Here is a 72,089-nt window from a genome sequence, read left to right as displayed (position 1 = left end):
GAGACGCAAGTAGAGAGCCAGCTAGTTAGCCAGCCTGAGGACACCTCAACCTCGGTTTAGCTGTTGCTGCCGCAAGGTAATAAAACCAGGCTTAGTTGAGCTATCGAGCACATCATCGTCTCCTGGTCATTCTTCTCCACATGCCTTGGGTTGGTTACTTTATTTTTAGTATTTTTGGGCTTATTGTGCGTAATCACCGGCTGTCTTGACATTTCACTGCATATATACAGTATATATGACCGTATGTATTTGAATCTTGAATGTACAGTAACCCCACAATGCTACAATATCTTACTGTTAACAATCTTTCCTAAATCAGCCGATCATTCTTCACAGTTAGCGGCGATAGTATCAAAGTAAATTGGCTAAATTATATTTAGATTTTGGGAATATGAAATATTTTCATGGTCATTTTCCCACTCATTGTTAATTAATTGACTGACTATTTGACAACAGCAGTCAACACCATTTCATTTTTTCAAGTACTTTTTAAAATGTATTGTAACCATTCAAGTAGGTAGGAAATAGATGTAGGAATTCAGCACAGCAAACAAAAATCTTAAAGCAAGGTTATCTAGTGGTGTTAGTTGTGCTTTGGGCATGAACACATGACTTACCAATTACATACAGAAGTGGATTCTTCCATCTGTTCCTGCTCTTTGCCATTATTAAGGCACCTATGAAACAAAATAATCAGTTAGGAACAGTTTATTCAATGAGCTTTGACATTACATTCCTGTTATAATTTTTAGCCTTCTACTTCCTATGTAAAATCATTTGGAAATAGATAACTTATAAAAAACTAGTTATTTTGGTTATAACTGGAAAATATTACAAGAAAAGGGTGAAGGAAGGCATATTGGATGTTGCAATAATACTGTGGCATGATGGCCATGGACAAAACACAAGCTGGGAGCCATATACCTGTAAGTGGTGTTTTCATGTATAGTCATTCTTTTTTTTTAGTCAAATTAAGATTTCAGTCTCACAAACACATATTATTCGTGTGCGATTTGGAAAAATGAGAATAAAATATATTTTTTGGGGGGGAGTTTACTCGAGTAATCATATTTTGGGGGAGTTTATAGTTTTTCTCCACAACTTATTACCCACTACTTCTGTATCACCCGCCTGTATCATTTTTTAAAAGGGTTTTCCATACAAGCAATCATGTCATTTCTAAACAGGGGTTGTTATGATGATAGGATGATGATGATGACGATGATGATGACGATGATGATGACGATGATGATGATGATGATTGATGATGATGCCCTGATACACGTCACCAGGGGTATTATCCTAAATAGAGCTGACCCCCATCTGAGTAACTCCGGCCAAGGCTGGAAAGCGATTGGACCGGGTAGCATCGAAGCTCAGAGCTAAGCATGGGAACCACTCTGTTGTTGGCTGCAGAGACCAGCACAAATCTTTGAAACGAAAGAGGAATTAATACCAACTGTCTGTGACAAAATGCAAACGATGGAGATGTAAGTGTTTTCTGTGTGTGTGTGTGTGTGTGTGTGTGTGTGTGTGTGTGTGTGTGTGTGTGTGTGTGTGTGTGTGTGTGTGTGTGTGTGTGTGTGTGTGTGTGTGTGTGTGTGTGTGTGTGTGTGTGTGTGTGTGTGTGTAGTGTGTGCCCACGGTAAGTTGACTGTACTGTAGACTGCGGGGCACGATCCGCTCAACGCTTCTCCAAACAAAACCGTAGATGTATTTCTTTTATTTTCCGACGTTTCCGTAATTGAATGAACCAAAAAAGCCCCAAGCTCGGCAGTATTCGGTGGTTCTCCAAGTGAAAGTCGGACTGAAACTTTTTAAATGGGGTCGTGCAGATCTAATACAGCAACTGGATTGCTTATTTCCCAGCCTCAAATTTGTTCGGAAACAAATTTTGGTGGACCGATAAGGTGAAATCAGTGAAGGTTTATAGACTTAATACAACAGAACCCGGAGTAAAGCTCAAACCCCATTGGCTCACAGAACTTGGGGCCTCGGGGCCGTGGCTCCTCCCACTTAAACAGAGCATCAGGAACACAGATTTAGAGGCATGTTTGGAATAGCTAGAATGCACAATCTGAATGGTATTTTCAGCAAAACAAAAATCCCAAAACATGTTTTTGGGACCTCAGGGACCTATATTAAATTGTGTAAAAAGGAACATAATAGCTTTAACCACAAGAGTTCCCTTTAATCACAAGCTTGCCCTGAGCTCACTCACATGAGGTCAGGGAATTTTACCATCATCTCCAGTACAAAATAAAAGCAATCACATATTAATTTTCTAATCTTTGCTTTTTTGGAATTGATCCAATAGTGGCTTTTGCAGTGATGCTTTTATTTACCCCTATTATCAGTTCATTAATAAAAAAATAAAAAAAACTTTTCTAATTTCTTATTGGCTGCCCAGTGAGCCTTGATAAAATGTTGGATTCTCTGTGTTTATGAGCCGACCTCCAATCTATGCCCCATGAGCCACAAAGATACTTTTTTGTTCAGAATCCAATGGTTCTTTGTAGTTCATAAATATTTAAATGCAGTGATAATAATTTAGGAACCCACAAATATCTGAAGTAGAACCAGACTTTATATTTGAAAGAAAGCATAGAGTAGTGTCTTGGTTCTGTTAGGTTTCCAGGCCTTGGGAGTAATCTGGCCATGCTCATTAATATAAATTCATAATTTCACCACAATTTTGATAGTAGTATGAACTCTGGATGTAGCAGTTATGAACCATGCATACTAGCCACTACTAGGACTGCAATCCTGAACTGGACAAAGCGGTTTTTGAGAAGGGATGGAATATAAAAATGGAATGGAAAATGTATTTCTATAAAAGTTTAACTGTTATAAAAGTAAAACTTCTTGTTCAAAGACCATGCTTAATGTATTTGTCGTTTGTGCTTCAGGTAGATATTTAGCCCTTGTCAAATGTAAAATCAGAATCCAAGTCAAAAGTATATCTACCATTGCCCATTTGGTCCTTATTTTATTGCACTTAAGGTATAAACTAAACGTATAAACCTTGCCTTCTGTATGAGAGTAATAAAGCAAGTCTTATAATTTTATGCCTTTCAAATACACATCACTATCTGTAGGAACCTATTACATGTCTGTTTTTGATATAAGCACTCTGTTTGTTCTCTTTTTGAAAGAACGTTTGTGTTGTACGTTTGCTATATTAAATTTATTTATTTTATTGTTTTCTCTTTTTTTTTTTTCATCCCTGCCCTTTGTGAAGCACTTTGGCTCAAACTTGTTTTTGTTATTTAAAATAAATAAAAATGTATTGATTGATTAATAATATGAAAGCAAGGTTAGGCCAAATTCAAATAATACATGTAGTTACAAATGGCATTCATTTAAAGTTCAATCTGTACATATTTATAATTAATACTGGGTGGCATAACAAAACACATTTTGGAATTGAATCCACAATGCTTATCACTCTTATTTTTTTTATTTTTTTTTTACAACATACACATTTATCTAGTACGTACAATATTCATGCATCAGTTGTACTCTAATGTTGCATGAATAGATTACTCACCAAAAAAATCCTGAATAAAACAAAAAATCAAAATAGAATCAAAATACATAAATCCCCGAGAAACAGCACTGCCAATATTCATGATCAGTCAACTCTTTTATGCTCTTGGGCTTCTATAAATATAAGAACCCTCCTCCAACATTCCTCCAGAAAATGTGACTCCCTCAACTGCACCTGCATGTATAAGCATCACCTCAAGTGATGCCACCAAGCCCATTCCTTTGTGACATGACTGATTGTGCATTATGGGGTTGGACTATTTTGTTCATACTGACGCTAAACTTGTACTGCCAGTTGTTCCATAGGTGATATTGTATTTACTCATTCACTAACACAGCTCTGTTGTCAATCAAGACTCAAATAGCTTTCCATCATTGGAAAGCTTGTAGAAGATCCAGTTATATTAGTTAGTCACAATTATATACTTACAGTATATACCTGCTTGCTCATACCGTAAACAGCAATATTTAGGGCGTTTGAAGGTGTTAAAACGATTTTAAAGAGAGGACTGCTGATAACTCAGATGAAGTGGTGGAAAAAAATGCCAGCACAATGTAAAGAACGTCTGCCCTAATGCCAGAATAGATTTTTTTTTTTAACAGTCAACAGTTGAATATACTGAATATACTTAAGGAAGTACAGATACTTTTTTACAGTAAGAAAGTACTTGTACTTTTCGTTCGCAGAGACTGAAAATGCATGTAGTTTCCTATGTTAAGAAATGTATTACAAAAGTACCAGGTATTACCAATATTAGCATTAATGCCAATGCTTGATGCTTGAATGATGCATGCTAAAATAAATATTTAAAGAACAGATTTTTGATCTTATTTCGTCTCACTGGTCATTGAGGCGGCTTCTTTATAACTTCCACAATATTTGCCAATGTTGCACTCTTGTGGGGCTGTCGGATGCGGCGTCCAAGCAGATCCAGTTCTCGACTGCTTTGATTGGGGGATAAGAAATGTTGATTGGCTTTTAAACATGTTGGCCAGGGCGGTTGTTTACCAAGATCACAGACCTTGGGAATCACAGACACAAATTTTAAATTTTGATTGGGTCATAGCCACCTTGCATCTGAAAAAAATAAAATAAATCCTACCTACAGTAGAAATCTTTACTGGTGTACAGTCTGCTGCTTTTCAACTTTATAAAATGGCATGTCGTCAAGCAAAACTGACTATTCAGCAGTGTTGAGGAGTTACAAGTAGAGGAACTAGTAGTATAACTGGTAGCTATAGTACAGTGTAGTTCAGTAGTGTACAGTATAGTTGATCTAGTTTAACTATTGATCTAAAATAGTTGTATTTACTGTACAGCTGGTACAGTAAATACAACTATTTTCAAAATGAAGTAGCAGTGAAGAAGTTAATTTACTTTTTCGATCTTTATCATCACATCATTTTATCAAATATGTACCCATGCTGCTTTGTGACGTTTACCTAGCAGCAAAAATAGATTGAATAGGTTACCCCGGGTAACACCCTAACAAACACGCAGGCAGGTATTTTAAGCACTGTCTTTAAACCAGCCACTTGAAATGATCTTTAAATGTTTTTTTAAATAACTTTGGATAAAAATGACAACAGCATGATCTCAAACTTAATTTAATTCAATGCAAATTCGGTTTTCTTTCACTTTTCAAATCATACACAACATTGAAATGTGTGTGTCAAGGTCTATAAATACATAGGTATTAAATCCATTAATATTATTCATTAGTCTCCAAATACTGACCTAAACATAGATGGAGCACAAATAAATTAAAACTATCCATGTAATCTGGCCCTCGGGCCATCAAATGACCGTCCTCAGCCTCACCCAAAGGTGATCTACACTGCAACTTTAAAACTTTCAAGGATTTTTGTGAACAGCACACATCATTCCAAGTTTGGTGGAGCTCTTTGTTGAAGGTTACATTGCAAGTCACACATCCTGTTTTAAAGATGAAAATCAGTCTCTCTACAATGCCAAATGACACTTGGTGGACTTGTCACGTTGCTCAATTCTCATGAAACAGTCCGACATAACCTGTAATGCAATTTGAAACAAACATGATTTGACAATGATTCATCATTTGTTTTCCTAAATTGCCATCACATATTCATCATTAGTCGTTTAAGATACTGCTGTAATATGCAGTTCTTATTGTTATCTCATAAAGACATAAAATTTCAATGTGGTGGGACTAAGATATTATAAAAATATGATGGTTTGTAAATGGTATACTACAAATATATTATACAGTCATAATTCAAATAAACTTGCAATGAACGTTAACTGTTTTTTTTTTTTCACTATGTGCTTCTGAGTTTATTTTTTTATATAGATTTTTTTAAATACACGTGAGCCAATGTTTACGTCTATTCAACGTCAAAGGCAAGACTGTAGGATTATGACACATCATTGTGAGAGTAAAATACCGTGGGAGAAACCAGGGTTGTGGCATATGTTTATTTGACTTTGTGTTTTCATTGGGCTTAAAGTTTGTTTTGCTTTCAAGGCAAAATAAGCTGAACAATGGAACGGCAGAGATTTTAGTAAATCAAAGGTATGTTTTGTGTGTTGAGTCTTCTTGTCTTTCAGCTTCGAGCACCTAACTGTTTGTTTTAAAGTGAAGACAAGCTTTTCGTGAACAAACCGAATGCCTTACTACAGTATAACTGAGAACCTACGTCTAAACCTCATCAAGTAGTACAAATCATAAAAGGGAAGGCTAACTGGTAAATAAATAACCATTTTCTAAAATGGGAAGCTGCATCATTAATTGTCTCACAGGAAAATGTTTTGATTCATATTGTCACATTTTTCAACATTCTGGACTAAATATAGCTTAATATATCTCTTCTTCGCCTGATTGTTCATTCTTAAAAATCGTGCTCAATGTTACAGCATGAAGAAGACAGAATGTACAATTGAGAGAAAGCACCGTGCGTGATAGACACTCTATCCTCGGAGTTGCCCTTACATGTAGCTCCCAACCGGAAACTGCCCGTGTCAGACGTGTTTACATTACCCTGAAATCTGTTACCGACTTATCTTATTTTAAGCGTTGACAATCCACGTATTTGGAAGTAATATAAATGAAAGAGTGTAAAGGAATATAAAGGAAAGCAGAAAGGAGTGCGAAGCAGCTACATTCTGTGCCCGAAGATCCACACAAAGGTAAATGACTGGCGCATGATAGAGACATCATAAACACGTAACACACCCACTCGCTCGCTGTGAATTCTCCGGACAATCACCTGCTCTGTTCACACATACCCCTCAATCGGACATTACACAGACTTTGTACTAGGGTGCTGGCTGGGTAAAGTCTGGTTAATGTCCGGTCCAAATGATTCGGACATTTGCGTTCACACATACAGCTCCTCCGGTTAATGTCCGGATAATTTCGGATTTGCAGTGCATGTGTGAAAGCAGCTTATGATTACCATACAGAGATTGGGTGTGATGACAATGGCAAAATGCAAGTCAAAGAGTAGGACCTAGAGCATGGTTGGGACTTACCAATATCCATGGGTACGGTCCAGTCTGGAAATAAAGCACGGCCATGGTGACTGTTCCCACAGGTAACAGTCAATTATCTGTAGTGTGAGAAAACAGAAAAAATTGGGTAAATAATTTGACAACATTTCCGGTCTTGCAGAGTGTTGTGAATTTGTGAATTTCTCCTGCGTGGTCTTGATAGTGATGGACTGCATGCTCACTGTGCTAGATCATTGCACGGCAGCAGGTGGAATCAACTAGCCTAGCTCCTGTGAAATGAGGAACATTTTACAATTTCAAAGGCTGCTGTTTAAGCTAAACATCTCGCATCTTCATGGGGAGTAAAATAAAAAACAAGCAAAAATGCAGACACATTCAGAACCGTTTTTTGATACATAACCATCCATATCCATCCGCTGAGGGCAGTAGTTATCAGCTGTGAAGTGTCGTTTCGAGTGAGTTGGTTGCCATGTACAAACTTCTCGCAATTTCTCGCACCAGAATTGCCAACGAAACTCAGCTGATCTAATTGGCAACCCTACAGCACAAGTGATTTGAGACTCTCAGAGATCCAGAGATGGCGCACAGCTGGTAAACACCGCGACAAGATGCAAGACTTGTCTTGCTTAAATTCTTCGGCTAGAAAGTGTATTTCACCAATTGTTTTCACCACAATCACAGGATTATATAATTAAACAATGAAACTATATTAAAATTAAAAAAAAACAATTCCCCATATCATAAACCTTTCCATGTATGGATGCATAAACCTCAATTGAGTGATGCTTTGGGAGCCATATTGGATTTTGGGGCCATATTGGATTCATCATTGAATGTACAGTAATGAGACAAAAATGTTTGTAATGGCTTGGGGGGAAGTTTTGAGTAATAGATATCACCATATCACCAAATTCTCCAATTACGGGTGCATACAGTACACCTTAATTGAGTGATATGTTGTGTCTGGAAAAAAAAGAAAAGCAAAAGAAAAAGATTGAGATGCTGCAAAGATTTAAATATATCTTTTAGGTAGCTGTACTTTAAAAAAAAAGTTACACTGGAGATTTGTCCTCAACTGCATCCGGTGGGTCTTGTGTAATCTGGCAACTATGTCTTAACATAGGACTGGCGCTAATTGTCCTAATCGACCATTTTAGAAAATCTTGGTAGACATAGTCTGGTAGCCTTGAAGCATTTTTCAACAGATAATGCCTTTGCTGTTGGAAGACAAGAAAAGAAAAGATGAAGACTCTGGGTGGACCTGGGTTGGGGGGGCTACGATCTTGCCCGTCAGGCTCCTGCCCTGACGTGCTTCTCTTCCATCCCGAAATTTTAATACCACTCATATTAGCTTAGAACACATACACTCTTCACAAATCTTACTCCAAACAATACTCCACCAGACCAGGGTTTGCAAGGCAGGAGGGGTGCGAATGACTCGGGTCAACCTGCTTGGAGGAGTCCTCCAAGCAGGTTGACCCGAGTCATTCCCGAGTCATTCGCACCCCCACACCCTGCAATTTTTTACTGCAATTGCCAACAGCACACATTGAGCACTGGGGTTTTACTGGTGGGTTGGTGTGGGGGTGTGGTTGGCCAGGTGGAGGCTGACATCCAGGTGCAAGCCTCTGGGTCACGTGGATGGGCGCTCGGGGCTTGCGGCTGGATGGGGTGTCCGGTCGGCTGTGGCAGGGCGGGCCTTGCCCTTGCGAGCGGCGCCGGTGGGCGTGGGGGCCCCGCCGGCTGGCCTGCAGGGTGGGCTGTTCGGGTAGGATGTCGGTCTGTCGGCGCCTGACCTGGCCCCGGGCCTGTGGTTGGAGCCTGGCGCCCACTTGGGACAAGTGGAGAACACTCACCGGTGGACACATCCCACACACACACACACACACACACACACACACACACACACACAAAAGATGAAGACTCATGCAGGAACATATACGAAAACCCACAGACACATCACTACTTCTGCACTTAAGAATACCATGGAGGCAGTCATTGGTTGAGAGTGTCTGATGATAAATCCAAAGACACCCATTGATGAGATTAATTGAATGACCATATTTGAATTTAACGATCATGAATCGTTTTAAATATCCTAAGCTACAATAGATGCAAAAGTAGCATTGTTGCATAAATCATCGGCACTCTACCAATCAAAGCTCCTCTCTCAGTAAAAAATTGTGGAACCTGAAATGAACCCTTCAGTGGACAGGTGAAATGTATTCTGCAACCATTAAAAAACATGTTTTGCAATACAATATGATTGTGCTTTCAAACAATGACACTAAACATTGGCTTTTGTTTAATTTCTTAGTAACAAGGATGCCCTCAGGCTGTGGGGTGCCCAGCCTGAGGGTGAGGTTTTCTAAATCAGTACCACTTCCGGTTTCCGGTTCCAGTGCACCCTAGGAAGGTTGCACTGACAATGGCTCTGCATTGAACTCACACTTATTTTTTTTATTATTATTAGTATTGTTTTTTTATATTTGTTTTACTGCACTGTCGCTCATACAGTATGATAGACAAGAACTTTTGAAAATTAGTTTGTCACTAGACACAAACTTTTTTGCAAGTTACCAGAGTACGTGCTGCGATTCCTTTATCCTGCCGCTGTTGTGTTTACTAACTCAGCAACGAAGGGGAAAGAAAAGAGGCAAACATGCAGGTTTCCTATGCAGATCTCAGACGAGATACTGCATTCAGCCTGTACCAAGTATTTTACTGGCAAATGTTCAATCCCTGCACAATAAAATAGATGAACAACATGCATGGATTAACTTTCAGTGGGACATTGCAAACTGCTATGTACTGGCGTTTACTGAGACCTGGCTGGACCCTAGGGTGCCTGACTCAGCTGTTACCAACTGAATTTTCCATATTCTGGCAGGACAGAACCACGGAGTCAGGTAAATGCAGAGGCGGTGGAGTCTGCATTACGGTAAACTCTCGCTGGGGTTCGAATGTAGCAGTACTTGCAAAACACACTGTTCACAAGACCTGGAGCTCTTAACTTTAAAAATCTGTCCCTTCTACCTGCCTCGGGAATTCAGTTCTGCTATAATCACAGCAGTCTACATACTCCCGCAAGCAGACGAAATGTGTGCATTGGAGGACCTTTACGGAGTAATTAATGGATTACAGAATGTACACCCCGAGGCAACTCCTATTGTTGTTGACAACTTCAATAGGGCTAATATGAGGAGAGTCTTGACTAAATATCACCAGCATAACTTTCCTACCTGTGATGATCAGCCCTTGAAGATTGTTATAAACAACTACGGGACAGCTATAAACCCCTCCCCCGCCCTGCCTTTGTTTAGGTGAATCACACCTCTATTGTTATCCTCCCAACCTATCCTCCCATCCTTGCCATGTCGGCGCTCCGGTACCCGAATGACTCCATCTCCCTCCCTAAACCACTACATGCTGGTAGGAACTCCCACAAGTGGCATAGTCAACAGTATCCAGGAGGGACAGGGTGCCAGAGGAAAGGCGCCCAGGAGTCGATCCGCTGGCTGCGGGAGCACCTCGCAGACCCGGAGGATGAGCGGGACTTCCTCCGCCGCCAGGTAGAGCGCCTCCTCGTCAGTGTGTGTACCCGGAGAGACGGAGCGGACCTGCCGCGACCAGGCACCCGGAGGCGCCGCCACCGCACCATCGCTGTCTCTGGGAGATATGAGTGCCATCAGGACGAGGAGGGGCGGGAGCACACGACGCGTAACTGGCCCACGGCCACCAACCGGGTGCCAGCTGGAGGACCAGCCCCGAGTCCGGCCCCAGGACCAACGTGGGCTTCACCTCGCCCTCAGCCTGTCGCACCACCCCGGAGGAGGATGCCCTTGAGTACCGCCCCCAGGACCCATGCGGGATTGGCCGGGTCCCCTGCTTGTCCCGGCACCCCGGGATAGGAGCTCTGGGCAACCACTGCGTCCACCCCAGGACTGGCTGGGATTGGCCTCCCAGCCCATACCGGTGCTCTGTGGGAGGAGCTCCAGAGGCCCGCTGCGTCCACCCCCAGGACCCTCACAGGAGTTGCCAGGACCCTGGCCCTGCCCAACGACCTGGAGGGGGCCGGTCAGGGCTCCGCCTCACTCATTGGTGCCGTGGAACACTGTCTCCACTTCCCGTGCTGTCCCCTCTCTGTCCCCCATTACCTCCGAGGGTGGCTCCACTAAAGACCCACAGACAGCTGCTCAAACGCCTGGGCGGGGGTGCTGGCACTGCAGACGACCTGACCACGTTTAGTAGGACGACCCCTTGATGGAGGTCGGACAGGTGGTTTGGGTCGCTGGTCCGCTGGGCTCCTCCCCCGGTTCGGGAGGGACCTACAAGGTATCAGTGAGAGTACAAGGGGGTAGACATCAGGCTTTGCTGGACTCTGGCTGTTCTCAGACGATGGTCGAGCAACACCTGGTTTGACCCGGGGCTTTGTTGGAGACATCATGGGTGGAGATTCGATGTGTGCATCGGGATATTCAGACGTATCCGGTTGTGCGGTTTGAAACTCGTTACCAAGGATAAAAGCATAAGGTGAAGGCTGCGGTTATCTCCCGCCTGTCGCACTCCCTGATTTTTGGTATGGGTTGGCCAGGGTTTTACATGTTAAAGAAGCAGGCTAGGGAGTGAGCTCATTGTCGGTAGGGAGATGTGAGTGTTGCGCAGTGCACGGTGATGCTGAGGGGTTGATAGTGGTTGCTTAGGGTCAGGATGGTTCCACGGATGATTTTCCACTGAAGCAGTCGAGGGATGATGCGTCCAGACACCACGCTCACTCACCCATATTTTTGCTCATTAGCGATAGGTTGTATCGAGTGAGCTGTGACACTCAGTTAGTAGAGGAAATAACCCAGTTGGTGCCGAAAAGACGTCGGGAAACGCTCTTCGAGGCGGCTCACTTTAACCCAATGGCAAGGGACCTTGGACACGATAATACTCTGCAGCGGATAATGGCCTGCTTCTATTGGCTGGGCATTTGGGCAGATGAGGAGGCTCTTCCTCATCATCAACCGCCCACCCTGCAGATGTCCCTGGATGGGTGCTACACCAGAATGCTACGAGCTGTTCTGAATGTGGACCAGAACATCCACATTACCAACAAGGACCTGTATGGGCAACTGCCAAGGCTCAGCAAGAAGGTAGCATCTAGGAGGATGAGGCTGGCCGACCACTGCCACAGACATCGGGAGCTCCTGGCCGGCAGGCTGGTCCTATGGGAACCAACACACGGGCATCGATCGCGAGGACGTTCAGCGCTAACGTATGTGGACATCTTAAAGAAGGATTGATTGAAGGAACCGGAAGGATTGGAGACTCCGATGGAAGCTCGTCTGAGGACGACCGAGAGAACCGCTGTATTTATTCTCTGGCTCTCCAGTCACTAATCACCAGATCGTCAGCTAACTTACCCAAGTTTGTATCTCTCCTGGCTCCTTCCTAGTCTGTAGATCCAAGTCCCTTTGTCCCGCCTGCCAATTAGTCAATCGTCCGCAACTATGTAGTTGAGGCCCCTTCCCCCAGTCGAGGCGTGGTTCGAAAGTCTCGGTATGCACCTCATCGGACCAGTAGACCGCAGTGCTTTTAGACATCGTTTTGTGTTAGTCCTAGTGGATTATGCAACCCGGTACCCCGAAGCAATGTCCCTGCACAGTATTATGGCCAAAAGTGTGGGGCAGGCACTGTTTTAGGTCATCTCCCAAGTTGGGATTCCAATGGAAATCCTGACCAACCAGGGCACTTCCTTTAAGTCACGTACACTTCAGGAACTTAACGAGTTATTGAGCGTCTACTCAATTCAGACCAGCGTTTACTATCCTTAGACCGACGGTCTTGTGGAGCGCTTTAATAAAACGCTGAAAGACATGATTTGAAGTTCATTCACAACGATAGCCGTAATTGGGACAGGTAGTTGGACTCCCTATCGTTTGCGGTGCAGGAGGTTCCCCAGTCTTCCGCGGGATTCTCTCCTTTGAGCGAATCTCTCCTTTGTGCTCCTTTTTAGCAGGAGGCCCCTGCATGCTAGACCTAATTAAAGAAAACTGGGAGGAGGGTCCTAGCACCAGTAAGAACTGGATACAGAACGTTATGGACCTGAGATCAAAGCTACATGTGCTGGGACAGCAGTCACGGGAGAATTTGCTCCAGGCCCAGGAATAGCAGCGTCGCTTATATGACAGAAGGGTACACTCAGACAATATGCACCGGGAGACAGGGAGTGTTGCTCCCTATGTCCTGCTCGAAATGACTCGTCAAGTGGCAAGGGCTCTTTCTGGTCACACACCATGTTGGGGATGTAGATTATGAGGTCGCCAGTCAGACAGGGGCGGGGCGACACAGATCTACCACCTGAACCTCCTGAAGCAGTGGAAGGAGGCAGCATCCCTGTCTCTGGCCACCACGGTGATCGAGGGGGATAAGTTGGGGCCTGAAGTTCCAAAAACGACCAATTCCACCTCGGCCCTTTCCAGTAACCATCTCTCGCCGGGCCAGAACATGGATCTGGCCATGTTACAATGCCAGTTTTGTGACGTCTTGTCCCCCCTGCTGGGCCACACGTCCCTCATACACCACCTTGTAGAGACAACCCCAGGCGTGAAAGCAAGCTCTCGGCAGTCTCGCCTGCCCAAACATAAACACAAAGTCGTGGAGGCAGAATTGAAGGCCATGCTGGACATGGGGGTGATAGAGGAGTCTACAAGCGACTGGTCTAGTCCCATCGTGCTGGTAGGTAAGCCAGAGGGGTTGGTCCGCTGCTGTGTAGACTACCGGAAGGTGAGTGCTGTGTTGAAGTTCAATGCATATCCTATGCGCCATTGACGAGGTCCTTGACCGGTTAGGCGCGGCTCGGTTTTTAATGACACTGGATTTAACTAAGAGCTACTGGCAGATTCCCTTGTTGCCAGAGTCTAAGGGAAAAGGGCTTTCTCCACTCCGCAGGGGTTGGGACAATTTGTGACGCTAGGTTCTGCGTCCACACGCGGCATACACTGCCGTCAACGGCAGTGTATGCCGTTAGCGGAGGGAGGTACGGTATCTGGGCTACCACTTGGGTGGGGGACTGGTCCGACCCAGTATAGATAAAACTGTGGCAGTTGCGAACAGTCTGAGACCCGGGACCAAGAAAAAGGTAAACTGGTTATTAGGGCTGGCGGGTTACTACAGAAGGTTTGTAGATTACTTTTTGGCACTGACCAGCCCTTTGTCTGATTTAACTTAAAAGGGTGCGCCAGATCCGGTCCAGTGGACGGAGGTGTGCCAGCAGGTGTTTGAGAAGGTGAAATCAGCTCTCTGTGGGAAGCCAGTACTGGGTATGCCTAACTTTTCTCTCCCTTTCTGCTTGCAGACTGACGCGTTGGACAGAGGGCTGGGAGCAGTGTTGTCTCAGCAGGTGGGGGGCATTGACAGACCGGTGCTGTACATCAGCACCTCAGCAGCCTAAGACAAGCAGCCTAAGACCTCAGCAGCCTAAGACGGTTGGTGGGCGTATGTGGCAGACGAATGGGGCGTGGTTAAGCCGTCTACAGGGGATGGAGCTGGCTTGGCCGTGGCGGCGGAGCTTTTCCGTGTCTGCCAATCAGCCTCTTTATAACTGATTGGTCCGGAACACGAGCATAACATACAAACGCTGTTAATCATTTCTAAGTTTACCTTTCTGTTGTGCCAGCGAGACTTTCTGTAACATGCATGAATAAAATACTTGCCATGTCGACGCTCCACTACCTGAATGACTCATTCTCCCTCCCTAAACCTGGATATGTGGGTAGGAACTCCCAAACAAGCATTCTTTTATATTGGGACATCCATGTGCTGATTCTCTCCATTGTCAAACCAGCTAGTGTTTGTTTTGAATGTTGTGAAGAGTCTTTGACACAGGCTAACTATAATTAATTGTTAGGGCTGGATGTTGTGAAGGATCGCCCAATTTGGCTTCAATTCATTAAGTTGAGTTTGATTCAGTCCGTATACTAGCTTTAAAAATAAATGGTGTAAAAAAACATTACCTCTGTGCTAATGTTGATATCAGTATGATATCATACCATCCATACCATAGCATAACTTAAAAAAAAAAAAAGTATTATATAAGAAAGGAAAATTGTATGTAGTCAACCAGCACTTCTGTATTTCAATAATGTCAAAGAACAAAGCATAATTGATGATGATGACCCTGAGAAATGATGATAATACATAAGGTCAATCTTGAGGATCAATCTTAAAACCATTAAACTATATACTTTTTTATCCTTCCAATCCTAACGCTATTTTTCTGTTTGAATTCTTCGGGATAACTATTTGTAAGCATTTTTCTAAATTAAATGAACTTGAAATAATTATTCAATTTATACTTCAATTCAATGTCTTCTTTATCCCACGGAACACTAAAAGTTTAAATGGATATAAAGCACAAAGATTAACTGGCAAATGCACATGCTGTATTATTTTAGATGCATAACATGAGCAGGGGTATACTGTATCTCACAAAGCAGCATTTAGTTGTGTGCTCACCAACTTGAAACTTAGCTTGATCTAACTTATGCTTTATGAGAGTGGATAACTTGTTTTCAAGGTCGATCACCATAGTAACCAGCTGCATATCTAACATGCTCTGAAACTGTTTTTGGTCCAATTAGCTGTCAGAAAAGTTTTGTTTAATGTTTGACAGTGGGATTTGCTGCGTCAAAGACATGTTGTGTGGGAACACCTTACCCAAAGGAACTATATATTCTATATAGGGAAAACATAATTAGCCTCATATTAATTGCAACATACAACCATAAGCCACAACATTAAAAGCAACTGCCTAATATTGTGTAAGTCCCCCTTGTGCCGCCAAAACAGCTCTGATACATCAAGGCATGGACTCCACAGGACCACTGAAGGTGCCCTGTCTGGCACTAAGACGTTAGCAGCAGATCCTGTAAATTGTGAGGTGGGGCCCCTATGGATCAGGCTTGTTGTTCCAGCATATCCCACAGATGCTCGATCTGATTGAGATCTGGGGAATTTGGAGGCCAAGACAACACCTTGAACTCTTTATGTTCCTCAAGCCATTCCTGAACAATTTTTGCAGTGTGGCAGGGTGCATTATCCTGCTGAAAGAGGCCAATGCCTGTTGCCATGAAGGGGTGTAATTGCTCTGCAACAAGGTTTCCCAGCAGAACATTACCCAGAGCATCACACTGCCTCCGCCGGCTTGCCTTCTCCCCATAGTGCATCCTGGTTCCGTCTCTTCCTCACATAAACGACACGCACGCACCTGGTGTTATTGTCAAGCCCACGGGCTCCAAGCGCCACTAGAGGCCGCTCTCTCCTCATCTGCTGCGCCTCCCTCCGGCACATTCCACACACATGCCTGAGGCTCTTCCTCATCATCAACCGCTGTATTCATTCTCTGGGTCTCCAGTCACTAATCGCCAGATCGTCAGTAAACAGTTGAGCTAAGTTTGTATCTCTCCTGGCTCCTTCCTTGTCTGTAGTTCCAAGAATATATAACCAAGTATCTCATCCTTGTCCTAACCTGCCTGTCTCCTCTCCTCGTTCAAGTCTTTCCGTCCTGCTTCATCCAGCCCCATTCTCCGTCTCTCCACACAAAACCTTGATCCCTCCTTCCCAGTCCTCACGAGTCCTGTCCTGTCCGGCTCCACCTGGTCTGATAGTCCCGCCAGCTCTGACCCTTTCCACCCTGACCAGACCCCTCCTGTTGTCTTCACTGTGTCTCCAAATAAACCTCCTTTGTTTGCTTTGTCTGCCTACCGTCTCTGTGTCGTGCATTTGGGTCCCTCCTAGCCGTGATCACTACAGTTATGTTAATGTAACATAAAACAGGATTCATCACCACGCTCACGCATCTGGATGGCCAGAAGGGGGCCTATGTGAGAATGCTGTTCATCGATTATAGTTCAGCTTTCAACACCATAGTCCCCACCAGACTGGCTGTCAAGCTGATGGAGCTCGGATTGAATGGTCCGCTGTGCACCTGGATCCTGGACTTCCTCACAGGCCGCCCCCAGGTGGTCAAGGTGGGGAAGTACATGTCAAGCTCCCTCACCCTGAATACAGGATCCCCCCAGGGCTGCGTCCTTAGCCCCCTACTGTACTCCCTGTACACACATGACTGTGTGGCCAGGTCCAGCTCCAACACCATCATCAAGTTTGCTGACGACACCGTGGTCGTGGGCCTGATCACCGACTGCGATGAGAAGGCCTACCGCGAGGAGGTGGCTGACCTGTCACTCTGGTGCCAGGACAACAGCCTACACCTGAACGTCAGCAAAACCAAGGAGCTGATTGTGGACTTTAGGCGTGGATCACAATCGAGGACGCACGCGCCCTTGTGGATTAATGGGACTTCTGTCGATAGGGTGAGCAGCTTCAGATATCTGGGAGTCCACATCACAGAGGACTTAACATGGACTGTACACACAGACACTCTGGTGAGAAAGGCGAGGCAGCGTCTCTACCACCTCAGGCAGCTGAGGAAATTCCGGGTCTCGGTGAGGATCCTCAGGTCCTTCTATTCTGGAGCAGTGGAGAGCATCCTGACAGGCAACATCACTGCCTGGTTTGGGAACTGTACTGCCCAGGACAGGCGGGCCCTGCAGAGGGTGGTGCGTTCAGCTGAACGTACCACTGGAACTACCCTCCCCCCCTTGCAGGAGCTATACACCAGGAGGTGTAGTAGCAGAGCCCGTTGGATCATGAAGGATCCTCATCACCCCAACAATGGACTGTTTCAGCTGCTGCGGTCAGGCAAGCGCCTCCGCAGTCACACAGCGAGAACAGAGAGACTGAGACTGAGTTTTTTCCCGCAAGCCATTAGAACTGTCAATGCTGACCTCACCAGGGTCAAATTGTCAAGCACCGGCTGCAGGTGACAGCACGGTTCCCCGGAGTCAGGGAACCGTGCTGTCATCTGCATCCGGTGATTGACCATGCCCCTTTGTCCGCCACAGCCTGTTCAGAAGTGACATATATAGGTCACGTTCCCTCTCAGAAAAAGGGAAGGAAATAGGCCCAGAGAGGGGAGAGGCGATTCTAAAAATACCCCCCCGCAGAAAGAAGCAGCTTATGTCTTTTACTGACCAAAAAAGAACCTGAAAAGGGCCCTCAGCATGGGGCCGACATTGGGTTTACCAAACCCAGACCAACCGTACACTATGACTGAGGATAAGGAGAGATTTATGTCAGCGGTCCTTATTCAACCCCATGGGGACAAATTAAGGCGGCGGCTTATTACTCTTAATGATATATCAGAACAGACACCGCCCCGACCGGACTTACTGGAAACACCCCTCCCCAACAGTGATCATATTTGGTATGTGGATGGCTCGGCCTCCCAAAAACCCAGACACAGGGAAAGTGAATGTAGGCTATGCAATAGTCTATGATAACGGGCTAGTAGAATCAAACCAAATCCCACCTCACTTCTCTACCCAACAGAAAAAACTGTATGCCCTGACACAAGCCTGTACCATGGCAGCAGGAGATTCTCTTACTGTCCACACCGACAGCCGATATGCTTTAGGGGTTGTTCACAACTTTGGTGCCCTCTGTAGGTTAAGGGGCTTTTTGAAATCAGACGGTAACCCAATACTAAACTAAGAACAGCTCAAGGCTCTCCTGGAACCATCGCTTTGCCGACCCAACTTCGACTCAACCCATGCTGAGGTACACAACATTGCCTAGTAGTGATTGACGTATTTTTAAGATGGATAGAAGTATTCCCGATGGCCAAGGCTGATGTGGCAGCAGTAGCTAAAGCACTGGTTACGGAGATCATTCACAGGTGGGGGATTTCCCGGAAAATGTCCTCAGATAATAGCCAACATTTCGTAAATCAGGCCCTCAAACAATTAGCGGCCTACCTACATGTAAATCTCAAAACACACTGCACTTACCACCCCCAGAGTGGAGGAACGGTAGAATGCAGTAACAGTACGTTAAAAAAACCAAAAACAAACTGACGAAGGCAATGGAGGACACTGGCATGGACTGGGTGATGCGTCTACCATTAGTACTAACCGCTATGCGCAGCCACACTAACCCCTCCACAGGATTACCGTGGGTGCAAACCTGCCAACCCCTGCAACACCGATGGCTCCTGCCATCAAATCAGAAGAACAACATGTAGAAGGGGAAAACGAATGGTACGACTATGTGGGCAGGACAGACCAATCAACAGCGCAAGCAGCGTGCTCACCAACTATGGCCGTGCTGGCCCCACTGCTACGGCTACACACATCCTGGAGTCCCACATCAGGAGTCGGCAGTGGAGCCGCGTGCCTGTCTTATTCAGCCAACTCCCGATTCAACTAAACACAAGCAAGACAGAGCAGTGGAAATTTCAGCATTTATGTGCTGCCCAGAACCTACCAGATGCCGCCATAGCCCCAGTTCTTCAACATTAACGGCACATATGAATGTTTCTATAAAGCAGAAGGAACAAAGAACATGGGGAACTTCACTGGAAACTGTGTAATGGTCTGGGAAGTTAAAAAGTGGGTTAGCAGCCCCCTGGATAACAGAGATCATCCTCCGCCTGGAGGCAGCAAGACCAATGGATAGTGGACCTGTTCTTCGCCTGTGGCGGCCGTCTGAGAAGCATCCTGCCCAATGGCTGGAAGGGAATACGTGTCTTAGTGGCTCTCGTTGCCCCACTGGCCATGCTTCCAATACCACTGGTGGGATCCAGCCCAGCCACCAGCCATCACCAACACTCTACGGAAGATGCCACCCACAACCCAACTTACATAGACGCCATAGGCATACGCAGAGGCGTGCCTAATGAGTTCTAGGCACAGAACCAAATGAATCAAGGATTGGAGTCCACCATCTGTTGGTGGTGTACAATTCATAAAAATGTGGACAGGATCAAGTATGTGTATAACAACCAACGACGGATGGCCAGCTACAGCCGCAACGTCTTCACCATGCCGAGGTAACAGCTGCACGCCACCACAATGATGATCTAGCAGAACCCTTTGGCCCTGGACATGCTCCTGACCGAGAAGGGTGGCGGTTGCCACATGTTCGGAGACTCCTGCTTTAGCATGATCCCCAACCACATGTCTCCGGTGGATGGGGAGTTCACCAAGGCCCTCGACAAGCTGGAAGCCCTGGCCATCGAGATTAAGGACAATGCAGGACATGGGCAGTTTGAATGGACTGGGTGGTTGGAGGATCTGTTGGGTAGTTACGAAGTGATGTTAGCCAGATACGATACTATGATATTTTTGATGCCATTCTCACAGTTCCTGGGTTAATGTTTTGTTGTATTATTGCTGTGTTACCTAACCTCATTAGCCGGACCCTGGAGGATCAAATTGTCCGCCAAGGCCAATTCACTGCCATACCACTCGAACGTATCCCTTCCTATGCTGACAACCACTCGGACGACAACAGGCCCATGCCGGAAGGAAAAGTGCCAGCTGTGTGAACAGCTTTTTTTCAATGATATGTGTTGACTAACAGCGTGAATGTTATTTTTCATTTATATGTGTTGATTAAAAGATTAATCAAAGGGGGGAAATGTAATGGAAAACTGAAGCCGAGATGATGAAACATGTTGAAACAGCTGAACCAATTGCAACAGCCTTTGTGACCTATGCATATGACTACACCCCCAGCAACTGCCGTTGTGACACCCTCAAAGTAACAGTCTATGTGACCTACATGATAACCCCCCCCCCAAGCTGGCTGGTTCGGGGGAGATTGCTCTTTACTATTCTGTGTGACTTGTGAAGTGCTCCTCGCTGATTAATCTCCTATGCAATAAACTTAGACTCAGTGACAATTGTTGTATTTTCTGTTTAATGTGAACCATCTCACCCCACGCATCGACCACCACCTGAGTGGCTGGAATTTCCACAACAGTAGGTCCTAACCACTGCATACCAGGAACACCCCACAATATACAGTATATCACTAAATATGTTTTTAGAAAATATATGGTTATACTTTTTACAATTATGAAAAGCAGCAATAGTCGCTATACAGCCACAACATTTAAACCACTGACAGGTGAAGTGAATAACATTGCTCATCTTGTGGCAGCCGTCTAGGGGTGGGATTAAGTTAGAGATGTTGGTGCGTAAATAGACCTTATATCATCCGTGTATTATACGAAAATTTCATATCCGATTTCGAATCCAAAGTCAAAATCACAAGTTATTGACTTTTTCCCCACATGGGGGACCATGTTGGGGACCCCACATGTTTGGAGTGTGGGGTCCGCTCTGTGGGGACCACATTGGAGAGCCTCCACCCTTCTCGCTGGGTTGCCAGTCACTCCAGCACCTCCCTCAGCTCCTCCAAACCAGAGAAGCGTCTCGCCACTCGCCAGCTGGTGCGCAGGTGAGTCTTGATTTTGAGTTTCATGAGGTTGTCCTAGAGGTCACAATTGGTTATTATATACAGCAAGGTCAATTTTCTAAAAATGCTGTCATCACATTGAAGTGGTTACTATGACTATGGATTCCATATTTCATCACACATGAATGCAATTGTGGTCTTTTGATTCAGAAGAGACTCAGCTTTGTAGCCATACCCAATTTTTACAATTCTATGACTGTTTAGGTAGCACCATGTGCAAAATTGGTTAAAATAAAAAGTCAGTTTCCTCCACCTAACGTCAGTAAAGACCCCCACCAAATATATAAACACATCATCGTCTGACCAGCGATGGAAACTCGTCCCCGGGCGTGTCCACGAATGCTGCCCACTGCTCCTGGCTGCCCCCCCGGAGGAAGGACAAGCCAGGATGGGTTAAACGCAGAGACCTCATTTCACCGGCCACCATCCAAAGCATGTGCGTGTGTGTGTGCATGTGTTGTAGTGTGGTGTGTTGTGTGATAATTAAAGGTTTTTCTTCAGATAGCATTGAACCTTATAGGACCATGGACAGCTCCACAGAGGGCCGCTGCACCCGAAAGGCAGCGGCGTTCGGCCCGCACTGAAAAAACAAACTTTGTGGCCAGGCAAAATACATTTAATTTAACTGTCATCATTTCTACATTGTAATATTAACTTACGGTGAAAACTAGAATTGCTTAAGTAAAAAATGAAAATATATACACATTTTATTAATTATATAAATGAACTGTGTGGAACGAGTACATTTTATCATAGATTTACTCACACTATTTAAAAATGTTTTAGTCACCTCACATAAACTTAAAAATACTAAGCAAATTTTAATCTAAAAGTATAGTGTGTTTGAATTGCATCTCCGTGGATCCGCAATCAGACACAAAACAAGGGCAAATTGCAATCGGCAGCATGGGCATGTTCATATCATTAAATATATTAAATATGTTCTTTTAACTATCTTTTGTGAATAGGACATCGATACGGAGCAGATAGCAGGTGCAATTGATGCACAATTCATGACACTATAAGCGCTGTTAACAATTCAGAACTCCGGCAAAAGAGGCGCTCATTCTAGTGATGCAAGACACACAACTCTTTTAAATTACTCAGAAGTCGCCCAAAGAGTTTGGTTGTGTCTTGGTAACTGAAGAAACAGGCGTTCACTGAGACTCGACTCTCGTACGAAAAATGTGAGTAGGTGAATTTTACTAACAGAAAATCATTTGTGAGGAATTAATGTCTAAAATTGTGTGAATGCATTTGGCATAAACATAATTTTTATAATTAATATTGAAAGTGGTCTTTTTACACTTAGCATTCTACGTAAATCATTTTGACAGAATGAAATGATCCAAACCGACTCTTCTGATTCTCGTTATATACCAGCTTACTGACTGAACGAAAAATAAGTTTGAAAAGAGAACAAATCTTTTAACTTAGTCACTCCTAAAGAGACAAATTGCTTAATCGCTCGGAGGGATATTTCCTTTTTTCTTATCGACCTTCAGCCAAGAAGATAAATCCTATGTGTATCCTTGTGGGCTGCAGGATAACTGTGTGAGCTCAATGCGAGGCTGCAGAGGGAGGCCTAGCCCCTGTGCAATTAGGGCAACACACCTTCCAGCGTCTCAAAAGCTGACTGATTTAAGTGATACATTCTGCGTCTTGCAGGGTAAAAATATAAACGTGAGAGCGTGCAGTCACAGCCGGCAAGACATTCTCAGAATAAGTGGCATTAGTGGACCTAGGGAATTAAAAAAGAAAGGGGTCTTTACTGACATTAGGTGGAGGAAACTGACTTTTTATTTTAACCAATTTTGCACACGGTGCTACCTAAACAGTCATAGAATTATAAAAATTGGATGGCTACAAAGCTGAGTTCTTCTGAATCAAAAGACCACAATTGCATTCATGTGTGATGAAATATGGCCTCATAGTAACCACTTCAATTTCTTGAAGCGAAAGAAAGAAAGAGATGACTTCTGCGCTACAGAGGTCTGGTAGGTCAGAGGGATTGTCCGGGCAGAAGAGTGTTGCAGAAGTCGAAACCAGGGGTTCTCAAACTTTTTGGAAAAAGTTTTCCGATGATGACAACAGCATAACAGCAGCATAGTTAAGTACGCGTACAAACCTCTGTGTAGTTGGCACCCCAAGTGATTAGAATTTCAATAACATTGCCATTCGTGCTGCGTTCGTGCTGAAAAAATTATAATTTGTGTCGCAATGGTTTTTGAGATTAATATATACATATATATATATACATGTACATATATACATGTTTAGAACATAATAAATACATGATATGACATATGATATTCAAAACATGTAATTATAGCAGAATTAGCAGCTATTATGATTCTGTAGGACTCTGTAGGAGTATAATATAAACAGAAGTTAGCATAGTCTTAAATAATTGAACAATAAATAAATAAATAAATATATATATATATATATATATATATATATATATATATATATAAAGAAAAAGCATTATAAAAACAGGAATAACTGATTACATGCAAAATGTATGACATGATTTAACTTCATTCATTCATGGTGATTGTCTGTGTTCCCTTTTTCTTTTGGGCCTATATTGATATAATATGTATTGAAATAATATATAACAATAGTAAAACTGTTAGTGGGTTGTATTGCGCATATACAATGTATTTCTATGAGATTGTGCTGCAACAGTGCGCGTGTGCGTGCGCCTGCGCATTAGTGTGTACGGGCGTGAGTTGCTATAGTTACAGGGACGCTCCGTGCAGCCGTACAGACACAGAGGCGCGCCGTTCCTTTCTCTGGGCCTCTCTTATGGAACATGCAGCCTGAAAAAAAAATCTCCATTGTGCATCTACAGAATAATTTACCTGAGTTATTTCTGAAAATGTATTTTTATTTTGAGAAAAATGTATTTAACAAAATAGATATACAGTATATCTTTTCTTGTGCATGTTCAGAAAATGATCTGTCGACCCCCAGAAAACATTTGGCGAGCCCCAGTGTGTGCCATGTCTTCTTCAGTAGGGGGCGGGCTTCCATCGTTGCACCTGGTTGCATTGGTATTGGCTCTCTGGCGCGCGGGGCGCTTAATGCTGGGGGGCCAGACTGTGGGTGGGGGGCCGTTTGCCATCCTCTGTTCCTTGGCTCCGGGGCCTTTTCCGCTGCTTGGAGGCACTATGATACAACACCAACTTTATACACCAGAACCAATTGGGAAAAGTCCCGTATACTCACCGGTGGACACACACACACACACACACACACACACACACACACACACACACACACACACACACACACACACACACACACACACACACACACACACACACACACACACACACACACACACACACACACACACACACACACACACCACCCTCCTGGTTGCATTCCTCTCCTTCCTTTCCTCATTTACTGCCATAACTATGACAGGAAGAGGCCACGTGACCAGTTGCTGTTCCAGTTTTCCTGGACTTAATTACTTCTGTTTTTTCAATAAATGTTGTCGTCCGACGTTTCTATGTTTGTTTTTCCTTGTACATGTTTTTTGGATCTATGTATGTTTGTCTCACACATGACACCCCCCCCCCCCCCCCACTTAGAGTAGTGATTAGTTGTTTATCGACCAAAACATGGTAAGATGGTTCTCCAAAGAGGGGGATTGATGGTGGTTCTGTGTAACAAACTCAATCTTGTCGTCCTACAGGTCGTCCACAGGACAGAGTTGTTGGAGCAGTTCTTGATGATTAAAGAATGAATAAAGAGTAGCATTGCAGGTTGAGAAGTTGAACTCCACTTGCAGACAAACTCTGTCTGAGATGCAATGGCAAAAATACTCTGTGTTGAATGCCAAGCATGCTGACAGCACACGTTTAAAAAAAGAAATAACAAATTCGAAGTAAATTGGGGATTTCCAGGTATGAACTGCAATGTCACCATAAACATGATGGATTATGCATAAAAATAGGAATTGTGTGCAACTAAAACAAGATCAAATACAAATATGAATAAGACATTTAAACCAATTCTCCAGAAGAAATGATCAAAGTATTTCTGATTCTGATTCTGATACAATCGTTATTCTGATTTTAGAATCACAACTTAGGAGTACCATCACGTTACAAACAAGGAAAATGCATAATTACTTCCAAAACATGGATATTTTATTTACAGTTCAAGTCAGTACATGCAACAGTTTCTGAAATTAAGACACGAAATTAGCAAAAAGAAAAAAATGCATCTCATGTTTCAATTCTCCAAAATAGCAATTAAATATACAAAAATAGAACTTACAAATACTGTACAGCAATAGTCTCCAAAAATATTCTGCAGCAGAATTCTTAGTTTTACAAACAATGTCTGTGAGGGCCCACAAACATAATTAGTATTACCAAAAAGGGTGGGGTACAAGGGCTGTAACAGGTGGTGGGGCTGAAGACAGGGAAACATTTGTATTGTATAAAGTTGGAGAAGTTAGATGATCCAGAGGGTTCAGACGCACACACACCGTACAAAAGGGGGAAAGTTAAGTTAGCAGTGAAGAGTTTTAAAGGCTGAAATGGTCTCCCTTTCTCCTTCCACCATAGTAAGATGTGCAGTTATCAATCAAACAGAAGTCCGATGATCAATGTCAGTAATATCCTACTTTCTATAATTTCACTGTTAGTTTTACTGAAGTATTTGAGACCGACCACACATTGTTGTGTGCAATATCTATTCACAACGTTTCATTTTAACTTCCTGACACGTCAATCGTGCTTAAGAGTGTGAATAGCCTGTCATTGCTATATTCATTATCAACACATTCCATTCTTTGTTGGATATGCTCACCACAAGCAGGTCAATCACTAAGATCCTTCACTTTAACTTTGATCTGGGATTAGGACGGTTGACAGGAAGAAATAAAGATGCGTACAATAAGAGACAATGTTCACACATTCAAACGGCAGCTAGTGTCTAGCTGCCATGTACTTTCCTTGAAGGAGCGATAAACCCAGCGTCTTCTATGTTGGCTGTAGAAATACAGCCCCTACCTACACTCAAACATTTAACAATAATCCAATGACAAGCTGACTGTGCCATACGACATGTTTTCACATTCAGTCGTTTCAGGTTCCATTCACCCATCGGACTTACATTCGAAGACAAAATTTATCAACCGAGGAGGAAAACATTAATACTCTTATGTTGATCGTAAAATCGGTCTTGTAAAATCTGTAGAGAAGACTACAGAGCTGCCATCAAGTGAACACTGTAGCATGATGATTCAACTCTGCTTTGCGGTTCCTAGATTCTTCACTTGTTAGGCAAGTTGTCTAAACGACACATCGTAGTTTCTGTCTCGCGAAGGGCCAGGAAGCAAAAGTTTACCAAACACACCCCACAACAAACTTCTGATGGACCACAAACTCGATTTTTTCCCGCTTACAATGAGATTAATACAAAGGCAAAGCGCAACAAACACTATTTCACTGCGACCCCTTGCAACCTCAAAAATACACTCATTATGGAAGAATTGGGGTTTCAAGGTTGACAATTAACTTTGTGCTGTTCTTCTGAATGTTTTGGCCATAGTGGTCTGGAACACCGCAGTAGAAGAGAAGGTTCGGCTATTTGAGTTTACGTAAATAAAATTGTCGTGGGAGCGTTTTGTCGAGCAGCGTGAGCGGAAGAGAGGCGTGCAAGTCAGACTTTCAGGCGTGGACCCACAGACGTCCCATGCCTCCAGCCGTCAATGCAATTTGAGCAATGACAGTGGTTGGCCTTCAAGCAACAGAGCTGGAGAATATGGTGTCATAGACCGGAGTAGATCATGGGTGACCAAAAAAAATGGCCTATAACACAGAACTAACCCTTCACATTCTTAAGTTAGTGTGATTCACCAATGAGGCACAGATGTCCCCGTAGACGCTCAAACAAACACAATTTCTTCGACCCAATACTGTTGGAAATTGAGGACAAGTTGTTGAGAGGAGTCTGGTCTGTGTAGTGTTGAACAAAAAAACCCACTTCACAATAGACAGACAGAGAGGAAAGCACCAGAAATAGGAGGCCAAAATGCAGTTCTATGCGTTTGTGTTTGAATGAAAATGCTGCTTCGTTCCAACCCACTGACTACTGCCGGGTCAGGCGGCCCGGGCTGTGTGTGTGTGTGTGTGTGTGTGTGTGTGTGTGTGTGTGTGTGTGTGTGTGTGTGTGTGTGTTCATGTAGTGTGTACCTTAACAAACAAAGGTAGACCGGTGAAATGTGTTGGTATGCTGAGGGGAGTCAATGTGCCGTATTTGCCCATCCACTCGAGCTGTTACTGAGCAGGTAGTCACGGTATGATTTACAGAACTGAATCTGTGTGGAGGGTCGAAACAGTGCAAAGGGTTAGTTATTGTGTCTTCCTATACTGAGTCAACAGTCACTTATTACACAAGACGCGCCGTTTCAACTTTTTGTTGTCGTGGTTGTTGATCATATGTGACTATACCAAAGCTGGTGTTGGCTGGTGTTGAGACGATACATTCCTTTTAATCAAAGGGGAATTTGTCCACTTTTTCTTTACCCCATCTAATCACAGTATAAAGGGTTACTTCCTTCTACTGGATGCACCATGCAACACGAGCGTTGTTGTACTGTAGGTGGTTCACATCGTGATGCAGGTCAACCGTTGCCGTGGAAAAACAATGACACACGAGTCACGTTGTAACAAAAAAACTCTGGAAAAGAATGAAATGTGTAACCTTCGTGTTAGGGCTGTGGTTTCTTATGTTTGTGTCAAGAGGCAAGCCAGATAGTCAGTTCTGGGATGAAGACACATTCTAATCATAAAACCTAGATTCACATTAAGTTGGACATCATTTGTGACACATGTTGTCGTGTACTGTCTGTCCCTGTGTGCAACCAGGCCTCTCCTGATTTACAGACTTGAGTATTATTGTCGTCCCTTTAAGATCAAATTTGTCCTTCAAAAAAACAAAACAAATTCAAGGAATTTAAAGCAAAACAAACATGGCTCTGCACATATCACAAAATAATAATTATTCATGATAATAAAATATGACCTTGATACTTCCACTACAAGCAATTAAGGTTCAGTTGTCATAAAGTGCATGTTAAAAAAATAATAATAAAATAAGAATAATAATAAAATAAAATAATTTACAGTTAGATGTCTTTTTTAGTTCTTGGCTTTTGTGTTTTGTTTTCTGGCGTCCCCAACAAAGTACTTTGGTTGTGAAACAGTCGGTGACCAAGGCCTGGCCTGGAAGAAGATTTCTTCACTGTCCATGTTAGAGAGAAAAACTCAAACGATGACTGTATATGTCATATGTCACCGTAACAATATTACTGGTTTGTGAATCCGCAGAGTAAGAAGGGAAAGGGGAACGGCGGATTTTTCAAAGAGTCTTCGCACCATGGCTCCACTTTCTTCCGCCCGTCCTCCAAGTACCTGTACAGGTGAGTGAGTGTGTGTTGGGTGTGCCAGCGGTGGGGAGGGTTCGCAGAGGCTACACCAGGTTCTCCACGCCGGGCAGCGGCTGCCGCAGTGGCACCCCGGGGTCCAAGCCGCCGGCCTGCTGGGCCAGCTGCAACACCGGCATGTTGCATAGCGGACACACCTTCCTCACCTCCAGCCACTTGATGAGGCACCTGCAGAGTCAGTCAAAAAAAATGACAGTGTTTAAAACATGACTGGAATCGCTATCATCATCGAGGGGATTTGTTTTAAATCACATTTCTATCATTCATTCTACCGTCTTTGCGGTGTAAAACTCATATCAAAGTATTATATTCGCAAATGCTTACAATAAACTGAGCCGATCGCACTTGGGTTTACATTTAGATTCTGTTCATTTCAATTCATATTCTGCTTTTAGGAGGACAGTGTTTGTACATGCAAAAATCCCTTGGCTTTGTTTTGTTTTGTCAATCTCTGAATAAAAAACAACATTGACAGTAATGTCGATCAAGTACATCATCATTGTTCTATCTAAAAAACTATGAATGATATTGTGTGATTTTACAAGATATAAAATGTTAAACAAGACTTTTGGAATACATGGAATATGTGGGCAATGCCTCAGGAGGTAGAAAGGATCGTCTGGTAGTCGGAAGGTTGCCAGTTCGATCCCCGGCTCCTCCTGGAAAGCATGTTGAAGTGTCCTTGAGCAAGACACTGACCCCCCCCCCCCCCTCCCCCCCTAACTGCTACCATCTCTCTGCATCTGTGTATGAATAAGTTCTAAATCACTTTGGAACAAATGACGTAATGTAATGTACCTTCTCGACATGAACACCTATTTAACACTGTAAAACACGAGCAGAAAAAGGACGAGAGTTTGGAGCAGCTTGCGTGTCCTGCGCTGGTAAATTATTTACTGCTAGTCGAGGACTATTTTTGGAGAAACCAATCCCAAAAGAGGGGCAGTCGGGGCTGACACATATGGCACGGCAAGACAGTGCAACAGAAGTGCCGTCTGAAAGCGCGACCGTGGAGCTCCGAGTGCGAAAGGCGACGAAGTTCGGTTTTTGATCAGGAACCATTTCGACTTTGAGAAAGATATTTTACATTGAAGAAATACAAAAAATGTGTGGTAAAGACGCGCAGGACAGGGCCTGCGAGTTTTCTTTTACTTGGCACAAGATTTGTTTTGGTATTGTGAGACAAGAGCCTGAAAGCGTGTCATACCGCAAACTTGAGATAGAACCCAGCCCTGAAGTCTTCAGCGTACCTCAGCCAAGAATCTTTTAGCTGCTGGACTATTGACTGTAACTGATGATTAGCTGGCTGTCCATGCCACTATGTTGGACATAATTACCACTTTCTTTCGATTGTGTGCGTGTGCATGTGCGTGTGTGTGTGTGTAGAACCAAGCGTGTTGCACTCACTTCCTGTGAAAGGCGTGTTTGCACGGGCAAATTCCCAGCTCATCTTTCTGTTTGAACTCCTCCAAGCAAACTGCGCATATCTGAAAAGAGCAGACGATGCGATGCATTTGAATTCTCATTCATGAGGTCTTTGAGTCAGGTTTTTACCAAATATTGGATAGCAATTTAAGAATAAAAGCACCGACAACAAAAGAAAAGTCCCTTTGAGGCCAATTTTTTAGCATCGCTGTATCAGGTGATACAGCAAATGGTACTTCATTTTGAAGAAAGTGACCCTAAATTCAACTGACCAAATAATGACCGTATTTTACTAACAAACGGGGACTCATTAGTTCAGTGGAGACAGGCGAACCACGTGACGGCAAAACATCTTTTTTTGAACAACAATAACAAAACAACAAAGTATAAACCATATGATATACTGTTACTATAAGATTATGGGAGATTTATCACGTTGAGCATTTAGAACATATTCACAATTGGCGGCAATTGTTTTTAAGGAAAAGTAGATATTTGCTGATACCTGCTGCGGAAGAGCTTCTAAGAACCAATTTTGCATAAAAAATGATCTCTCAAATAATACACGCAAACGACAAAAAGAAAATACTGTTCGGAACAGGAAACAATTCCTTGCACATCGTTCGCGTGCTGTCGTGTCAGCGACGTTCGCTCTTCGATGGTTAAACGTTGCCTATGGCCGTTTAAGGTGACAAGCTTGTTTGACAGGACAGCATTTTTGCTTCAAGGTGTTTTTTTAAGGAAGTACCAGCAAAACGGAATTTTAATGGATGGTGTTTGAGTTGTCACCACAAGCAAAGTGAAAAGATTAAATGCCCGGGAAGGACTCAACACTGCCTTTAACCTTTAGTACATGATGTTGAAATAAAGATGGAGAACTAACAAGGCTCTTTCCCAGGGCACCTGACACAATAATCTGCCACCTCAGTACACACTTTTTACTTTTCGCTTTTACTTTGTGTTTACTTCAATGGCGTGTAGTTCCAAATTATATAGTCAAGATACATTTAAAATTTTCATTGCCTAAATACTGTACAGGTTCAACAGATTTTTTTTGTCACACACATACATATACTTTCATTCATATGTATGCAGTGAAATGTCTTTGCAACGCACCTGGAGATTAGCACAATAAGTTCTAAACTGAACACAATAGCTAAGATAATTCCTACCTGGCTAACTAACTGAAACTAACTGATTCCAAAAACGTAATGCAGTTAGTGAATAGAATACAAAATAAAATTAAAAAAGATAATAACAAGTGGGGGTACAAAATTGAAGGGAATAGAGTTACTGTATGTATATGGGATAGGTCATACAGATATGTGCAGTAAAGTACATGATATTATTGATTTGCTTTTAAGAGTCTCTTGTATCTGACACAATATAAAACCATTGCTATATTCTATCAAATAAAAACAGTAAATGTTAAAATAAAGCAAACGCCGATATTTACCAGCGTTTGTGCAGGACATTTTATCACGACATTACACTTGTTTGCCGGTAGTTTGGTAATTCCACAATTAGGGTGCATTTGTGTCCCACTGATATAAATGTAAAGTAAAGGTAAAATATTTTTCTTTTTTGACTTAAGTAAAGCGTCCTATACAACAACCTAGATCCACCTTTCAGATAAACAGCTTCCGAGTGGGTTTGATTTCGCCAGGTACATTTACATACAGTATAGCAGGAAGATCGTAAACAAGATGTCAGCTGTGCACTGTGACAGAGAAGGCAAAGGGGAGAGCTTACCTCATGCAAATTTAGTTCTTTGACTTTTTCCTTCTGTATAACCTGTGGTGGTGGACGTGAGAGGAGAGTATGAGGAAAAAACAAACTAATCACTTGTTTAATAATGCAGCAGGTGGATGTGGGAGTGTAACGGAAAGAATACTTAAAACGGTAAATCATATTCATAGCGAATACATCCAGTGTAAGAGGAGGGCGGGCTTTGTGGAGGCTTGTGCCTTTCGCATAATCTACAATAACACGGGAGGAGGCAGCCATATTGGGTTCACAGCTTCATCGGGATGGACGACCAGGGGGGGTTAATGTTTGCCGGAGAATGTTTGTGGGTCGGACACATGTTTTGGTGGGGCGTCTAAAATGGCTCTCAGCGAAGTTACGTAAATAAGAAATCAGAAACCCGTGTCTAAGACCCTTCGCTCCCCCTTTGGGAGACTTCTGGCAAGGTGAACAGCTATCTGATATGAACCTGACAGGTCCGGAGGATTCACTGGCTCCCTTCCCTGAATGCGATAGCCTCTGTTTGGGCCCGATCCAGGCACAACGCGTTGACATTCAAAACAGATCCCATCAAAAGGGACGATAATGAAAATGATCGAGGTGGACAAGACATCTTATTCAGTGAAATTAAAACCGCAATTCAAAATACACTTTATGTGTGTGTGTGTGTGTGCGTGTGTATGTTGGGGGTCCTTACCTGCTTGTACGCATACAACTCTTTGTGAGCCTGGTGCCGTAACCTAGAAAAGAGTTAAAGAGAAAGCACCTTTTTGATTAGAGAGTGGCCTACCTCAACGTACTACCTTACATTTAGACACAACTCTCAAACCAATACATCCTGGAAACAGAAGGTCCATGACAGTTTTGTTTTTTTTGCTTGTTTTTTTTTAATCTACAGCTTGGTAGTTTTGTTTAGTGAACTCAGCATCAATCATCCACGTGTGTACCGGGACACATTAACTCCTTATTTTGCACCCAATTGGTAAGTTTCCAGGCTGTATCACATTGAACTTTTAACCTTAATGCAGGTGGAATCTTAAGTTTAGTAAAGCAGAGTTGAAATGGGAACAGGCACTAGAAAACGGTCATCTTTTAGGTTCGGTCCCGTCTGTGTCGTAGTTGACCCCGCCTCGCGTTAAAAAAACGTAGATTGAGGTTTTTTAATCTATCATTTCGGTCAATGTTGATCTGATTTGCGATCAAATAGTTTAAGATCAACATGGAAGGCAACACAGGCAAACCGGTGCGGCATACTGGCGTACTAAGCTACATTTCCGGGGGGGGAAATGATTTACCAGGGAACCAACATAAGGTTAGCTGACAGGGAGAGGGAGACTCCACAGCTGGTGGAGCAGTAGAGGGGGGAGGGTGTCCATGTTCCCCACGTAAACTACTGTGGTGGACCAAGGGGGCGTGGCCAAGCCGCCGCTGCAGACAAGGCGGTGCAGGCTCCCTTGGTCCACCACGACTACCTTTTCTGGCAGGCAAAGTTCATAGTTCATACAGATACACGGGCAAAATAGTTTGAAAATAAGTTTCCCAAGACAAATATTTGAACACATTTTTTTCTGCAAAATTTCTGCTATTTACCTCTGCTGCCAAGTAGTCAAATATGGCAAGCTGAGATTTGAGCAGATTTTGTTCGCGTGGCCTTCACTCTACATTTTGGCGTTGGGTCGAAAAAAAAACCCAAAAAAAACGTAACTTTTAATGGAAGGTAAACTTAGCATTAAAAAAAAAAAAACACATCACCAAATATGACATTAGAAAAACACTGAACTACTTAGGTTTGTACAGACACACATATGCAAACCATCAATTTCTATCGGTTTATATTCAATTTTCTTGCATAAAAACAAGCAAACAAACAACCTTAAGTAACAGGAGGAAGAAGGAGAAGAATCTAAACACAGGATGAGAATCAAGACGTGTTTCAGTGGGGAAGGTAATGAGGGAACAAGTGTGAGCAAGAGAGATAATAGAGATTCATAGGTTTGTAAGATTTACCTCCATTACAAGTAACCTTAACCTCTCGCAGCAGAGTGAGAGGGATCTGTAAAACAGGCAGCACAGACTAGCAGAGAAACTGACATTTTGAAAGAGAGCAGCAAATGTAGGCGGAGCGACACCCACGGGCTGAGAGGGGGCAAGTTAAAGGGCAAACGGGGGTTATGAGGGGGTGGCTGGCGTTGGGTATTAAACATCCCGTTTAGCGTAGTGGTGAGGAGGACGAAAAAACACAGGCGTCCACGTGGGCTCTCCTCTTACAGCAATATATATCAGTGGAATGAGCCACGCTCAGGTTGTCCAAGGCCTGATAATGATTGACTTTTACACCATGAGTCGGTTGGTGTGGTGTGGTGCGGGTACAGGATTCCCCTTGATATTTATAAGCATCAAATACATTTTCATAAACAAGTTGGATCCATGCACGTTTGTTGTTTTTAGTGAAATATCAACCTACTGGTCAACGACCTTGCATTGATGTTGTGTTGATGGGGCCTATATAATCGAGCGCGGATCTTCCGATTTTCGTCTTTGACTTTTCCTGGGTTTTCTCCAACGCTCGTGAAAAACAACACCGCAGGCACGCACTGAGCGATATTGAGCTGATTTCGTGAGCGTGTGCAACATGGCAAACCCCGTGGAAGCAGCTCAACAATGCGGGGATGTGTGGTCCGGCGCCAATATGAGTGTGCTTGTCCCCTCGGTGAGTTTTCGTAGTTCGACGCCAACCTACCGCCCGTTTGCCATGTCATTCTGACAGGACTGAAACTAAAGGAAAACATATGACTGCAGGTTGATTGTTTCGGTTTCCGAATTTAAAGGCGCTTAACCCGTTTGTCCCTCTAGGTGGAAGTGAAACATAGTTTGAGCGACCATTTACAAGTGGGACTGTTTTCAACAAGCAATAACTGCCGCCATATATATAATTATATGGCGGCAGTATATAATTCATTTTGTACATTTACATTGGGAGTGGCTCTTTAAAAGCACTTATAGAGCTGCATTTCTTCTCTTCTTGAAATGGTAACGTCACTCATTTTACTATATCAGCATTTAAGGAGGGGCACATGTAGACAGCGGATTGAATTGAATTTACAAACCGTTCCCTGTGCTGGAAAGGGTTTAATAGATGGCGAAGGGTGAATTTATAAGGACCCGCTGCTTCTCACTACCCTATGAAGACTTGAAAGGCACGGGTACAAGAGATGCCAACGGTCAACCCATAGCCAGGACAGGACTAAACGAATGGGACCAAACGGATGACTATTAGGCATTTTATCCCCCACTCAAGCAAAAAAACAAATGAAAAAATGTCCGTGGAGAACATCCAAGTATTTGTAAACTGGGGAAATTTGGATATTGGGGAGGGGTTCAATCAGAAACAATATATAAATATTGAGCAACTTTAAGGTTGAGTGCTATCAACACACTAAGACAACTTTAAATGTTGATGAATGGTTTGCATTTTTTGTGTCACAGTTCAGACTATTAGGTCAGCAGCTCCAGCACGGCAGCTTCTGCAAACTGTGTGGTTGACAGCTTCGGGGCAGGGAAGAAACAATTTCCATAAAGCAAACAAAATAGTACATATTATTGATGGAAGGATGGACCAAACTGAATTAATGCCAAAGTGCCATATGGTCTGAATTAATTCACTCATTTTGAGGCAGAAATCAACAGCTGCGTTTCATGAATCCTAATCTAAACAATTTTTAAAGCACGAACTGACAGTGTTTAGTTATGTTTTTGTTAAGTTGTTTTCTAATAAAAGAAACAACAGTACGGCACTTTAGCCATCAAGTCCAGACCACAAAATAGCATGAGACCAAGGCCAAACTTCTGCAGAGTCTAAGCAATGCCCATAAGACAAATATGAGTGGATCTGAACTTACCTTATCAAGTAGCAGCAAAAGAGAAGGCTGAGGATAAATACAAAGATGGCCGTCCCAAACACAACGATGTAAATATTAAGGGGGAGGTTCTGGAACCCTATGTTTGGCATCCTGAAACTGTAGTGCTGGAAATCAGAGTTCATGGATATTCTGTAAAAAGAAAGGGAAACAGGGAAATTATTCCATTGCTGTGACAAAATATATTTCACATGTTATTTAGTGTTATTTAAATAATCGGATAATCTCACATCATTGTTATTGTTTTCCTAGTGGATTTCACCCAGCGTTGCTCCACGAGCCTCTAGTAAGAGTTCGCACCAATTGGCTTACTTCTATTAATCAAAACCACATCTTTCACGTCAGACAAAGCTAACAATGACTATACAGTAAATGTTTGAAAAATATATTATCGTAAATTTAACCTGCAAATCAGCCTTCCCCTTTCCTAATTCGTACAGAAATAGCATAATACTTAACTAAATAAAGAGACCAAAACATTTACATATTGGTAATCATGGTTATGATAAGGTTTTTCTTGTCAACTAAAATGATTTAAAAGCAAATTGTAATAAATAAAAAAATCATCAATCCATACCAGACAAAAAGCTCTGAATGTTAACGCTAAAGAGGAGTAACGTTTATGACTGAACTCACTTCATCCCTCACTGCCCAGTGTTGTTTTGTTCCATGAGCAGACTTAAAAAAATAAAATAACATACATCTCAAAATAAAACCACACTGTTGAGGCGCGCCGATTGCAGGCGCCCCGTCGCTGGTGCGCTCCATCGAAGAGCAAAGTCAGATACTAAGGTGTGGCAGAGAAGGCAGGGCGTCAAAAATACTGAATGGTTTCCTGAATCACTCAATTGCATTCCAATAAGATGAGACAACTAGGATGACGAGTCAATGAGCACCATGAAGCATGGCCACAATTAGGACACATAATAATATGAAGGTGAAATACGCCTGTGTGAATACCGTATTCATAAGACTGCATAGCACACCAAAAAGACGGAGCAGAATTAGTTCGTTTTGCTCAATTATATGATATATATGAACGTTAGTTCCAGCCCTGTACTAAATGGGTACCATCATCGTCTGTATTTCCTACTACCAAATAGCTTTGTCGAGTACTTGTAAAAATAGATTCCTGGTTCTCTCCCTCTTTAAAACTGTATGACCCACTCGGGACAGCATCAAGCTCGTACACTGTGATTGTAAATAGAAGCAACCATAACAAGCATTAAGTGGAGGTCACAGTACAGCTCTTGCATAATACTTGAGGAGCATTAATGGTGATATTGTCTATAACACATGTAAACTTTTTTCAACATGGGCAATTCATGACGGCCAGTTGCCTGGGAACGAACCTTCTGCAGCTCTTGTTTTATTTGCTCAAGATTCAAGAGGTTTATTCGTCACATACATATCATACTTTCATACATATATGCATTGAAATGTCTGCTCTGCAGAGTACGTCTGGCTACCCTCCCGTTCAAACAGATGTCCAGCCGACCTTGCCAGGGTCGGGCCAATCACAAGCGTTTGTCTGATATGGGGCGGGTTTTATACGATGACGATGCTGAGGTGAACCGTTGATGCACCTTACCAAGATGACCGCCGCTGGCATGGACCGGTCTATGGACTATCAGACTATCGGTCCATCAGACAGTATTAAACGACCTGGACAAAATATTTTCTGTAAAAAGCTTATGTTCATAAGAAAGCTGAAATTGCTGTACTTGGGATGGGATTTGGTAAAAGTTTAATTCACCAACTCCCTCGCTCGGCACTACGTCGCACGTTTCTTTGCTCTGATTGGTTGTAGTCCGATCCCATTGCGTCCAGAGATCCTAGACAAAGACGCATTTGCAAATTGATTTTCAAATGTTATTTCTACCAGTAAAAAAAAACAACCCAAAAAACTGGTCAAACAGTCAATTTGCGAATAACAAAATGGCCTGCCTCATATTTTGAAAGGCTACTCAGTATTCACAAAAGGAATACGTGATATTTTTTCCCTCCTCATCCTCCCTTTCTGGCCCTGCCTCATGCTCTCCCACATTCCCATCCCCCACTCTATTACATAACTGAGCCATGTGCCGGGCAATGATTCGTCCCCGTCAGATGACACTCACTGTACACAAATTAAAGGCTCACAGATCTTGCAAAGTAAACAAAAGTCAACAGTCTTTCCTCTGGCCAGAAGATTTGTCGTCTGCTTTCGTAGCTGGTTCGCGGCACTGTCAGGTTTAAGTGGCTGCAGCACTATTCTCCCCTTAAACTGTGCAAGGACAACTGATAATATCAAGTACGGCACACGGCGATTCTTAACGATTTCTAGGTAAACTGAGAAAACATCTGATAAGTGTTTTTAAAGCAAGATCGCTTCACTTCCCTTGCGGCGCAGCAAGCGCAGCCTGAGAACAGAGGTGTGTGTGTGTGTGTGTATAACTCATTATTCAGCCTGGCCATTTCCTCAGCCCAGTAAACACCAGCCAATGCCTCCTAGTCGGTTGGGAAAAGTAGAGCTGTATTTCTGGTTCAGCTTGGTGGTCAACGTTGGCCACTAAGGATTCATCGCACATTCATATATTATACCCCTTTCCCACTGCACCAAAAACCCGGTAACACCCGCTTACATCTGGCGTTTGTCACCAGCGGGAAAGGAGAACCCGGGTCTCAGTCACGGGTCAAATGGCTTGGCAATAGACACAGGTTTCAAATCGGCCCCGCCTCCCATCGGCTCTGATGTAAACAGGACGCCCGGGTCGACCTGCTAATTTTGGTGTGAAAACGGTATTAAGGAATTTAGGTTGTTGTCAGTCTGCATAGAAGAAATAACAAATGCTAAATTTATTACCGCTTAGACCATCCACACAGCGGGATTCCCTAAAAACTATACTGACACACTTTTTGAGAAAAAAAATCGTATTAATCTATTATATTGATATATTTTATGAAATTAATCGACAGAAGCTTTTGTATTCAATTAAATCTTAAAAAATTATTCGACAGGTAGTATTTATGACAAGTAAACAGGGCTTGTTTGAGGCTAAATAAAAAGTGAACCTGGGATGACTTTGCCCCTACTGACACACACACACACACACACACACACACACACACACACACACACACACACACACACACACACACACACACACACACACACACACACACACACACACACACACACACACACACACACACACACACACACACACCTCTTGTTGACCTCAGTCATGACCATAATCAATACTGGCTACGCAATTTGTAAATAAATCACGGGGCTAAATAATGACTTTTGAACCCAACATTTTACATTTCATGTTCTTATGCGTCACACCAAAAGCATACTCTCAACTGAGGATGGGTGTGGCTCCCTCCTTTGTTTGACAGCACACGAGTCACCAATTCTGATCCATTTCAAATGTCAATCACGAGTTCCGTGTTTACCGTGGCAATCCCCTTTTCGATTTGCACAAAAGGTATCAGAGATAATAAAACGGACACAGAGGACAGTGAAGCAGAGGAAAAATGAGAAAGACGCATCCCATTTCATGCCAAATGAAGCCAAACAATAAGATAATAGTTTCGTGATGATGAAGGAATGCCAGTGACTCAGCGAGCTAAATTTGGTTCTGTTATGGTGGTGTAAATGACGAATGAGGAATTAGGTTTAGCCGATTTATCTTGGTAGGATTAGGACAGCCAAATAAATATATGAAAATCTATCACCTATCAAATGAGGGGGAAAAAAAATTGATTACAAAATGGTTATTCAGTAATTAGCCCACCACCAAATATCTAAAATAACGTAAAACTCTTTGATGACAAAAGCACTACCAATGCACGCACGTTCTTTTAAACTCTGCCAAAGGAAAAAAAAAAAACACATTGTGTTGACCGTTTTGACTGAACCGTTGCAGGGTGAATTTATTTATTAAAAAAAAAACAAAAAAATTAAATTATGCCGGTGAATTCAAAGCTGTCTGATGCACCCAACTAAAAAACAATGGATATCCATTTGTCTACAACTGCATGTGAATGAGCGGATGTCTTCTCCTTGACAATAGGGTGAAGTTAATATCGCAATGCAGTCTCACCCGGTCCGGATTGTGGAGAATGGATCGCCCTATGCCACATCAACTAGGGAGTCGCGCCTGGGGCGGTCATGTAACGTGCTCGTGGAAAGGTTCAACTGTTCAATGCGCGAACCGTGACGGCACCGTGAAGTATATAAGTAGAATTTTAAAAAAAAATAATAATTTGACTTATTTTGGGATTCTCAGTGTGAGAAAAACGAGGTGTGAAGTCATTGTCTAATATAAGTCATCGCAGTAATACATGTCACTTCAGCAAAATTAGAACCGCACCTATCTGAGTAACTCCACCCGGGCCTGGAGCGCGATGCGCTTTTAAATGAGGCCTTGTAGATCGAATATGAGTGAAGATTAAGCAACTGGGTTGCTTATTCTCACCCTCAAATTTGTTCAGAAACAGATGGTCGTGGACTGATAAGGTGAAATAAGTGAAGGTTTACAGAGAAATACAACGGAATAAGGGGTAAAGCTCAAACCCCATTGGCTCACAAAACCAGGGGCCTCAGGAGAGTGGCTCCACCCACTGAAACAGCCCGTTCTCAGACAGGGTGGATCAGACGAATGCATACTCTGAGTGGTATTTTCAGAAAAAAACTTAAAAAAAAAAAAACACGTTTTGGGGACCTCAGAGACCATATATTAATTTTGTGAAAAGGAGCATAATAGTAGTAACCCTACAACAAGTAACAACCCTAACCCTAACCCTAACCCATAATAGTAATAGCTTTAAACAAAATAGAACTCAAGTTGTCCTGGGGTTACAAATCACTACAAAATGCAGTAGCATGGATTAAAATTAACACACCTCAAGAGTTAACTTTAGCATTGCCAGTGGTAATGTATGCATGTGGTAAAACCGGCATTCATTTTAAACGCACATTTTTCAACGGTCACACAAGTCACTAACATCTGAGATGGAAAGTACCTGAGTACCAACACCGCGGCAAGTGACCGCAGCACCGGTGTGCTCGCTCTTTAGGCGCCGCCGCGTGGCAGATGTGCGCTGCTTTGGAACGCCAGTCAAGTGGTGAAAATCCACAACTGCGTTGAGCTCGAAAACTGGGCACTTTTATTTCTACGCCGAACCGTCTCTGTAATTTTGTGGCACGACGGAGAAGCCGGCGACCCCTTTGCATCACGCCGATCACAGAGCTCCAGCAGGAAGGCGTCATGGCAGCCTCATTACATGCACCCACCAAGTGATGGTTGTGATCCATTATGGTCATAGAAAGGCACTGGTTTGCACTGCGTTGAAAGGTTCTGACGAATAAATCAAACTTTTACACTGTCTATGCCCAGGGAGAAATTCTGAAAGATAACATTTTTTTAAGCCTGGAAGCAAAGCTTTTTCTAAAAAGGTTTTTGTTAATGACAAGTGCGATGGAAAGGTACATTTTATATACACTAATTATAATCACTCATACAGATAATCGACAAACCCAGCAGTGCCGGAGAAAATGTGTTTTTAGAAGCGATCAGAAACAGCAACAAAATGCAAACGGCCTGACAGAAAAAAAATAAACACATTCTTCTCTCTCTTTGTCTCCCTGGCATCACCCCAACCCAAGTCCAGTTACGAAATGAACATTTTAAGCAATAATCCCAGCACACTGTCATGAAAAGCTGCTCTCTCTATGGAAATTTCCACAGCAGCAATGGCCAGCCCAGAGATTTGCACATCTGAAACATAATATTCCAAAGGCCAAAAACAAACTACAGGGCCTCAGCGGTAGAGCTGGGTGATTTTTAACATGTGTTAGCTGTCACAAGGGCACCACCCACATTTGTCTGGTGGTTTACTGGGTTTATAGTTGATTTTTATTTCCTCCGAAGTCTGGAAGAGAGTTTAAGTCATTTTATCATGTGACACTAGGTAAAAAAAAAAAACAACAGGTCACCGATGGTTTTCAGCACAGCAAGCAACTAGGAGAGAGACTAACTAAGGAGTAAAGAATCCTTGAAAAAGTCATGCAGCTTATGCTGAAGCTCCATGACATTTCTCGTACGTTATACAGTAGTTGTGTTGTTCCTCACACTTTGGATCTGGAAGAAAACAGCTCTGCTTCACGTTCAGTGCGTGAATAATGCATGTGGAGTTTTCTAAATTAGACGTAGGTCACTGAAACCAACTCCACTCCAAGACTTCCATTGAGCAAAGGCCACCTGCAGCGTTTTTTTGCCCTTTTTGGAGGTAATTAATGTGGAACTCCCTCCTGCAATACATTGATCATTGATTCTATAGTTCGCTCCATACAATTTTTGACAAATTACTGCTTACTGCTTTTAGAAAAATTAACAAATTTTGGGGTGGATGGTTTCATGGTTTCAGTGTGTATATTACATATATATATATATATATATATATATATATATATATATATATATATATATATATATATATATATATTTTTTTTTTTTTTTTTTTTTTTTTTTCCCCCCTTTTCTTTTTCCCCCCAGCAACTGAAATGGCGATATTAATTGTTTTATGTACGGAATATTTTAATAAAAAGCAAAGAGTGCTGGCCTTTGCCTTGACAGCAAAAATAACGTATCAGACTTACAAAGAGATGTTGCAAGTTATTTAAACAAGACATTGACATCGGTTCACTAGCATGAGATGTTGGCTCCATACAGAATAAACATAAATTACTTCTGAAATACATCCATTTATAGACTTCAACGTGTTTATGCAAATTATAAAGATATTATTCTTTCAAATATAGCAACGCCAACAGCACATCTAATTGCTAGGCTTCCAGCTTTAAAGTGGACTTATTATGCTCCTTTTTATATATGTAAATACAGTATATGTCTGAGGTCACAAAACCACGTTTTTGACATTTTAACATGAGTCCACCCCGTCTGAAAACGGGCTGTTTTTTGTGGTTTTCCCCTCCTGAGGCCATGAGTTCTGTGAGCCAATGGGGTTTGAGCATGGCTTTTGGGTTTGGTGCTATTTAATCCGTAATGTTCAATCATTTTACCTTATCAGTCCACCAAAATCTGTTTCTGAACAAATCTGAGGCGAGAAATACGCAATCTAGTTGCTGAATCTTCACTCAGAGTAGACCTACAAGGTGTCATTTAAAAGTTCGTACCGACTTTAGTTGTCGTGCTCCAAGCTTGTGGGCGACACGGACACCGCACCGCGACCCTCGCATGCGGGGATTTTTTGGTTTCATGTAAACGTCGGAAAATAAAATGAAACATAATAAATCCATCGAAATTAAAAACACTATTTTTATTGGTTTTGTTTGGAGAAACACACAGCGGATCAGATGACCACATCATTTGACACTTTGGCCACATCTATGAACATCCCACATTTTAACATTGTATATATATTGTACGACAGAAAATAAGGAAAAACATAATAGGTCCTGTTTAAGAATATAGCATGTCTTGTTGAAGGAGATACAGTATACTGTATGGGAAACTGTCAGTACAATACATAATCAGTACACCACTCTACTGTAGTCAGTGTTTCAGGAATGCATAAGTACATTGGTGTTTATATGGCTACGGAAACTTCTCTTGTTGAGAAATGGTTCCACAAAAAAATGGTTACATTTGAAATAAATAAGTTAATCAATTATGACAAACCTATTGTGCATGCAGACAGCAAAACTGAGAAAATACTAAATGTCAAATCACTATCGAGACGAGAGGGTCACTGGGCTTCAAGCATTAGCAGAGACCAAAATCTCTGATAGAAGAATGCAGCAAAGCTTAAAAAAAACTAACAAAAAAAAACATTAAAAAAAAACAATCTCACAGAGGCACAAGAAATGTCATGTCACGGGAACTTCCCAAACGGTCGTCATCACTACAATCTGTGCTTTTGTTGATTTCCTGGATGGAACAACACCCAGTCAAAACGTACGGCCTGACCTGGAGTTTCGAACTGTTCCTGAAGGCTACGGCGCTTCAGATACTCGCATGTTTTTCTCTACTCGCCCTACCCCGCGCCTCACCACGCCACACCACCCTATGAATGATAATCATGTTGGATTTACTCGTCACGTCATACGTACGAGCACCTCACACCTCCAGACTGGTAGTCTCCGTTTGTGCTCTCAGATTAGTGTTGGGACCACAGGACTGTACAGACTGGGCTCGCACTCTGTTTCGCCAGCAAATTCTGCTTTGCTGCAGACTGCTTTGTGGTAAAATGTCACCAGACAATGATAAATCATCCAAACTGCCAAGATGCATGAATTGGTGGGAATAATCTGATTGTTTTATATATTGCAAAGACACCGTTAAGATCCCTAAAGGTCAAAGTGTGCACGGATCGACAAGTCTTATTCTGTCTTATTCATCCTATCTGCGTGGGATTAATCTAGGGACGCAACGGTATCGTGGGCTCACTAGTCGGTATGTATCACGGTTTTGGGGCCACGGCAACAGTATACTGTCTTTATATTTAAGAAAAGAACATTTTAAATGTGAAAAAAATGCTTTTTTCAGTAGTCTGCCACAAACAACTAGTGTAACACTGCGTGTATGGCTGTGGTGGGAGGGGGGAGACGGGGTTAAAGGTCATTGGTGGGTTGTAATAATTTGCATAAGTACATCTGACTGGAGGGGAGGTGTCCAGGATTGTGGATTATTCAAATCTTCTTCTAATGCTACCTAATTGTAATTCATTAATTTCTCGTTAAAGAATTCATTATTTTTATTATTATCTATTTAAAAAATGTTTCACAATAAATAAATAAGATAAAACCAGTCCAACAGGTATAAACAGTGTTTTTCACACATAAATAATAATAATAGTAAAATAACTTATCATATCTTACATAGAGGGGGAAACATTTGCCGGTGGCAGGAGACGGAAACTTTAACAAACACAACAAAAGACTGTAAAACTTGACAAATAAAGGAAGGGCACATCACCGAGCGAGACTCCGTTCCCTTCATTCCTACAAAATAATCTCTCAAGAGAAGTCTGTGATAAAGAGGGACACGGGGTTTTTTTTTCCGACTGGACACCTTGATTAATCGCACTCTTTACTAAAACATTTCTATGTGGTTTTATTTGTGCTTCTATGGGAAAGGCTGCGTAGCGCACAGTTGGGGGGAAAAAAAAAAAAGGATCCTCTTGCGCAAAAACAGAAATGCCACACGGCTGACGTGGCCGTTGGAGCTCCAAGAGCGGATTTAATAGGAAGCCGCACTCACTTACACCGCGGCGTCCGGACGTTGCGCCAACACGCCCGGTGGGCCGTGATACCGTGATACCACGGTTCACGTGTGCATATTGAAGCGTAGGGGGGCGTACCGAGGGGTTGGATAACACACCCTGTACCACTGCATCGCAAGAATAATCACATCTCCCATAGCGTCACCATGACTCCATAATGGCACAATCACAATTGAATAGACAGCTAGATATTCATTGTGATATCACGTATCTACCCATTGTGATGCCATCTGCTCTAATCAACGGTCGCTGTCCATTTACAAGAATAATTAGAAAACGAATGAAAGTAAATGGATAAATAAATCCTGGCCACATTACTTTACATGAGTTCATTTTTTTTTAAATAAAATGATTTCTTATGTTTTCTCTCTCTGTTCCCTGGTCATTTCCTCTCCCTGATTGCCCCACAACCTGGCAAAAGGCAGACATCCAGCCATGCTTTCATTCTTCCCCTGGACAAGGACAGTAACACAAGCTGGCACAAACAAGAAGAGCTGACACTTGCAGCTGTCTCCATTAATTCTCTTGTCTCCCGCCATTCAGTAAAGCATTTGTGTGTAGGGTTTATTCTGGTACAACCTCAACGAAAAAAATCAAGTTGGAAAAGGCCCACGTTTTGGTCTTGCATTCTGCTTGTTTTTTTTCATTTTCCCTTTCTCATTTAGTAGCGCATTTTTAAGCTCATCACACTCGGGAAAATACTCTTAGGGATGTCTAATTATGAAATCTATTGAAATGACAAGTAAAATATCTGCCAGGAGAGGAGGAGAACTCCAACCAATGTGCTGCCATTCCCACCCGACCCATGGCCAGTCAGGAGCAGGGTCATCGATGCTAAATAAAACCTTTGGTCATGTGAGTGAGCAAGCCACAAGTTGAAACCAACTACGTGCATTCCCACACTAAAAAACACCAGTAAAAATCGAATCAGTGCCTTATTAGTGGTTATCTATCCATGGCATCTTAACAATAAGTTCACATCTATGAACTTAATATTTTTATGTGTTTCTTAGTTTGTGGGAATTGGACATACAGACATAGTCGGTGTTACATAGGCTTTATTGTTTTTGGAATCTAGTTTTTTGAGCAAGATTTTTCTAATAAGATGCAGGCCTTTAAGAAAACACTGATACACTTGAAAATTGACTTTTTTTTTTATTTCTACATTAAAATAATAGCAGTATATTTATTTAAATTAGGGACGAAAATGTAGTGAAGAAAGTTGTCTCTTATTCATCCACCATCTTCTCAATTTAATTACAGTACTATAGTTCTTTATTGGAATACAATAATATTTTAACATGGTTGATACGTATCTTGATCTGTATATTGACTCATTTTGAACACTGAACTGAACTTCTGACAGTAAAACTGTAGTATGTACTGAATGATCACCAGCGCCCATGCACACCCCAGTCAATTTGCACGCTAAAAACAGATCCGGAAATAAGTGCTTAGCAAATATACAACCTCACGCTGCACTCCAATTTTTTGTTTGGCTGCTCACATTATAGTTTTAACATTGTCCGATTTATATATCATATCCATATATGAATCTGTATCCCAGATACCCACATCAGATTCCAGGGTGAACTGAATCTACCTCAAACACCTGCATGTGCAGGTAAACAGTAACAAAAGACATCACACCCGTCAAGCAGGTCGTCCTAAGTGATTTCATGCAAAAAATAAACGACTAAATGGAGGTCACTGAGTGTTCAGCTTCTGTGGGATCGTTGTCAGCAGTGGTGGGCCCATGAGTATGGCACCATCACCATCTTTCCACTGACTTCCAGAGTCGTCCATTTCTACCAAAACAGTCCCGCCAGGGCAGCGATATGGCCAAAATCAAAAACATACGATATGTCAGTTACATCAATTCCATTCAGACTGAGGGTGTTTTTTAAAGACTGTAATTTAAATGTGTACATTCATAAAATAATAATAGGGCCTAATAAGTTTAACAGACTAGTATTTCTGGTGCCGACTAGTGAGGGTAGCAATGCTTAATTGACTAACCGCGCAAATTTCTAAGTAATTCCAGTAAATTGGGCAAGTTACATCTACTATTCGAGTGATTCTCAACCTTTCTCATCTGATGGACCCTCAATTTGATAACGCATGAGGCCACAGATCCCCACTTGATAAGATGTTGTCTCTGGGATCCCAACCTGGGTTTTATTGTAGGATGTGGTTCAGTCCCAGACGTCCACGCCTGCCTGCACTGTTCTCGGAGAGAGATCGGATCAAAACGATCGTCCACCCAGTTACTGTGCTTTCTCTCAGGGCGCCGACATCTTTTGGAAGAAACAATGATGACGTTTAACTATGAATCAATTTGCTGGGGACCCCTCTTGAAGGACCCCTGGAAGACCTTAAATACCCACTGTTGCTCCGCACTAGTCGTGACGAGCGGGAGGAAAACAAGTCACTGCCAGGCTCCTCTGATACGTGGGAGAACTATTCTTAGCGTCCACGGAGGGACGTTTAAGCCGCGCAATCTCCGGAAAAGCTCCAGCGGTTGGAGTACTTCGCGACAGTAAGTGATAGCCGTCCTCCGCACCACTGTGGAGTTGCAGCTTTCCACACTAGAGGCGGCAAACCGCCGCTCAAGCCTCAACCTTTCCTCGGTTTCAGTTCGACTTCACCGCACGAAAGCGAAAGCGAAACACGTGGGTGCCACTTTAATAACGTCGGCGTGGACGTTCCGGCTGAACATCGAGACATTATCGGACCGTGTTTAACGGGTGGCGCTAGCAAGAGCTGACACGTAGCGAACAATTAACGTTGCAGGAGCGTGGGAGACTGTCTCCAAACCGGGAGATCGGGTGGCATTTACGAGCGATAACGACGATTTTGACCGTCGGTTTAATTGACGTTTGGCGGAGCCGCGGCAGCCAGAGCATCGCGCTGCTTTTTGTGTGTGGGGGGGGGGGGGGGGGGGTCCTGGTCTGTTACGTCGACGTGCGGCGGTCACAAAGCAAAGAGATGCCCGGTGGGTTACTCACCAGCGATCCCTTAGGCCCCCGGAGTGATCTTCTCCCTTCGCTGGATGTGTGTGTGTGTGTGTGTGTGTGTGTCTCCTCCAGGCGGGGTGAACAAATCGGTCAAAACATAAACGTCGAAAGTGAAACTACGGTGAGCCCCCTCCCCTGCCGCCCGAAAAAAAAGGGTTTAATACGCAAAAACACACCGCGACGGGCTCGGTTTACTGCGCGTGAAAGGGTTGGATCGATGCGACCGGCGGCTTATTGCTCGTTGTCCATGGTGCGGTCCGTTGTCCGTGGTCTGAGACGGCTGCGATCAGACCCCTCCCTCCCCGTCGACGCGACGCGGACCCGGGCGCGCGGAGTGTTTTTCCAGGAGCGGGTGCGCTGTGCGGGGCGGGGCGGGGCGGGGCGCGGGGGTGGTTCTCAATGTGTGGTCCGGGAACCGCCTCGTGGCTCCTTCGAGGGCGGTGGGGGGGGGGGGGGTTGTGTCCTGGGAAGCAGACCGATCTGCAGCTCGTGTTTCACTCGCTCCGGCAGAATACGTCTGGCCACCCTCCCGTTCAAACAGATGTCCGCCCGACCTTGCCAGGTGTTGGGCCGATCACAAGCGTTTAATATGGGGAGAGCCATTGATGACAGTATTAAACTAATTGGACGCTATATTTCGGTGTATTATATACGGTATATTCAAATGGGTATCAAATGGGTCGGTGGCGTGATGTGTATCGAATTGAGGGTCCTTGCTATAAAAAACCCTTTTTGTATTACAATGACGATACAATGGCGCTCCCAACTGTTACCAGGCATAGTTTGCAAATAATTATTTTCTGCTCTAGGTGGGATTTTAAACGTCAGAACTAGCAAAAGCTCCTCACCTGCACCGCCTTACTTGCTCATCTTTGATTTCATATAAACACCATGGATAATTATATCAGAGAACTGGATGTGTGCCAAAATGGCTGACCTATTCATTTCAATGAGGCGTATGTGCCTAAAAGCGAGCCAAAGAATTAACTGGTTTGAACGTTAAGTGGCTGTAATCTTGTCTGCATACACGCAGAGCAAGAGCTAGCTGGGCTTTAAAGGTGCAGTCTGTATAATGTAGTGGCATCTAGCAGTGAGGTTGCAAATCGCAACCGACTGAATTGGCGGCGCAGCATGGCGGCCTCCGTGGAAGAGGTGGTGGAGGCAAAACTCACGAAAACGCGAAAGGCCCTCTCGAGAGCCGGTGTTTGGTTTGTCGACTCTGGGCTACCGTAGAAGAAACATGGTGGTGTAACATGCCCGCCTCCATGGAAGAGGACCCGCTCCCTATGGAGATATAAAGGGTTTATTCTGAGGAAACAAAAACACAATGATCCCTATTTCCATGGGATTATACACTAATTACTTATGAATATTACATTCCATTTCTGCCAAGCGCGTTCCGTAAATTCTACACACTGCACCGTTAAAACTGTACTGGAGGCTTCTGTGAGAGGAAAGTGTAGTGTAGTGCAGATGTGTTTGGTGTGTCGCTGCCCAGTGATCAGAATCAGAATCAGAATCAGATGATGTCATTCCCACAAAATAAGCTTTCCCTCCAACATGGCAAAACCCTTCACAACAGCCTGCGTCTTACATTAATCCTAGGTAAACATTAAAATTACTGTTATGAAAGTACTTGTCTTTTCCTGCCTTTATCTCAGGAAATATGCATCAGTTGTGGAAAAAGTCCTAAATATCGTATCCTTAAGGTTTTTAGGATTCTTTTTCTCTTGTGAAAAAAATGTTTGTGCTCTATTTGCAATGGCAAGAAACAACCTTATTGAAGTTTCAGCCTTGCCCTTACTTGCCCAAGGTTGAATTTATTTATATATATATATTTATATATATATTATTTTCAATATAAATATTTTATCTAATTTCAATTTGTATTTTAATTTCTATCACTTTCTGGATTGCAGTTTTTTTTGTTTTTTTTTGTTGTAACGCCTCCCTCTTGGCTTATCTTGTTTTATGTTTGACCCTCATTTGGACTAATTGTTCCCCAAAATCGGATATGAGGTGATGTGACGGAATGGTGAATTTAGTACTTTTTGATGCCAGTGACTCTGCTAGATGGTTAGATCCCATGTCTCATTGTCAAACACCATTTGGTTTTCAATATCTCAACTTCAATTAGCATTGTCATGTTATTATCATGTGACATGGTGGCAGAATGCTTGCACTGTGCCTCACAGCAAGAAGGTCCTAGGTTCGATTCCCGCCTGGGACGCTGTTGGCGCCGTGCTCAGGTGGGTTATCTCCCGATCAGGGGCCTTTCTGTGTGGAGTTTGCATAGTCTCCCCATGCTCACATGGGTCTCCTCCAACATAAAAAAGGACCCCAATTACAAACATGCAGAACGCTCTCCTGCCCTGTCCCCGACCAGGATATGTAACTGTGGAATTGGTCCCTGAGGGCGCCGGTGAATAAGGGCTGCTCCTGGCTGCCCCCGGAGGAAGGACAGCAGGGATGGGAAAATGCAGAAGTCACATTTCTTCAACTCCCTGCATGTGTGTATCTGTAAGACAAATAAATTATCCCTCTTATCAATGATTAGAACAGAGCCCTAACCAAGCCTACAGAATGATCTGTTAATCCGTTAATCACCTTGATAAAGTCCCGATCACACCAGGAACTGCTGGGATATATGTTCGGTTCGGCATCAGGTTTCAGGCCCAACATTTTTGCAAAACCCATCTACTTTTGCATTAAGTTCTGGTTAAGTGATCATTTGTCATGTGTTACTCAAGGAAACCTTAATAGATCAAATCCAACCTTTTTTAAGGTAAATTGTGGAGAGAAATTCCTGACTCTGAATTTCATCTTAAAGCGGGGTAGTCTGCCATATTTGGTTTGCTGTTTTTAATAATTTGAAACTATTAAGTAACTGTCTCGTCAATGCCACTTACTATTTAGCTACCTCTACCTGTATATGTTCGCTGGAGGCCTCATGGTATTGCATGTATTGGCATAATGACCTTACGAGTCAAAATTTGTCACATCAGAAAAAATGCCTGTCCGTGCCTGATTCAGTCCGGAAATCATCAGAGTTCACTCTTTTCTGCAAACGAATATGAAGACCGTGGTTGGCATTTAGTTGTTAGAGACATGATTTAAAATGTACTTTTGCATTTTTAAACTATTATACTGTACTTATGGAAAAGGCAAAATGTTGAAAAGAAATTCAAATAAACCCTATCTATTTGTGTCCCAAAGATCCTTCGTTTGAGATCGTAAGCCCATTTATCCGACCCCCATCTCTCTCTCTTTCTCTCTCTCTCTCTCTCTCTCTCTCTCTCTTGCTCTCTCTCGCTCTCGCCGTCTCTCCAATTCTTCCGCTAGAGAAAATATGACTAACGGATCCAGGAAGCCACACTTCTGCCTCCCAGTCTGGCACTCTATCTATCCCCTTTTTCCTTTGAGAGTAGTGGAAGAGCAGCACCATTACCCAATGTTAGACTATGAGTGAATGTCAATGAGGTGTAAATGACAGGAGCGCATTGTGAGATGGGCACAGAGTGGGAGTGCCATGTGACCCTCCTGAATGGGCCGGTGGGGGCTGGGCAAGGGGAAGGATGACAGTTTCCACAAAGGCCAATTGAATGGCTGTATACAAGGTACTAAACTGGCACTGGTTCCCCTTCCCCTCTTGGAATGGCAGGCATGAGTGGGGTGGATGGAGAAGTGGGCTGCTGCCTGGTACCGGCCAAACAAAGGGATTCTTTGTGTTGAAGAAAGGAAGTTGATGATCACCAACTTACACTCCACTAACTCTCGTGATTTCCTTTGTAAAGTCCTGAAGATACACCACTGTCAACCTTTACTTGAGGAAAATACAATCTACGAGCGATGTTTGATTTTTTTTTTGCCCGCATATTTATGTTGTGAAAATGCCAGAAAATGAGAGCAATTGTCCACGCGTATCAAGATCACTGCATGCTATTGTGGCTTGAATTGGTTTTCCTTTTACCAAATTGCAAGCGAATATACATAATAAACTCCTGTGACCTCTTGAGGCCCGTAAAGGCTGATTATACCATTAATATTACTATATACAGTGTTCATGTATTGGGTAATGATCACTTCTCCCATAGACCAACTTATGCCATTCTTGCGCAAATGTGTTCTGGATCTCTATTTCAGTTTCTCAATGGAAAAATTATAGGGTTTCCACACAATCACCTCTGTTACTGCTTGTGTTTATCGCAGATTTTTCAATCATCGATGTTCTTGTGTTTCTAATATAACTGGGTTCATTAAAAACCCATAACCATTTTGAATGCAAACGAAATATTTGCCACTGCCAGCATTTAGCTTAAGATTGGAAGTAATTATTGCATAGTTGGACTCCTGGAAACCATTCAAATTGCTGGTGTGGGTATTGCTTTTGCTAAGGTTGTTTAGCATTGCATGTGTGTTAATTTCACATTATTATTTTGTGTGTTGAATTGGTTTTACCCTCACCAAAACAGAAATGAATATGCACTAGAAACGCTCTTGTGACAGAAGTCTGCAAAACATGCCCTGGCAAAGGCTGGCTTCATAAGGTCTGTGTGTGGAATGGTCCCACCTGTGAAATCGTATTCCCAGCCAATTGGAGGCAACAGAGACTCTTAAGCGCTGCTTAATAATAAAAAAAACACTTCAGAAGGACCCGCGTTGCTTCCTTCTCTGTACCACCTCTTCTAAGTACAGTGGCAGTGGTCAATGATCTTTCCATTCACCGTTGTGGTCACTGTGACGGTTCTTCTGGTGACCAGTCAGAAGTTAGGGAGGAAGACAATTATCTGCTGAGCAAGGCTCTGCGTGCTGCAGCAGGGAAGGCTTCTGTAGAGGCCTGAAGACCAGTTTTGTTAATTATTGGTAGACAGGGATGACTTGGGATTTGTGAGGTGGTGGATCCCCAGCACTGATGATAGGTACACTATAGGGAAACGTTTTCAAGGATTTCGCTTGGCAACATTTCGGTTGTAAACTCACCAGAACGTTTCCCGATGTATCATCAGCCTGCGACGTAAAAACCTAATATAAAATAAATGAATTTGGTTTGCACTTGCAATCAAATTAAGTTTCAAATAAAAATTCTTGATTTACTCTTTGGCATGCGATAAAGAACCCTAAACTATCCATAGAGCCTGTCAAATTTGGGGACTGATGACGGCCCATAATGCCGAAACCCCAAATGTCGGGTAGGTGTTGAATTATCTCAGGTTAGAAATGGTTAAGTTTAGATATAAGATTAGAGATGGTTAAGTTTAGTTATAAGGTTAGACATGTTTAAGTTTAGATATAAGATTAGAGATGGTTAAGTTTAGTTATAAGGTTAGACATGTTTAAGTTTAGGTATAAGGTTAGACATGTTTACATTTAGGTATACGGTTAGAGATGGTTAAGTTTAGGTATAAGGTTAGAGATGGTTAAGTTTAGGTATAAGGTTAGACATGTTTAAGTTTAGGTATAAGGTTAGAGATGGTTAAGTTTAGGTATAAGGTTAGAGATGGTCAAGTTTAGGTATAAGGTTAGAGATGTTTAAGTTTAGAGTTAGGGTTAGACATGTTTAAGTTTAGATATAAGATTAGAGATGGTTAAATTTAGGTATAAGGTTAGACATGTTTAAGTTTAGGTATAAGGTTAGACATGTTTAAGTTTAGATATAAGATTAGAGATGGTTAAATTTAGGTATAAGGTTAGACATGTTTAAGTTTAGGTATAAGGTTAGACATGTTTAAGTTTAGATATAAGATTAGAGATGGTTAAATTTAGGTATAAGGTTAGACATGTTTAAGTTTAGGTATAAGGTTCGACATGTTTAAGTTTAGGTATAAGGTTAGAGATGGTTAAGTTTAGGTATAAGGTTCAACATGTTTAAGTTTAGGTATAAGGTAAGAGATGGTTAAGTTTAGGTGTAGGGTTGTAGATGGTTAAGTTTACGTATAAGTTAAGAGATGGTTAGGGTTAGGGTTTCGTCTACGTCCAATGGGACATTTTTGGACTAAATTCCACCTTCCAAAAGAACCTTGGATGTTTTAATAGCACAAGCGACCATTTACTGGCTTCTGAGTGACACTGCAGCTCCAGTAATGCCTCTGCCTTTTCCCTGACCCGTTTTAGTTGTATTCATTGAGTCTCGACTGCAAATAATATTTTGAAAACAAAAATAGCGTTGAACCTTCTCTTCTTACCAAGATCAGTAACATAACCTCTCCTGCTCTGATCGGCTCATGCTGTCACAATATTGCCACCATGCTGGTTTGCTTCCCTCTAGTGACAATAGTAGTTGCTTACATGTTTTGTTAAGACGCTCTGTAATAAAGCAGAGAACAATTGATTACCCGAGGAAAACAAGTTGTAACTGAATGAAATAAAAGATAAAATAAATCATGTGGTCCTCTGTGGAAAAACAAAATTGAGGTCCTCTGGATAGCTATGTCACACCAAGGCAGCCACAATGAATATAGTGTTAAAATACTTTTATTACAACAGGAGCACTGGCACATCATATTATATATGGGAATATATATGCTGGGAATTGTATTATTTTAACAATATACTAATAAAGTTGTGAAAACACCCGGTTCATAAAACACTATTATAGAGGCTTAAGAGAAACTAAATTTAAGAGGATGGTTAATATTAGGAAACAATTAATACTGTGGTAAAATACAACAAAGCATTACATACATTAACATTTAAGTCTGGTCAAAGTAATAGTAGTGATAACAGCACAGCAGCAGCAGGGATGGTGAACCTTTTCTAGTCAGGTTCTAGATGATATTACATATAGGACAATGGGCCATAGACTGCTGTGAACAAACCTGTTAATTACAACTACATATGACGTTAGATTACTTTTTCAAAATTTAAAATGTAAAAATACAAAAAAAAATACCACAACTATATCAAATTCAGGAAACCACCCATGGGATGATGTGTGGCGTTCACTGAGTGGCCTAAAGAGGAGGTGAGGTTCAGAGGTTCAACCACCTGGTCAGGCTGCTCTGCGGGAAGCAGGTGATGATGGCATATGTCTGCCTGTAGAGGGCAGAGTTGTGTTATATGGTTATAGTATGCATATACTGTATACAGTAAAGATGTGTGTGTGTGTGTGTGTGTGTGTGTGTGTGTGTGTGTGTGTCCTGAGACCATATGAGACACCATTGGACAACTTGTGGAATAGAAATAATGTACACAAATTAAAGATATGTGTGTGTGTGTGTGTGTGTGTGTGTGTGTGTGTGTGTGTGTGTGTGTGTGTGTGTGTGTGTGTGTGTGTGTGATGACAACTTATTAAGATAATAAGATAATATGTGTCATCTGTTTATCAGGAGGAAACAAAGTTGTATAACGATCAGCCACAATAAAACCACCTGCCTAATATCATGTAGGTCCCCCTTGTGCCGCCAAAACGGCTCTGACCCATCGAGGCACATCACATCCCACCGATGCTCGATCAGATTGAGATCTGGGGAGTTTGGAGGCCAACACCTTGAACTCTTTTCTATGTTGCTCAAACCATTCCTGAACAATCTTTGCAGTGTGGCAGGGTCCATTATCCTGCTGAAAGAGGCCACTGCAATCAGGGAATACCGTTGCCATGAAGGGGTATACTTGGTCTGCAATAATGTTTCAGTAGGTGAAGACGTGATTCATCAGACCAGGCCACCTTCTTCCATTGCTCCATGGTCCAGTTCTGATGCTCACGTGTCCATTGTAGGTGCTTTCGGTGGTGGACAGGGGTCAGCATGGACACTCTGACAGGTCTGCGGCTACACAGCCCCATACGCAGCAAGCTGTGATGCACTGTGTGTTCTGACGCCTTTCTATCATAGCAGCATGAACTTTTTCACCAATTTGTGCTACAGTGGCTCTTCTGTGGGATCGGGCCGGATGGGCTAGACTTCGCTCCCTACGCGCATCAATGAACCATGGTCGCCGGTTCACCGGTTGTCCTTCCTTGGACCACTTTTGGTAGGTACTAACCACTGCATACCAGGAACAAGACCTTTGGAGATGCTCTGATCCAGTCGTCTAGCCATCACAATTTGGTCCTTGTCAAAGTCGCTCAGATCCTTACGTTTGCCCATTTTTCCTGCTTCATCAACTTCAAAAACTGACTGTTCACTTGCTGCCGAATATATCCCACCACTTGACTGGTGCCATTGTAACAAAATGAGAAATGTTATTCACTTCACCTGTCAGTGGTTTTAATGTTGTGGTTGATCGGTGTATAATTGTAACATAATTGTTGTTTTTTGGAATAATGTAGTTGTGAAAAGAAAAGCACCCGCGCGCACACAATGCAAACTACCTGAAACATAGAATGGATAATCACTGAGAATGAATAGGCGAAAGGTTAAACTCGTGGAATCCATTCTTTAGATATTTTCCAAGTACAAAAGGAAAAAAAAACATGAAGAATCTCTTTTGCAAGAATACAATTTGGCATGAATGAAAATTAAAGAAAACATGGAAAGTTGAAATTGAATTTCTTTATTATATAATAATTGTTTACTGAGGTGAACTGAAAACTGGGATTTTAAAGGTTAGGGCTAGGGATCCAAAACAGAAAATTACTGAATGTGCAGAACTCTTGGTGGACAATTCCAAATTGTACTTAAAATTATATATATAATATATTAATATATATTTTTTAAATATTATCTTTTCCACATATAATTCTGGCTGCACTCACTGACATCCACTTGTAGCACTGTTCTCCCTCTTCTAAATACACAAAAGCGACCATTGTACACTTTGTGGAATAACAAATGGAATACATTATTTGAAGGGAGAAATAATGGTATATAATAATAATACTACTACGAATAATAATGTACTCAAATAGTAACAATATATATATATATATATATATATATATATATATATATGTATATATACAGTATGTATATGTATGTATAAATTGGATTCGAAACCAGCAGGACTATACAGTAAAAACCTTTTTTTAAACATAGATTTATTATATTTTTTCACTATGTCATTACATGGATGGCATAAATAAAGATGAGAGCAGAATAGATATGGGAGATGCTCCCTGCACAGCCATCAGGGCCACACCAACACCTAATGAAACAATTCAATATCATTAGCACACAACACTTTATTAATCCCCGGGCGGGAATTCAGGCGTGTTCCAAGGTAGGTTTTTCAGCATTTTGTTCTGCAGATTGCCGTTAAACAAGGTACAGCCAACTCTATTTCAGAACGTAAAAAAAAACAAGACTCTCTCAGATATAGGAATCATCCAGTGAAGTCCGCTGGAGGGCCGTGATAGGTCTGGGGCCGGAGGTTCCCCACTCTATAGTGTCGCCATACATTCTGTTGACGCAGCCATCCTTATTTTGTTGTGTCTGCCTCCTACCTCAGCATCTTTATTTCCTTTGTCTGTTTCCACTTCTCCAATCGGATGCTCCATCAGCAGAACATGTGCCATGTTGCTATCCTTGTTTATCTGCAACTGCCTTTCTGCCTTTCGTGACAAAGGTGAAAAAAGTAAACCAACAGTAAAATGACTGTTCAGCCCGATGCTGCAGGACCAAGAGGGAATAGGCTACAGTTTATACAGACAATGCCTTTCGATCAGTCCAAACGAGAAGTCTTGTTTCTTTCGGCTCTTTCTGTAACACGCTCACCTTGAGAATCCATAAAATCAACACCCAGGTCTTAATTTACTTTAAGTATTATACATTTTACAAACAGAGTTATTTTGTAAGCCTTGTCAATCAGTAAGGTAATTGCTTACCAGTGAAATGAGGGCCGAAGCCCTCTTTTCCCAGCATCAATTGTGCCACATAATAGATGAGAATCCTATTAACCTGCATCGTAAATAAATCACATAACAATTGACCATTTACTGTCATTTCCCCCGCTAGTCCAGCAAGAAATAACAAATAAAACAAAAATGACGCTGTGTAACTGCACTGACCTACATTGTCAGCGCCCTACAATCTGTGGTGGCCCCCTTCGTCCGTGTTGTCTTCAGTGTTTCTAAACTTGGACCTCTCTAGGTTAGGTTTGTTTGGGCTTTAGTTTACTTTGGGAATGTCAACCGCGTATCCCCAGTTGGGGAATGTGGAGATTGGGGGCCAGAGTAGGGACGTGGGTCCAAAGGGTTGGGTGCGGTAGTATAGACTTAGATGTTGAAGGGGTGTAAGGTATAGGTCTAAAAGCAGTCAGGATGTTGAAGAAGTGGGGGGCGGATGTATATATAGAGAGAGACTGAACCAACAAATCCAACTTCCTGCTGTTGCTATTGCTGGAGGCTATCGAAAATGATCACCTCACCGTGAAGACCTTTCTTTGTCACACATCCGGTGATCCTGCAGTGAGGACTGGACTCGGCGATAGCGCTAAACCCTGTGATCTGACCAGGGCATTCAGGTTCTTATTTTAGAAGCACGTCCAGGAAAGGGACGAGCCCTTTTTTCATGCTGTAATTATGTTACATGCTTAGATGGAGAGGTGCGTGAAAATACATTAAAAGTCCTTAAAATGATGGGGCGAGGGACGGAGAGTCTCCAAATAAAAATGCCCACGAGAAGTCTAGAGCAAAAAATAGATTCTAAATTCTATGACTGTCGTAATATTATTTAATTTCAAGATTCAAGGTTTATTTGTCGCATTTGACATATTTAAGACAAAAAATTGTAAATGTATTGTAAATGTAAAAATAATAACATCATATCAAGCATCATATCTTTGATACAAATCACAACATACTCAAAAGTAATTCAAGGCCAAGTAAATTGTCTTTTTTTTTTTGGACTTGGAATTGTTTATTCACTATTTTCCTTTTTGTACAATAAAGAAAAAGAAAAACATGTATGTATGTATGTATGTATGTATGTATGTATGTATGTATGTATATGTATGTATATACGTATATACATACATATACACACACACACACACACACACACACACACACACACACACACACACACACACACACACACATATATATATATATATATATAAATTGTTTATAGATATATCTCAGTAATTTGAATAATATATAAAATAATAATATAATCATTCTCACATACAGGACAAGCTGCTCAGTAGATTGTGAAACTGCATGGTTTGACCTTTTAACAGTCGTAATAATTGTAACACTGTTCAAAGGGTGATGGGTGAGTTACCCTGTTCACAATTGGTATTCTTCTGGAAGTGAACATGCAAATGTCCTCACATCACGACAGTCCATGGACCGCTGTTGATTGAATTACATTACTGCTACTGCCACAAACACAGTTGTCCTACTGTATCAACCTCTTTGTGATTAGGGAGGCGACGCCTTGCTCCGTGTGGAGGGTCGCCTCATTATGAATGCTTTTCCTGTAGTAAGCAGGCGGATGGGTTCATGGATCAACAGGTTCCAGTGCTCTACTTCACTCCATAATACTAGCAAAGAGAAGAATCGTCTCTAGTTTGACATTTCGAGGATGAGGTCTTTGAGGCCTGCTTCATTGTCATCACATTTCAAATATTTGATCATTACAGTGTCATGTTATTGTAAAGTGTGGTGCCATGGGCTACCTTGTCTTTTTCGATGGAATTGCTTGTTATATGGGGAGTTAAGGAATGAACCTTTTGGAAGTTCTTGTTTTTTGCCTGGGGCACCCCGGTAAACAATGGTGAATACTAATTAATAGAGGTTTAGTCTAGTTTGCTACAGGGTTTATAACTACATTTCAGCTGTTTCCGTGTTAATCATGTGACACTGACTTTTGATTTGGTAGTAAATTACAGAGGGGTTTTTAAGCAACTTATTATCAGCAACATAGTATTAACCTACTTGATTAGAAGTGGGCTTGGGTACAGCTGTAATTAGCCAGTGCGTTTTTTTTAATTTGTCCTAGCTTTTCTTTACTCAGTCCCGTAATAGAAAGGAATTCTGCCTGGTCAAAATGATCACACCACCAGAGTGCCAACATTAAATAAAACTTCATGGGGAATTTTCAGACGAATGTGTCTAAAAATCTATCTCTGCAGGAAGAGGTTCTACCCCACAAGGTGATTCAGTGAGGTGCCATATTCTAAAAAGTGTGTGTGTGTGTGTGTGTGTGTGTGTGTGTGTGTGTGTGTGTGTGTGTGTGTGTGTGTGTGTGTGTGTGTGTGTGTGTGTATATATATATATATATATATATATATATATATATATATATATATATAGAATGTCCTTTTATTTTAGAAGATCTCAAAATGCTTCTTGCTCTCATTGTATTCTATGTATTCTATTCACCCAAACTCTATTTCTCTCACTGATATGAATGCTAAGATGTTGCAATACAGTGGTACCTCGACTTACGACTGTAATTCCTTCTATAAGAACGGTTGTAGGTTAAAACAGTCGTATGGCGAAGCAATTTCCCCATATAAATTATGAAAGCATGAAGGGTGAAAATAAACAAAACACACAGCACAAACACAGTAAAAATGAAAAAGCCACGAACTAGGTGCACATGTAGGTCGCCCGCTGACTGACTGCTGACTGGCCACCGACGCGCCAACTGCAAATTTCCATGGTTGTATCTTGGAGCAGTCGGTCGCAAGTCGATACAAATTTTCGCGACTATCGCTACTCGTATATTGGATTAGTCGTAAGTAGATGCAGTCGTAAGTCGAGGTACCACTGTACCTCTAGTACATGTTGTTCATTTAAAGTTACATCGGGTGAAACTGGTTCGATAGTGGGAAAGGCATTGCAACATGTCCTTCAAGTGCCAGAGGAAAAAGACCAAAAAAATGCAACTTCCACACCGTTGCTTAGAAATGATCTGGTTTTTATCAACATGTTGTGACAAAGACGGGATAACAGCAGACCAGCTGCTGTGTGTACAACAGAGGCATACACTGGAAAAATAGCAGAAGGCCGGAGCCTTTGGTCAACTTTAAAAAATGCTTTAATTTGTCAAACCTACAGTACAATTTTGTTTATTTCTTTTGGTGTTCTCAACTTCAAATTTTAAGCAGGGAACACCTAAAAAAATATAGGTTGAATGAAGAAAAGCATTTAAAGTCGATCCACTGGCTCCATCCTGTGATTTCTTTCGGTGCTTTATAGATTCTGATTTGAATCCACTCTTTCCACAAGTGACCTTGTTTATTAAGGGCTTCTGACACCAAGTGAGAAGGGGATTTTTGATCCATTAATACAATGAATGGATGATATAATACCTGGCTTTAATTTCAGTCCGTTCAACTGCCTGCTTTTACTAAAATGAAAATAATACAATCCACATCAACATTTCAGGATTCAGTTTTTTTCATCATTAACAAATCAGAAAATAATAAAAAATAAATAAAATAAAAAGAACCGCAGAGGGAAGGGTTTATACAATTTGAACAAAGGGCCCATTTCGCAGCCTTAAGAGGATTAGCCGCCTTAACCTCTCGGACCCGTCTGCAATGAAAGGCTAGCTCACTAATGAAGGTGTCCTGCCTGTATTTGACCACGGAGCCATCCATTTGGGGAGGGGGTGGCGTGAGGGGGGTGGGTCCCACAATAACTCATATTTCACTTCGCCAGAAGAAAACCAAAATGAAAAAAAAAAAATTGCCAACGGGAGAAGTGAAACATTGGGATTTGTAGATGAGTGACTTGGTATGAAGTGGTAAGAATTGAATTACGCTCACAGGCTCAGACTCAAAGCGCTTCATTGTGCAAGATAAAACCGCCGTGACTCAGCATGAAGACAGTGAATAATCGGAAACAAATAGGCAAAATCATTTCAATCAACTTATTCAGCTTGCAGCGGTTTGACTCGACTGCCGAGAGGGGTCAAGCGAAATCCCGGGCCGAGCTTCCGAGCTGGCCGAGGACGAGGAGAAGAAGCCCGGCTCCGGTGTCGGGTCTTCCAAAGCGAATTACACAACGGCCGTCAGCCATTAGGAACGGTGCTCTGCTCCGTTCTTTCCAGCCCTCTGACCGCTTTCACCCGCCGTGGCTTGAAAGAATCCCTCCATAAGATTTACAGAGGTTGAACCGTTGCTGGGGGAACGCTAACTGGGAAGAGAGATTTGTCCCGAAACCCCGGTTTAAATAAAAAAGGAACCCCCCCCCCCCCTCCCGTCTTTTGTGCATGGCCGGGCAAGGCGGTGAATGGGAGGTGGAGGGGGGGTGACTACGGACGGCGGAGAACACCCAACTGCTACCGGAGTCACAATGTGCGGTCTCTGTACCCGGGCGGACCGACAAAACAGAGGGGCCTTTCTCGGGATTAAACTGCACCGGCCAATCCCACGCCAACATTCCTCGCGGCCCTAATGAAGCAGCGAGCACATGCATATTCACATGCCAATCACGTAACGGGCTCCCCTCGTCCGCCGCGCCCGCTCAATTCATCAACGTAGCGGAGAAGCGCCTGAAACCCTCAGGACAATACAAGCACGGACAAAGACATGTTGTAAGTTGTTGTGTAACAGTAGCCGATAAAAGACACGAGCGTTTTTTCTATTTTTTCGCTGGCGCTGAGTGCTGTTGTGGCCAGTGAGGCCCACAAGGTTTTCACACTGTGTTGTTGGCGATTCAGATAAGGTTCACTGGAAAGGGCAAAAGGGCGATTGCACGACTAAATGACCGTTTCTCAAGGAACGTAAATTCAATGCACTGGGACCCTCCGTTCTTTTTCCTTTCGTGGGGATTTAAATAATGGCACCAAACTTATTGTGCACTGTCTTATCTGAATTCCTCTTTTGTCTGTTTTGAATCAGGTCACCTGAGAATGTGTCCTCAATGGGATCCCCCTGAATACCGAAAGATAACAAACAGAGAAAATCAAACAATAAACAAACAATTAGCTATATAAATACTATATACTGTATATATACATATATATAAACATGCATACATACATACATACAAATTTGTATAAAATGTATGATTGTGGAATAAGTCTTATGTCCCTATCTTTCAATATGTATTTTTAATATATATAAATATATATAAATACATACTGTATATATATTTATATAATTTCAACTAAGTGATTTCATAATTATTTCACATATAATATATAAAATGTGAAATTTATTAGAAAATATATTAGAAAAAAAAGATTTGCTTTGTTTTTACAAATAGATATTGCAGATTTATTATTACAATTTATTATTGACACTAACATTCATATGTCAAACTGCCCAGTTTATATTGATTCATCAAGATTATTTTTTACATGTACCAATACTTTTTTGGAAAGACAATGTTCAATCCAACCAATTATTAAAATTTTACTTCAGGAAGTGAGTCACTTATCACTACCCTGAGCCAGTAACATTTACATTTTTAACAATTGCAAAAGCCTGTGCTCAGCCAGAGATGGGGCCGTGCTGCTGTTATGGCCAGATTTAAAGGTTTGGTCATTAATTACTATTAATTAGAACAGATCAATCTCATTCAGTTATAATCAATAAATTCCCCTGACGCAAATATAGTGACACTGAAAGAAACCAAAGTACTGAAGTGAGGTCCTGCACTCTGGGCAAAACAGGCTTCACCTTCAATTTCCCTTTGGGGGACTAATTAAGTTGTTTTTTTGAATCTTTATCTTTATTAAAGCCAAACTTTACTGTCAGCGTAGAGCTAGAGCTGACGTGTCTGTCCGATCGGCATTCGGTTTCCCAGCACTCTTGGGCTCTTGAGTTCCTAAGAACAACAGTCTGCGTTAAAATTACATTCCATTTTCTGCTGATTATTCTATCGGCGGCACAACAAACTTCCTCCTTTTAACAAAGCACCGGTCGGGAAGGGAGGTGATGGCATGGCCCTCTAAGATGAACTTTAGCGATTATTGGCTTAGACGCAGACAAATGATGATGGGATTTGAGAGGTGATTGAATCCTGCAGTGATTGAGTTCCACACATGACTTCCTGTTGACACGTGCGCCGGGGACCCGCAGACAAAACAGTGGCAAGGTGGGATTTCAGAGGTGAAAGGAGCCAACACATCCCAACAGTTCCTGCTTCCTGACTTTTACTTCCGCTCTGCTGCAGCAAAGGCAGCACGTGCATAAAACCAGACCCTACAAAATACCATTTTTAGAACTGTATTTGCAGTAAAAAAAAATAATAATAATGATGTTTTAACAATCTCTCATTCTTCTGTAGAGGCAAGTCATGATCATGGCATTTTGATGTTTGTCATAAGAATAATTGCGATTTACAATTGTCTCTTTTTTCACGTTACGCCAGTATCGTAGTATAACTTCTGTATACAGGTACATCTCATAAAATTAGAATATCATGAAAAAGTTCAATATTTTTTGTCACTCATTTCAGAAAATGAAACCTATATATTATATAGATTCATCACACATAGAGTAAAATATTTTAAGTCAGTAGGCTTCACAATCAATCATGGGGAAGACTGCTGACTTGACAGATGTCCAGAAGACAGTCATTGAACGAGGAGGATAAGCCACAAAAGGTCATTTCTAAAGAAGCCGGTTGTGCACAGAGTGCTGTATCCAAGCATATTCATAGAACGTTGAGTGGAAGGAAAAAGTGTGGTAGGAAAAGGTGCACCACCAAAAGCCTTGAGAGGATTGTGAAGCAAAATCCATTCAAGAATTTGGGGGAGCTTCACAAGGAGTGGACTGAGGCTGGAGTCAGCGCATCAAGAGCCCCTACACACAGACGAATCCTAGGCATGGGCTACAAATGTCGCATTCCTCGTGTCAAGCCACTCCTGAACCAGAGACAACGTCAGAAGCGTCTTGCCTGGGCTGTGGAGAAAAAGAACTGGACTGTTGCTCAGCGGTCCAAAGTCCTCTTTTCAGATGAAAGGAAATTTTGTATGTCATTTGGAAATCAAGGTCCCAGAGTCTGGAGGAAAAGTAGAGAGGCACAGAATCCACATTGCTTGAAGTCCAGTGTGACGTTTGATTGTTGATTCAACGAGATACAAGTGCAAGATAGCTGTAAGGAATCACAATAAAAATAGTGTTTTTAGTAAAAAAAATAATAATTGTGCGTACATTATGTCAAAATTAACAACTTAAAACAAATCAACATTATCAACTCATGCGTTGTTCGTGCGTTGTCAATACAACAACTTAAAAGTAGTCAATATCAACAAAAACAAGAATAGTTAGTCATAGCTGGGATAAGATCAGATGTTCAGGTGATCCTAAAAGAGCGGATTCGCAGGTGTTTCTTGAAGCTCCTTCCACCACTGGGGCACCACGCTTGAGAAGAGTCTGGATTGAGAACTCAATTGCTCAGCTGCAGATCTCAGAGAGCGGGTTGGAGCGTACGGCCCGACAGGTGATGCCATGTACAGTATGTGGGTGCAGATCCAGTGAGTGCCCTGTAGGCCAGCATCAAAAAAATGATCTTGATGCGGGGCAGTGACAGGGAGCCAGTGGAGAGGGATGGAGAAGGGCTGCTTGAAAACCAGGTGCGCTGCTGCACCCTGAATCATCTGCAGAGGTTTGAAAGTGCACGCCGGTAGAGCGTTGCAGTGGAACAGTCGAGTCGTGAGATGACAAGCGCCCGAACGAGGAGCTGTGCCGAGGGCTTCGACAGGCACCGGCTGACCTTTTTGATGTTGTCCAGAGTGAATCTGCACGATTGGGAGAGGGAATTTGATAAGAAAACGTTGGCTGGCCGTCAATCACTACCCCAAGATTTCTAGCAGACATGGATGTTGTTAATGACGACGAGCAAAGCTGAACATTTATGCGCTGTTGAATGGTTGGACTTACGGGGATGATGAGGAGCTCTGTCTTGGAGGGATTAAGTAAAGCCATTTATTGGCGCGGAACATCTGAAGCTTGAAATGTGGGCGGAGAGTTAATTTTTCTGAGCCTAACTGACGGAAACACCTAATTCACATTGTCTTCATTGCATCATTTCAAATATTGGTTTAAAATTCCCCTGAAATTTTGTATAAAAAGGTTTGATTGTGGAATAGGTCTTTATCTTTATAAATACAGTATATATATATACATACATATATACTGTGTACGTGTGTGTGTGTGTGTGTGCGTGTGTGTGTGTGTGTATACATATATATATATATATATATATATATATATATATATATATATATATATATATATATATATATATATATATATATATATATATATATATATATATACAGTGTATATATATTACATTTGAAAGAAAGAGAGAGCTATATATTTATATATATATATATATATATATATATATATATATATATATCTATTACGTATATATATGTAAGTACTGTATATACTGTATATGTGTATATATATATATATATATATATATATATATATATATATATATATATATATATATATATATATCTTAAATTTGTGCACATGCCATTATTCCTCCCTTAATGTGTGTATGTATATACAGTTTATATTGTATATATGGATAAATAGATATATATGGATAAATATAAATATATATATATATATATATATATATATATATATATATATATATATATATATATATAGAGAGAGAGAGAGAGAGAGAGAGAGAGAGAGAGAGAGAGAGAGAGAGAGAGAGAGAGAGATATGTATTCTATATATGTAAAAGCAGAAAATATAAGCAAAAAATAAAATATTTTGGATAGATAAATGGCACGATGTATGTACAAAATAAGTGTGTGTGTACAGTGTGCAGTGTACCTTGCTTACTGTACTTGCTTTATCCGGACGTGTGGGTAAAATCACTGTGTAGGGCGGGATTTAAACACCGCATGTGTAATATGGTGCAATATGTCCGAAGATGCAGATGGAACCTTGCATGCATATATTATACAGGTTAAAGTCATTATACAGTGTCCAGATAAAATAAAGAATCAACCTTGGCACTTTCGGGTTCTCCTATTTAAATAATCTCGCGGATTGCCACTTTAATCCTGCCCATGAGAGGTGGAGGTAAACACGGGCCGGACAGCTGACTGGCTCTGGTGTTATCGCCTCCTACGTCAGCTCATCTTTATTAATGTGGGGGCAGCGGCCAGGCGCAAACTGGCTGCTGCTGGTTCCCCGACTCCCATAAATACACCGACCAGCCGGCGGAGAGCAAAACACAAAGGAAGACGCGCTGAGGCTTTAAAACCCAAGACGATCGGAGTCAGGTAACTGCACCCGCCAGCTTCACCGAAACACGGCTTCTATTCCACCGTCGCGGTGCGGGGGAACGGCTCGGTGCGGAGGAGCCGCCTCGCACCGCGCGTTTATTATTGCTCCTATTATTATTATTATTATTATTATTGTTGTTAATAATACTATATTATTATTTCATAATGCTCACTAGTTCGCCTGCCCATCTCCAACACCGAAGCGCGAAAAAACGGTTATTTCTAAAAAAAAAATAAGGGTCCACTGAGGAATAAAGGAACTACTTGCGCGATAAACCTATATACGAGTTATACGGTGTGATATTTAGGTCGCAATAACTCTTTGGAACAATGGGTTGAGATGAACCGACGCCTCGTTCGGCGTGTGCTTTTACCATCGTCATTATTGCTATTATTATTTATTATTATTGTTGTTGTTGTTGTTAATGTGGCAGCAGTGTCTGCTCTCAGCTGAATGGACCGGCTTTGGGTTTCTTACTATGAGTGATGCTGGTGATGATGCCACTCTGGCATCACTACTCCATTACGTGGCAGCAGAGCATACACACGAGAAATGACCTCAATACTGTAGTTCTTCTCCGAAGCTTTGGATTGGGAATGCACTCAACTATTCAGTGTCTGCGTTATATGTTCCCGTTTCTCCCACCCTGGAACACATTGGAGTTCAGTGTAACCTTTATGTTTGTGGCTGAATTGAAATGCCTGGAACCAAAGTCTTTTTAAGACTTTTCTTTATTTTATTTTATTTATTGCAATTATTGTAACAGGTATTGACATCGGCAGCTGTATTTATGTGGAGAAATACACATTATTAGATACTCACCAATACATTTCTCGCTGAGATGCCTCTGCATCCCCCTCGTGGTCTCTTTATCCTGCCTGGCTTCATGGGGCCTGTTCAAAGCACTTCCTAACTTGTGTTTACCTCTTGAACTGCGAGTGGCTTTAAGGGCGCTGTGCTGCTGAGTGGCTCCACTGACAGTGCTGGGGCTAGGGACCGGTGGAGCGACTCCAACATGTAAGTGCCAGAGCTGAAGGAGAAGTGTGGAATGTCTGGTGTATCTGGCACCAACCCCGGGCTGCACTGCTTTTCTATGTCCTAGGAAGTGAGATATTTTTGGCAATGGCGGCACACAGGGGCTGATATACTTAAATGCACTGTGTGTGTGTGTGTGTGTGTGTGTGTGTGTGTGTCTGTGTGTCTCTGTGTATGTGTGTATAGTTGTGAATTAAAGGAATGGAGTTGAGGAAAAAAGGTCTTTTACAAAGTGGAATTGCAGAATGATGTGATTCAGCCGCAATGCTTTTTAACCCCGCTTACTGTGCACAAGGAGCTGAAGGTTGTCATTACTAGGTCAATGGTAGCCATGTTCCCTGCTGCCCCCATCTTTCCTCCCACCCACAACAGCCCATCAGTAATCTGTATCTGTGGGAATAAGTGTGAATTTGTGACATGTGGCCCCAGAGTTACAAATCACCAGAAATGGATGCACAGACTGTTCCTGTTAGTGAGACAGCAGCATTGTGAGGGGATCGAATTCCATCATTTGTTTTGTTCTGCCTCTGTAGATACATAAGTGGTATTTTTACAGCAAGATGCTTAAGATGGATTACGTGGCAGTGTGTGGGCTACGTATTGTACACAATAAGACATCTTGATTTCACACTGAACAGCTCAGATGTTTTTAAACATTTTTTCTGTTTTTTAAAGCAGCCATAACAAAACTATAATGGACCTCGATGAGTGTTGGGCGCCTACTGTATAACAACGTGCAGGTTCCCAGAGGAAGGAAAATTAGTGTGTATTTATACATGTTTCAAACTCTCTTACTCCATAACAGATTTTGATTTGATCTCATGTACTTATCTTGCTTTTAGTTCTCCCTTGACCACCAACCATTTTTTATTACTTTTAATGTGACACAGTTAGGGGCTTGGACCACGCAAGTAGCTGAATGTTGCATTGCAAACTTTTTAATAATTCAATAGCACTAACTTACAGTGTATGTATATGTAAGTATATATATTTTTATTTAATCTGAGAAGTAAAACATAGCTAAGTATATATGGGTTCTTTTCGTGCATTTTAGATGTATACTATGTGTTGTAATTCAGTGTGTGCAACTGCTAGAGGTTGGAACCAAACAAAGGCAGCTTTAATGGTCGTACAATCTGGGACTTGTGGAGAAGAGAGTCTCCCACATTCTGTGGAAATAAAGGCATATTTATGACGCTGTGAAAGTTGAAAGGTCCATGTCTTTATTTTATTTATTTATATGTAATAAACACAGATACCTGAGCATTATAGCAAGATGCGAACAAAAAAAAAGTTAAAATTGAAACATTTAGGCAATGAAAATAAATGTAGTTGGTTAGGGAGGGGCAATGGGATGGGCCATAATGTAGGAGGGGTTTTGTCAACATGTTTTTAAATATTTTCACAGTTGCCTTGCCCACCATTATTTAACCTTGTTATTATTATTATTATTATTATTATTATTATTATTATTTAACCCAAGGATTAATATTATAAGTATTATCTTATCTTTTCTTGTAGATCTGGGGTCAATGCACGAGTATATTAACTTTCCTTTTTGTACAACTATGAGATTACTATTGTTTAAGTCATCGTGATTTCTAGTTTCCACCTGTATTCATTCTAGTCCATAAAGCTGCTGGGTCGCTCTGGTCATTTCCTGGTAGGGGCCGGTGTTGGTCACATCCCATCATATGCACAGCTGTGAAGCAACGCTGTGTGGGACAGAGCATTTCGTTTAGCCCCTTTGACCCCAGCGTGAGGACAAATGAGTTTCCTCTGTACTGTGTCATGTGTGACGCCATGTGTCCAGAGTTGCTCTGACAACAGAAGAGGATGGTGTGTGTGTGTGTGTGTGTGTGTGTGTGTGTGTGTGTGTGTGTGTGTGTGTGTGTGTGTGTGTGTGTGTGTGTGTGTGTGTGTGTGTGTGTGTGTGTGTGTGTGCTTTGCAACAAAAGGATTGCACTGTTACCTCGGTGGGGTAGATGTGAGGATTTGTTTAATAGGAGGGTGGAGTGAGGGTGGAGTGAGAACTGCACTATGTTTAATAGTTTTGGTTGTCAAGACGGTGCAAGGTGTGTCCTTCGCTCAACCAGTTAAACACGACAGGGCATTTTGGGGTAAAAAAAAAAAAAAAAATGTTTTCTCAGCTTTTCGAGACCAACTAGAACAGTTATGGAAAGGACAATGGGGATGTGTCGTAAATAAGCACCCTGGGGTGTTCCTCCAACACGCAGCTGTCCATACATTGATAGTGAGCCAACTCAGAACATTCAAATGACAAAATTGATAGTTGCAATTAAAATAACTAAAAATCCAAAAAAACTATTTAATTTCGTAACTGTCGTAATTAGTGGAATTATTTTGAAATGTATGCAATTAGTACAATTTACAAAGCAGGATTCTCAGGATTTTAAGTTGCCATAGCCTGGTCACTCTGGTAAAACCTTGCGTGGGACCTCATCGTCGCCCCTCACTCGCTGTGTTTAACTTTGCCCCTTTTTCGACCGTCCTCGTCCTCAGACGCCCTAGAAGAGGAGCTTGGACGGCATGCAAAGTTGTGAAATATCGTCAGACAGCACTGATGATCCTCTTAGTAGCGGCCTACGCACTCATCGGCAGCCTCGAATCCTGGTGATCGGCGCTGGCCTGGCCGGCCTTGCTGCGACCGAGACACTCCTGGAAAACGGCTTCACGGATGTCACAGTCCTAGAGGCGTCCGACCGGATTGGGGGAAGAGTTCAAAGTTTCGAGCACGGTGAGACCGCGGGGCAAATTGGAATCTGGCACCTGGCTTACTTCTCGCAAAAAACACCTCTTTGTTTACCACAGCTGTTATTTGAAAAACCACCGTCAGAGGGTGGCCAAGATGGCGCATGAAACTAAGTGTTCATTTCAGATGATTTGATAACGTTTTTTTATCCTAATACAACTTTTTGATTGATTTGATATAGGAATCTTCTGTTTACCAGCTGCAATGCGGTGCTGAAAAATACTCTAGGAAAATCAGTTGCTTTGCCCTGACTTGTTATTATCCTGAATAGGTATTGGGAGGGGCCAATACTTTAATCACTCACTCTTGTTGACTGAACAAAACTGAAAATTAACATATAATATATAATATTACCAATAAGCTTGTTGTCCTGAGGTATTCTACCTTGATGATATCATGGGTGTGTTTTTTGCATGAAAACTATGAGCAATATTTGAAAAATATTGCTCATAGTATGCAAGCATTATTGTTTTGTTATATTTAAAGCGATAAACGTAAATTTCCTTGATTCATTTGCGTTTTCATAACCGCAATTTTTTATTATATTTGTATTTATTTTTTTAAGAAAACAATTGAAGTAAACAAATGTAATAGTCTTCATTGTGGCCTGACGGTTAACGGCTGATGTGTTCGGGCTCGCAGGTGAAGCAGCTTTGGAACTTGGAGCCACCTGGATCCATGGCGCTACCGGGAACCCAGTGTACCACCTGGCCAAGGACAACAGGCTGCTGGAGGACCCCGAGTGCGAGAGGAACGTGGGGCGCATCAGCCTGTATGGCAAGCCGGGTGTGTCACACTACCAGACCAACAGCGGGAAGAGGATCCCCAAGGCACTGGTGGAGGAGTTCAGGGACCTGTACGACGAGGTGAGGCGATGGGGGAAGAAGTACACACA

General features: G+C 42.2%; 2 protein-coding genes across 6 annotated transcripts in view; one reads left to right on the top strand and one right to left on the bottom strand.

Annotated features, from left to right (window-relative positions):
• Positions 1-25,550: 25,550 nt before the first annotated feature.
• Positions 25,551-48,560, bottom strand: rnf24 (ring finger protein 24). 2 transcript variants are annotated; one of them, XM_079998972.1, is made up of 6 exons: positions 48,456-48,560; positions 35,951-36,100; positions 32,749-32,791; positions 32,058-32,099; positions 30,288-30,367; positions 25,551-29,048 (listed from the first exon to the last, which is right to left on the bottom strand). In XM_079998972.1, the coding sequence occupies exons 2-6, from the start codon at positions 36,091-36,093 to the stop codon at positions 28,907-28,909; spliced, it is 450 nt and encodes a 149-aa protein (XP_079855098.1). In that variant the 5' UTR covers positions 36,094-36,100; positions 48,456-48,560; the 3' UTR covers positions 25,551-28,906. The 2 variants fall into 2 exon arrangements, with proteins under 2 accessions (XP_079855098.1, XP_079855097.1); XM_079998971.1 differs by having other exon boundaries at positions 48,271-48,504.
• An 18,759-nt stretch (positions 48,561-67,319) lies between these two features.
• The window catches only part of smox (spermine oxidase), a 13,476-nt gene continuing 8,706 nt past the window's right edge, over positions 67,320-72,089 (top strand). For 2 of the 4 annotated variants that reach the window (XR_013844126.1, XM_079999269.1), the window contains exons 1-3: positions 67,320-67,382; positions 70,945-71,179; positions 71,837-72,060. Coding sequence is in view for 3 of the 4 variants with exons in the window: in XM_079999269.1 (XP_079855395.1) it covers positions 70,972-71,179; positions 71,837-72,060 (432 nt within the window). In the remaining variant the exon portion in view is untranslated. Of the gene's footprint in view, positions 67,383-67,458; positions 68,404-70,944; positions 71,180-71,836; positions 72,061-72,089 lie in introns of those variants that run through there. The other 2 variants (XM_079999271.1, XM_079999270.1) reach the window with 2 other exon arrangements.

Source organism: Zeus faber (genome assembly GCF_960531495.2).
Source record: "Zeus faber genome assembly, chromosome: 4".
Taxonomy (NCBI): domain Eukaryota; kingdom Metazoa; phylum Chordata; class Actinopteri; order Zeiformes; family Zeidae; genus Zeus; species Zeus faber.
Note: the sequence above shows the minus strand (reverse complement) of the source record. Positions and strands in the feature narration are given on the sequence as shown.

What these genes read in the sequence shown, in the direction of transcription:
- rnf24 (XM_079998972.1), bottom strand. Translation starts at nt 36,093, where the DNA reads ATGAACTCTGATTTCCAGCACTACAGTTTCAGGATGCCAAACATAGGG. An exon ending in AGTTGTATGCGTACAAGCAG is followed by an intron (nt 32,100 to 32,748) that starts GTAAGGACCCCC and finishes CCACCACCACAG; the next exon opens with GTTATACAGAAGGAAAAAGT. An exon ending in AAGAACTAAATTTGCATGAG is followed by an intron (nt 30,368 to 32,057) that starts GTAAGCTCTCCC and finishes TGCTCTTTTCAG; the next exon opens with ATATGCGCAGTTTGCTTGGA.